The sequence below is a fragment of the Nelumbo nucifera genome, chromosome 1 (genome assembly GCF_055504915.1).
Source record: "Nelumbo nucifera cultivar China Antique chromosome 1, China Antique-T2T, whole genome shotgun sequence".
NCBI lineage: Eukaryota > Viridiplantae > Streptophyta > Magnoliopsida > Proteales > Nelumbonaceae > Nelumbo > Nelumbo nucifera.
Window position 1 is genome coordinate 86,704,910 of NC_142649.1, and position 64,964 is coordinate 86,769,873.

At 35.9% G+C, this 64,964-nt stretch overlaps 1 protein-coding gene and 1 long non-coding RNA gene across 9 annotated transcripts; both read right to left on the minus strand.

The window, feature by feature from the left end:
• Nucleotides 1-23,492: 23,492 nt before the first annotated feature.
• Nucleotides 23,493-40,839, minus strand: LOC104599551 (Ssu72-like family protein). 8 transcript variants are annotated; one of them, XM_088887527.1, is made up of 8 exons: nucleotides 40,388-40,839; nucleotides 37,533-37,629; nucleotides 37,274-37,432; nucleotides 35,427-35,608; nucleotides 34,985-35,253; nucleotides 34,199-34,344; nucleotides 23,924-24,042; nucleotides 23,493-23,837 (listed from the first exon to the last, which is right to left on the minus strand). In XM_088887527.1, exons 5-8 carry the CDS (start codon nucleotides 35,197-35,199, stop codon nucleotides 23,736-23,738), a joined length of 582 nt encoding a protein of 193 aa, XP_088743653.1. In that variant the 5' UTR covers nucleotides 35,200-35,253; nucleotides 35,427-35,608; nucleotides 37,274-37,432; nucleotides 37,533-37,629; nucleotides 40,388-40,839; the 3' UTR covers nucleotides 23,493-23,735. The 8 variants fall into 8 exon arrangements, with proteins under 8 accessions (XP_088743653.1, XP_088743647.1, XP_088743656.1 ...); XM_088887521.1 differs by lacking the exon at nucleotides 35,427-35,608 and adding an exon at nucleotides 36,877-37,111; XM_088887530.1 differs by lacking the exon at nucleotides 35,427-35,608 and adding an exon at nucleotides 36,877-37,111 and having other exon boundaries at nucleotides 37,524-37,629.
• LOC148803519 (uncharacterized) lies at nucleotides 31,556-34,189 on the minus strand. Its single transcript, XR_016076195.1, has 2 exons — nucleotides 33,475-34,189; nucleotides 31,556-33,381 (listed from the first exon to the last, which is right to left on the minus strand). It is a non-coding gene; the product is annotated as an uncharacterized LOC148803519 (long non-coding RNA).
• Nucleotides 40,840-64,964: the final 24,125 nt, after the last annotated feature.

The window sequence follows — 64,964 nt, forward strand, 5'->3', positions numbered from 1 at the left end:
GCATATCAATATTTTGAACCTTTATAATAATAATAATAATAATAATAATAATAATATAAAATTATAGAAAATAATATATAATAAAAATATTATATTTTTATATATAATAATAACTAACTTTTATAATTCTTAATTTTTTAAATATCAAATGAAAACATTTTTATATATAATTTTTTATTTTTATAAAACATTTTTTCAAGTTGAGCTTGAGCAGAGCTTACGAGCTTTTGACTTGAGCCAAGCTCGAGCTCGAGCTCGAGTCTTGTACTACCTTGGTGAGCCAAACTCGAATAGCTTGCTATTCAGCTTGGCTCGACTCGGTTCGAACCCACCCCTATTATGAGTGACAGCATTATCTTTTTCTTGTCGTGGAAAATTGTTTTCCTACAATTGGAATTGTGCATTTTCTTCATTCATGCATGTTGTAGTAAACAAGATATGATATCTAGCACCATGTTTAAAAGATAATCCAACTCTCAAATGTCGGCTAATAATGGGCAAAGAAACTCTTGCTCTATAATATTGTTTAGTTGGTGGAGGCTCCCTTGCAATTGTCAAATTTTATCTCGGTGATTTTTCTTTTGATGATGTTGCACCATTGCAGCTAGTATCACTATTGATGCTTCCCCTATTACCAACATGATTTTCCTTGTCTGCATTGTGGACTATTGGATTCCCCAAGGAATGGTTAACTGCATTTTCACTAAGGATATTTGATTTTTACCATTGACCTCAGAAAATCCAACAAATCTGAATAGTTCTAAAGGTTGTGGAAAAGTAGTAGAAGCCCATAATCCAACACTAGCTCCACAAAAGCCCACAATCTAGAACAAGAGAAATACGGATCAAATTGATGTCTAACAGTTGGGGAGTGATTATCCACTACACCTATTCATGGATTGAGTAGCCCGATGGACTGGGCTGGCCCTACCCATTCTAAGTTGGGCTTGGTCATAATTTTAGGCCCACGGGCTCAGCTTTCTCAAAAAATCCCAACCTGAGCCCAAGCCCGATTTGATACTATATATTAAATAATAAAAAACATATTTTATTTAATATATGTATACAATATTTTTCTTTGTCCTTCTTCTCTTTTTTAAGTAATAGTGAGATATTTATTATTTTTGAGTTTCTAAGGTTTTTAATATAAATAAGCACTTTTTTATTTAATAAAAAAGAAAATAAATTCTGTTTTCAAACTTCTAGTCGGGCTTGATTATATTTTATTGATAAATAGACAAGACCGGCCTGACCCGTGAACACGTCTATTATCCACTTGAGTAACCTTATCATCATTGGAATGTGGATAGATAATAATACTAAAACCATGTCCATTAACAATTTGTGGAGAATTCTGTGAAAGTTAAGCATCTTTTCTATATTAACTTTCTAGATCTTTGCATTCAACCACATAAGGTAATAAATGAGGTTCCCATCCACATAACTTGATGACCTTTTAAGCCTTAGAATATAAGTTGGAAGACCCTGCATCCACTTGATTGCCTAGATACTCATTGTAAAAGCATCAACAATTTCAAAGCCATAGTCGAGCATTGGAAATTGTTTTAGCAAGTGTACCAATTGAGAGCTCCTCATAGAATCAATAGTTGAAGTGTTCCAACTATGATCCATGGACAAAGTAGCCTGTGCCCATTATCTAGTTGTAAGTTGAATACTGTTGTTGCCTTTTCAACTTGTTGCTGTGTCTAGGGGTGTCAGTTGTATTCGAAAATCCGATTTTAAATTCGAGATTCGACATAATTGAATTGCATTCGGATAATTCGAATGTTTAATTAGTCGAATTCGGATATCCTATTCATATCGAATAGTTAATCAAATTCAAATTCGGATATGACTTGATTCGATTCGATAAATATCTAAATTTGATAAATCATTTAATTCTTATATATAATATATCTAAATGTTTTATATAATTTATATATATAATAATTAAATTATATAAATAATTTATATATTTATAAACTTTATATAGATAACAAATTTATTTTATATATTTATTAGTCAAATTTGGATTGAATCAAATATTTAATCGGATTCAAATTCGGATATTAATTTTCAATATCCGTCGGATATCAAATCGAATTCGGATATCAGAATTTCTAATCAAATTTAAATTCGGATATTGCCTGATTCAATTCAAATTCGATCCCTTTACACCCTTAGTTGTATCCAAGAAGCAGTGGAGAAGAGGAGGTGTGCTCACTGCTCAACATGCCTCACATGCAGTGATGTCCATTTCTACATTGATCCATCCTCTTCTAGCATAGCTTACAACACTCACTACCTTGGGTTTGCCAACCCATGTCATTGACTTGAATGTGGCTAACCTCCTCATAATATCCTCTCGATCCCATGGTCTACAAAGCGGAGCTTGTGCTGACCCAACCTGGATGGCGAAATGACTCAACCATTGGACAATGTTCCTTCCTGAGCGATTCAGCCATTGACATATTTAATGTCAAATTCCCACCCTTTTTACCCCTTGAAGGTTGTAATGTAGGTGAACCGGAGGCATTTTTGGGTCTGGGGACATAGAAGAGCTTGTCCATGTTTGAGTTGAACCTCTTCTCTGAATATTCAGCCATGGCTTCTAGACGATCCAACGCAGCAATTGAGTTTTTTATCCTAGAATCTTCACCATGCCACAGAAGCCATTTTTATCTCCCTCTGTCTTTCTCTTCCTGGTTCGATAACGAATGAACTCCCTTTGGTTCAACCTTGATTCTTGAGGAAAAAGATTATAAGTAATGTCTTATTTTGAAGGGTAATTTTGATATTTTCAAAAGTTTTAAATCACACATGTCATCATGTGATACAGACGATTGACTGACGGACTGCTAATAGTAGGGACTGAAAGAGGACATTTTAAGAGTTCAGGTACTAGATTGGCATATTTTGAAATTCAGGTACTAAAGTGAGACTAGGCCCAAAGTAATATGTTACTAATATGCAATTTATAGAAATTGTCAATATCATTATAAACTTTTTAAATGCTAAGATGTCCTTAAATGAGAAGCATGGTTTTATACTAAAAAAAATACCCCTACATGGTTTCAACATTGGAAGACGAAACAAGAGATGATTTGCAATCAAGGATGTTGAGCACCCCATGGATTTTTGGCAAGTGCAATTTCAGAGAGGAATATAGGAAGGGAATTGCCTGCAAATGAGTTTTAGGTTATCTTCGTTAGATTGACATTGATTTTTTCGTCTCTACAACCTCATGCAGACAACCAATTTAAAAAATATGGAGACAGAAGAAGATTGTCTTTCAATTCAATTCAAATGAATAATCAAAGATATGCATGCACCTGATTAGCAAATCCAACACCAACACCAAGAGAAATCCTTCTAACAATTCACATGGCGATATTTTCATTGGTTGCATTCATTAGGACTCCTAGCTAGCAAAACCAAGGATATAGGTCGTTCGAGTGACAATACAAACTTCTTGGTCTCTCGTACGATACTTCTCCTTTTCTTAATCTCCAATTCTCCACCCCCCCTCCCTTTCTTTTCTATGAAAAGAATTTTGTGGCCAAAACCAGGTCTTACAATCACTGCTCCACCCCCTATGAATCTTTCTTTGAATTCAATATCAACAACACTTTCCTTGATTTAGGGGTTGTCTAGTTTCACTGTCGTTCATTTAATAAATGTTTTGCACAATATTCATCTTGAAAACGAGAAAACAGTTGAAAATGGTTTTTTATGCTTTTTGATAGCTAGTCACTATTAGGTATCACATAAGCTGAATAGTGAAAAAACATTTTTGAGAAGCAATAAAAAGAAGTTTTTCCCAACAGGTGGCTTCCACACAAACCAAAACAAATATTTATTTGATAAATGATTAATCAAGCAATATTTCAAACCCTATTGGAACAAACACGTATGTCACACTGAACTGATGCCTTTTTTCAGATAAATGGTAATGGAACCAAACACCATCTTCTCCGTCCGTCCGATGCTTAACTTAGAAATTAAAGGTATAATTTTTAGTGGCATTTGGTGGTGGTGGTGGTAAATACTTCAGAGGTTGTCGCTTTGATGAATATTTTAATTCAAACCACAGCCTTAATTTACATCTCTACAAACAACAGGATGTGGGGTGTTGCGGGTGGGGGTCAATATTAATTTAATTAGGCTCATTTTTATCTTGTGGGAATGCCAGTGGCAGTGGCCTTGGGATTTTTTGTTGGGTTTGACTTCAAAGGGTTGTGGCTGGGTCTCTACTTGTGCAGCCACCATGTTATTCCATTTTGGGTCGAATCGATTGGAACCTGGGCTCAAGAGTTGATGGGAGATTCTTTTGTTGTTTAACAGCTCAAGAGTTGATGTGTGTAGACGCCACTGTCAAAATATCAAGATATTTTAATGCTATTAGCAAACTTTAAGGTATGTTTTATGAACAATTATATGAAACTTCATGGAAGGTTTGAGCAATTTATCCTAAAAACAAAAATATGAAAATAAAAAGTAAACTGATAAAATTTGCACTTCTTACATAGTGAAGAAAACCATGAATTTGCAGTCTCTAAACAGATTTGTTTGGACTTCTTGAAAAATAAACAAATTATCTACTAGCAGAGATTCAGAGCCCAACAAGGCCAAAGCTTGGGCTAGGGGCCACAGCATCCCATCGTACTCAAGACTAGGTAAAAAGTAAACACAGAAGTGAGAAGCCCACACTATTTGCTAATTGCTAGGGGTGTAAATGGATCGAATTCGAATTGGATCAGGCAATATTTGAATTTGGATCCGATTAGAAAATTCAATATTCGATAGATATTGAAAATTAATATTATATTTAAATTCGAATCCGGTTAAGTTAAATATTCGAATATTTGATTTGAATTTGACTAATTAATTATTTTAGATAATTAATAAATATGTACAATAAGTATTTTATTTATAAAAATATATAAATTAATTATATAATTTAATTATTATATATAAATTATATAAAAAATTTAAATATTATATATATTATATATAAAAATTAAATAATCGGTCAAATTTGGATATTTATCGAATCGAATCAGGTTATATCCGAATTTGATTCGATTATATTGAATCTTGAATTTGAAATCAAATTTTCGAATATCATTGACACCCCTACTATTTACAAATTTCTCTATTGGCAGTCGTTGACCGGTTAGCCCATGAAGCGCAAAAGATGAACCAAGGATCTATTTCTATTAATTGGGTAGGTCTCCCAAGGGTCCTTGCATATCTCTGTTCTAGTGATTTTTGAGAACATGTTACTCCTCATCTTGTGTAGCCCCATAAGAAATTTCTCTATTGGCCATGTACAATCTCGGATGGCTTAATAGAGCAACTCAACATAAACTTAATGTCTTCAATTCCCACCATTCATTCTGATTTTTGATTTTAATGTTGTTGGTTGTTGCTATGTCACAGTGTTAGAAAATAAAAATTTATTGTGGGAACTCTCTTAATAGCTTAAACTTTTAGGTCGAATGGTAAGTTTGACCAAGTGCTTTTTTCTTTTTTGGAGTATTTGGTGATGTTCCCCAAATCTCCCATGGGACCGTTGAGTAACAGAGCACCACACTAAAATTTTAATAACCCCCTCCCCAAAGTCAGTGATAGTGGGAATGAAATCCACATCTTTGGTGGAATAAATTAGCTAACGTACCAATTGAGTCACCCTTCAGTTGGCTGTTTGATTAAGTGGTTTAGTGTTTGATTGGTGTCACCTCATTATAATTAACTACATTTTTGTATAAAGTATGAGTAGATTTTTATTTATTCATGCTTCAAACCCAATAAACTTTTATACGAAGAGACATATTAATTAAAGAATAAAAATTTATTCAAAGACCTCACCTAATGAATTAAACTATTAGATTAAATGGTTCTTTTTGACACACAAAAAGTACTCCACCTGAATGCTAATGTTGTTAATGGCGGTATGTGTGTAGTTCCAAAGTTGGCATCTGCTGGTGCTCGGCCTGTCAATAGTGGCAAGCCTACGCAAATTTGGAGATGCAGTAGCCCATCCACGCCCACCACCAACTCTTTCTTCTCAGGGTTCTTTAAAGCATTGTAATGTCAATGTCATCCACTCTCCATAATCAATCGACTTTTACACACAAACACCTTTATCCCACCCATCACCATTAATTCAATTAATCATTTATCATACTTGAAAATGAGATGGGATATGCGTTTTTTTCTGGGTAATAAATGGGTCCCTGTTTTTTCACCAAAACAACTCCCAAATCTTAAATCAATTATTAATAAATTCATGAAAAAAATATATTCTAACAATGGAAAATACGATTCTAAATAATTTTGTCATGAAAATCTATTGTCGGCAACTGTCTACGTGCAAAAAAATAGGATAGGAAATGATCACATTCAATGGTGCAGTTGTGTTTGGTTTCATAGAAAAATTAGATAGAAATACAAATTAGTTGAGGGAAAGTTTCTATGTATCCCTCATTTTCTATCAAATCACACAGCCAAAGTTCAAAAGTATTAATATGATACGAACATATATCATAACATGTTATCAGTTCAAAATAATAATAATAATAATAATAATAGAATTTCCATTGATTCAAGCTTTTAATATGCAATTTTTGCATATCAAGAAAGATTATCAACACTTTCAAGTTTGAACTATGAACACAATCATAATTTCTACAAGATGAGCGGGGTCTCTTTCCACCTTAATTGTATAGCATGTGGTGCCTAAAAATAAGCTATGCCATAGGTATATTGATGTTGGCTCCTTAAGTGTTGTGCTTTGCACTGCTAGAGAAGAGAAAGATGGGATTTTTTATTGTATTACCCAAAGTTTTAAAAAACAATTCGAAACTAGAACATTTCTGGTCACCGGTTTTTAGGTCGACAGTTTGATCATTCGATTAGAATGGACGGCCTATTTTGATAAGAAAATTTAAAAAATAATTAAAACAAAAAATTTAAAAATTGTTGAACGGGTCGATAGTTCAATCACTCAGGTCAATGGGTCATTACCGATTTAATGGTTATTGGCTAGGGATTGAGTTTGGGATAAAACGAAACCAGTTGCTTGGGTGGTCCCTAGGCCAAATGGTCCAACTGTCCAAATCAACGGTGGTTCAAAAACATTTATATTACCACAAGGGCCCTCCCATTTGATGACAATCTTCTAACCCTGATCCCAATAAGATCATTTTACAAAATAGAAATCACAATTTGTATTGATCTATCCAAAATGTTTTAAGTGGAAAAAAATTCTCACACAAGTTTGTATTGATCAACCTAAAATACAAGGTAAATGTAACACCACTATAACAAATACCTCCTAAATTTATAACCCCACATGTTTGGGCTCTCCTTTCAATATAAGGCACAAAACCAACTAACAGCATTTAATCAGTTTTAATTTTTGATATGACATTGACGAGGGTCCATCTGCAGAAATCGAATTCAGTATGTTCAACTATTATTATAGCCTTGCATTGGAAATATTTTCCCATAAATAAAGCACAGAAGCACTGAAGACAATCTCTGAGCTGTATTGGAGTATGGATCTGCTCCTAATTGAGCGCTCCTCACACGGGCCTCACAGCATGTTCCAGCAGCACATTGGAAATATCTCCCATTTGCATTGATGGGGTATTAATAATTGATGCCATCACCAATTCTGTATGAATGGGATCCATTTAGTGACGTTTCTTTATTAATAATTTCACCAGAGAATAACTGATATTTCCCCCACTAACCCCATATAGATGGGATCCTAAGCTGGAAACCTGGAAATAAAGCGACCCTAATTAGTATGTTGCTACTTGGAGGGCTCAGGCCTGCTGGATTGTTTCTTTTGTCAAACACCCTTGCTTGTTATCTATACTATATTATATAGTAATATAGGCCACGTCAACAGCCCTCTTCTTCTCCTATTCCCCCTTCTTTCATTTCTCCTTAACACTCTCTTCATTCTCCCTTACCCCTTCCATATAGCCACATGGCAATCCTCTCTCTTTCTCTCTCTCTCTCTCTCTCATGTTTCCAATCATTTTGCCAATTCCTCCAAAAATTTCTCCTAAACTATCTTTGCCACCTAAAATAGGTCTTAATCTATGCTACATGCCCAATAAACCATCTAAAAACAAAAATGTGGTTAAATAAACTAGTTGAATTAATTTGAGTAGTTAAATTAATTTGTGAAATATTTTTGGTATTTTCAATAATTACTGATATTATTGAATATTATTTAGTAAATATCAATACCTAAATTATATTTTTTCTTAATTTTGGTGAATTGGAAAATTTAATTACTAAAAATTACTTACTAGAAATTACTTATTTTGGTAATTTATTTTCAGAAATTTTTGAAAATTAATTATTAAAATCAAATATTATTTGAAAATTAATAATTAATTAAAAATTATCGATAACTTTTCATTGGAAAGTTTATTTCGATAAATATAAAATTTATTTTTTTACATTGTCAGTAATATTGAAATTATTAGTAACTTTTTAGCAATAAGTAGTTATTGATATTTTTAATAATTTTGGTCAATTTATTAATAGGAAAAATTCCCGATTAGTACCTTGTACTTTGGGCCTAGTGTCACTTTGGTCCTTGAACTTTAAAATGCAACAATGATCAGTACCTGAACTTTCAAAATGTGCCAATCTAGTACCTACCGTTATTGGACTGTCAGTTATGTATATCATGTGACATCATGTGCGACTTAAGATTTTTGAAAATGTCAAAATTACCCTTGAAAATAAAACACATTATTCATCATTTTCTTCCTCAAGAAGATGAAAAGAGCCCAAGCTCTCTATCACAGACACCACCAAGGCTTTTCTGACAAACCCACTAATTGGATGGTTGGAATTGCTCAAGATCATTCTTATTTTTTTTTTTTTCTAATGAGAATTGTGTCGAGTAAATCCCCAATACAGATACAAGAGTTACATAATCCAATCTACTTGCGGTGATATTAAAAATTTCTTCATTCCCACGGTGTAAAAGAATCAGTATAGAGAGTTTGCGAAGCGTAGGCATGCAACGTGCCCAAGATTCCAGCTCCTAGCCGGGCCTAATTCTGTTGTGTCCTGGCTTCCCGTCCAATTTCAATGTATTACCTGAATCCCCATCGGATGAAGCTTCAACTGATTTGGTAAGTGAGCTTGAAAGATCAGCATGGAGATCAACCACCCTCCTGATGTTGTTGCTAAGCTCCCAGATCAGAACCACTTGTCCGGAATCTTCCAACTCATGGTTCTGGTTTATCTCATTGATGAGCAACCTGTTATGATCTAGGATGTTCTAAACTTGAATAAAACTCTTCTAGAATGTCTGCAACACCTTGCTATCTACTTGCATACCGTTGCCGATGCTTGTAAATGCATCCCATCCATTTTCAGTCAAAATTCAATCCAATTAAAACCCCTCCTTGAAAATCTGGAACATTTTCCCAAGTAAAGAAGGCAGCAGAGAGCAACTAGGAATTCCAAATGAGTGGTTAAATTGGACCTCCGGAGATTGTACGCAGAGGCCTTGATATCAGAAACGACAGAGAGAGAGAGAGAGGGCAGGGGTAGCGAGTAAGGAGAGAGATGGTTGAAAAAAAAATACTTATATATAATAGATTTGACAGTCACACTCACTCAACGGACCATTCTTGTTCAGTTTGCTATTTGGTTAATTAAAGCAATACTAAGATAGGCATTATATCTTGGAGTGAAAAATTAAAAGGGATGAAAATTTTGGCGGATGGTTGATAAAGATAATTAGATGATATTTGAAGGGTATTTGTGTCTTTTCACATGCTATTTAATGATTAAATAACAGCAGGTACTAGATTGACACATCTTGAAAGTTTGGGTACTAAATTATCGCATTTTAAAGTTTGGGGACCAAAGTGGCACTAGGCCAAAGTACAGGGTTCTAACCGGGAATTTTTCCTTATTAATATTTAATGATATTATCAAATAATACCTAAAATTTTTTAGTGGAAAATTAATTTCAATAAATATAAAAATTTTATACTTTTTGTATTTTCTATATTTACTATAATTTTTTTAGCAATAATTAGTGATTTTGGTAATTTAATTATTAAAATTTACTTATTTTGGTAATTTAATTTAGTGAAAGTTAAATTATAAAACTTCCAATTACTCAAATAAATAATTGAATTTTTTTAATAATTTCCATAAGTGTTGGATATTACATTTATAATTACCATAATTATTGGAACTATATTTATGGGTTTGGGGGGGTGTTATGGGTATGGGGGATGACCCCCGGGTAGGAATGACAATGAATGACTTTGGGGCAGGGATCATATTCCCTGTCCCGATTAATCCCCATTCGGAAAAATTTTATCCTACGTTCCCGATCCCCAGTGGAGACGGATTCCCTATTGAATACCTGAATCCCCAAATTTTTTAATTAAAAGTTTGTTATCATAAATGTATCTATTTAAAATAAAGGAAAAATTAAAATGCAAATAATATTTTAAATATATTTTGATTTATGTTTAATATAATAACATAAATTTAATATATGCATATATATTTGAAATAATATTATAAATAACATAAATAATATTTATATTTAATATAATATACGTAGACATATATATATATATATATATATATATATATATATATATATATATATATATATATATATATATATTATAATTGGGGCCAGGTCAAGGTGTGAACCTCACTCCTCACCTGGTTGAGGAGGCCGAATACTCGACAAGGATGGGGAAAATTGCCATTCCTACCTGGGGTTGTATAGTATTATAGAGGAATAAGTTTTAGGGGCTTTTATAGTTAAGTCCACCCCTACAAATCTTAGCCCCACCGTACAGGTGGGGTGAATCCTGACCATGGGTCGATGCCAAATCCACAAGCAGGATGCGATTTATAAAGAGGCTACTAGTAGACTAGGAGAAGGTTGTAATTTCAGATTTATGATGTGGAGTGCAGTTTATTTATCCTAAGTTGTTTTAAGCCCAATAAGCCCTATCATTTTTTCCTGTGCATCGCACGAATGACCGTAAAATGTTACTTGTGAATCACTTGAAAAGGAATATTTATTAGTCATTACTCACTAACACGGAGGAATCATGTTTTTGGGATTCCTAACTCTTGATAAAAAGAAATAGAGAGGAATGATGCACATCCGGAATCTATAGCGTGGATCAATTCAAAAACTGGCAATCTGTGGACCCATGTCTATGCTTCATGGTCTGGCCTTAGTCCCACTTACTCTCACTATTAACTATGTGATCTCTGGTCATCCCGAGCTGCCCCTTAGACTATTAATGCCAACACCTGTCTTGTATAACCCACTCTCATTCTAAATTCAACAGACACCAAATAGATCTCGAGTCCCAACCTAATCTCCACATGAAACGTACAGATGTACAGTTTTCAAACTTGCATGCCTAGCTAAGGATTTAACTTGAGTGAGTCCATCCTGAGCTCAAACTAATTCAGCCCGAAGTTTTACTAGGGTTGGATTGGGCATTTCAATCCTTGGATTAAGTTTAGACCAAAGACTTCATTTTTTTTTGGGCTGGGCATGGGCCTAGGCCTATCCCTTAGGTAGCCCAAGCCCAGCTTGTGAGCCCAGCCCAAGCCTATCTTCATTATTAAGAATAAACAACTTGTCTTTTGTAGGTATTGCCTCCCAGAAAACTTTCCAAATGAGCATTTAGAACCTGAAAGGGATTCTCAAGGCCCATATGTTGTTCCAATGAGAAGAAGATGAGAGATAGTTCCCTGTGTAATACTGATATGTAGACTTAACAGAATATTTATGAGATCGAGAGTACTTCCACAACACTTGGTTTGTTGTTATATGAGAAGCAATGTGTATTTTCAACACTTCCCTCACCACCTCAACATCTAACACTTGGTCTAAAGCTTTCCTATTCCATTTGCCACTTGAGAGAATTAGATCATTGACTTTGATATTCCTGTCTATATTTATAAAAAGGGAGGATGGTGCTGCATATCTCCCATGAACAGATAGAATCCAAGGATCATGAAAAACACTAACATTTCTACCATCCTTTATTTGCCAAATGAAATCAAATTTCAACTTTTTGGTTGTGGCCAATATCTGTTTCCACCATAGGGAATCATTTTGCTTTGGTTGCATGGCGAAAATGGAGCCTTTCTACAAATATTTCTCCTTTATAACCCTTACTCATAATCTCTTAGGTTCTATTAGAAACCTCCAAATTTGTTTAGCAAACAAAGCCTCATTCATCTCACTTAACTTTCTAAATCCAAATTCCCCTTTCTTCTTTGATCTTCACATTTTCTCCCAATTTAGTGTATGTAAAGTTTTGTTATTAAAGTTTCCTTTCCACCAAAAGAATCTTTGAAATTTTTCCATTTAAGAAGTAATCTTTTTGGGAAGGATGATAGAAGACATCAAGTATATGGGGAGAGACTGGGTTACTAACTTGATCATTGTAGTCTTGCCCGCTTGTGAAAGAAGAGATGCTTTCCAATAGAGACATTCTTTGCTTAACTTTGTTTAGCAAGTCTTTGTATGCCTCAATTTTGCTTCTTCCTATCCACAATCTTGTGCCCAAATATTTATTGCTCATGCACATTTGTTTAATACCCAACATTTGAGTGCTGAATCTTCGTTTCCTTCTATGTATGTTGCTACTGAATAAGATTGAACTTTTATGTAAGTTCACTTTCTCTCTTGAGAATTCTTCAAACTTAGTTATAATCTCTTGTAGGTTTTGTAGCATTTTTACTTAAGCCCTACAAAAAATTAGATAGTCATCTGCAAATTGTAGATGAGTTATTTGGGGGAACTGTCATGTAAGCTTAATTCCTTTTAAAGTGCCTTGGTTTTCTACTTGAAATAGAAGAGAGGATAGGACTTGCATATCCAAGATAAAGAGATATAGTGACAAAGGGTCACCCTATCTAATGCCTGCCTTGAGTTGGAAAAATTCTGAGATAACTCCATTCACCTTAACTGAGAAAGAAGGAGAGAAGATATACTATTGTACCAGTTTACACCAGTATTCTGGGAAACCCATGAGTTGAAGAATTTTTATAATGAAATGTCTATTCAACCTATCATAGGCATTTGACATATCCAATTTAAATTCTACCCATCCAACTCCTTTTTTATGCCTTTTCATTTTGGTAATCAACTCACGAGACAAGATAATATTATCCAAGCCTTGTCTACCCTTTATAAAAGCAGCTTGATTTTCTGCTACCAAATTTTGTAATTTGTTCTGTAGTTGATTTACAAGGCATTTTGTAATTATCTTGTAAACCACATTACAACAGCTAATAGGCCCGAATTGATGTATAGTGATTGTAGGGTTGTTTCTTTTTCTTGTTGCCACCTTGTTCTTGCTCTATTTCTAGGTGGGTTTTATTTTTTTGATTGATAACATCTTAATTAAAACCTTTAGTTGATTGTAAAGAGTATAGAAATAAAAGTGTAAATGCTAAAAAGTCATTGAGAAACAAGAACTCTTATCTCTCCCCACACCCAAGTTCCTGATTTGCAACTGTTCCAGAACAATGTTTCTCTTCCCACACCTTATTTGGCTAAAGCATCAACTACAAAATTAGCACACCTCTTTGTTCAATTGAAAGATATTTCCATTTCTCTTGTCAACGACTTAAATTTCTTCTTTTCATTACTATAATTCCACAACTTCATCTCTTTACTTTGTATCCAGCTCATTATCAATTTTGAATCTCCTTCAATAATCAGTTTTCTAATGTCCAATTCTTTCACCCTTTGCACACCCTCCATCAAGGCTAAAACTTCTGCTCTAGGTAGGTTTTTCCCATATACTCTTTGTATACCATCAAAATAAGTGTAGTGGCTGTTGTATAGGAATTTTTTTTAAATAAGACTGATTTCTTTTGGTTTTATTGTCATTGAGTCAATCTATCAAGTGAACTCATTATCTGTAATCTTAATTCTTCGAATAAAGTGAGAAAGTGCCAATGTAATAGCATATCCTTTCACGCTTCATAAATAACAAAGTGGAAAGGATATTTCTCCTAATTGAAGGTCCTCACACGAGGAGACCAACCCAAACTTCCACTATTGAGATGAAAATTGGATACCACAACAACCTCAATGTCATGGACATTGATCATAGAAGAATTAGAAAAAAGATCTCTACAGTCATTTGACACTAGGAATAAGACTGTCAACAGGTTGGTTCTGGGTTAGAACTAGGTAGAATCGGTCCCGGAACCGATAAGATAATCCAGGGATCTGAAAACTACCCATACCCTATAAGGTCTATAATTTTGGACTCAAAAGCCAAAACCGGACCAATCGGTTCTTGGAACAATTAGGTCCAACCCAATGGACCCGATTATGCTATGCATGCTAATGGCATTCAAAATCAAGATTGGATGAGATTCACCACTCACGAGAAAGTTGATCCTTCAAAAGCCAAAAGAATCTAACTTCCCAGTACTCGGTTGGGTATGCACACCAAATATTTGATAAAGTTCTGGGATCAGCTTGGCTCTGAATTTATTAAGTGATAGTAAAACACCATGCAAGTCAACAATTCGCAAAAATTCAAATGACACCCATTTTCAGATTGATCAACAACAGTGTAATTCTATATAAAATAAGCATAGACTAAGAATACCAAAGACGATTCATCGATCCAACAATCTGAAATTTGAACACAAACCGACCAACAAAAATTTAAGAAGCACCCAGTTAAGGATTTTGAGAGATTTCAAAAATCGAGAAACATGAGAATGCTAGAACGACCAAATGAATTGAACCCAAATCTAAGATTTTTCACTAGTAATTTGAGCTTTAGAGAAGCTACTAGGTCAGGCTCTGCCGGTGGAGGGTCAAGCACCGGTCCTTCGTAAATGATCGTACTCTGAATTAGAGTTCCCTTCAAATGGTCTGACTTCTGAAGTGGGGAAGTTGTTAAAGTGTGTGATTGAGAAGGAAAGAGTCTCAGAGGTTGACTATGTTGTGTGATGCAGCGATGGCTGATGTGCTTACAACCGATGGCCTTGAGCCTCCACTCTCCAGAAAGACAAAAACGAACCAATCTTCAGTTCATCCTTCAAAAAGACAATTCTCAAACGAAAGGGAGAATGATGGTTCAACCAGGGTTAGAATTCTTAGGCCCAAAGTACAGTTGGGGTAGGTGTCAGCTCGGAATTGAGAAGGATTAGCTAGTTAGGGGGCAACATTTTGGTAGGGTTTTGAAAGAAACCCCACTGAAATGACATATTTAGCCCCATCTTATTTAAATATGACATATGATTCATATATATACATAGGGTCAGGTCAGGTCCAAATCAGTTTGGGACAAGGTGGACCCAGTTCCAACCCAATAGTAATCGGAATTTTCTTAAAGACCTAGAACCAACCCATCAGGACAAGTTATGGACAGAACCGGTCCAATCAGTCTGGAGCCAACAGGTCTATCGAGTCTAACCCAACCCATTGACAGCCCTAACTAGGAAGGGTCTTTTCTTCTTCGGATGCTATAGCAAACAACATAATTCTTATTTTTTATGAGTGCATATATGCATTTCGGTTATCTTGGTATCGCAACCATTTAATTAGAACTATGAACTCAACTCAAGAAAGCCTAACCCCACTCCATCAAGGCCATAAATACTAATGAAACTGAAAAAGAGCTTGAATGCTTCCAGTACAATATGGGAGGACCATAGTTAGTATGCTACAACATCCTATATTTTTACCTAGGATTTGAGCAGCTTGTGACCATCATCATCACTCTAGGATAATATTCGAGTCCATATAGATGCATTCTATTCAGTCAATTGAGAACTAAAAATATAGCTTGGACTCAAAAACGACATGTCATTGGTCATCTTATTACTTTGAGATTTAGTAATTTCAATTTCAACAAGCAGCACAAGGGTGAATTCAAACCCATCCCACCTTATTGCAACATCCCATTTCTTGATTTTCTTCAATTTCTTCTAACGAAAGCTATTTTTATATCTTTTCTGATAGTACAGTGTCATGAATATTGAAGCACCCAGAGATAAGTTAAGTCTTATCTTATCCAGTATATGGACTCCTCCTCCTAGTGGCTTCATCAAATTGAACTTTGATGGCCTTTAGGAATTGGGGGCGGGGTATTAAGTAATGAGCATGGGAATGTAATAACTCTTTTCTTAGACCCAATTGGAGAAGGTGATTCTCTTAGGGTTGAGATTCTAGTAGCTGTGAAAGGAGTAAAAAGAGCTAAAGACTAATATCAGCAAGCTGATCATAGAAGGAGATTCTAAGATTGTAGTGAGCTGGTTAAAGGAAGACAAAAATGATCTATGGCATTACAGAAATGAAAAGAGAAAGTTTAAATGGCTAAGGATATTGATGTAAAATGGGTGAAGAGATTCAGAAATAAGAGAACTTGGATGTAAAATGTACTTGACTAAGTTAAAACATATGCTTTTTATGTCATAGATTGAAGAACAAGACCACAAAATACCGATACTATACTTTTTATGTGTTTGCTCCTTTTATATCTATACTTTTGTTTGTTTGTGATGGACTAAATCAATGTTTTAAAACATGAAGGCATGACGCGAGGCATTCCACTATCTAGAGGCATGAGGCGTATTTCAAAATGTAAGAGGCGTAAGACTCTCTCAGGGGAGGGGGGAATGGGGAAGAAGAAAATGAATGAGGATCTCATTTTTCTTTTTCTCTTTTTTTCTTCTCTTTCTTTCTTTTTCTTTTACTTCCCTTTCTTTTCCTTTCCTTTTTTCCTTTCTTTTCTTTCATTTTTCTGTCTTTTTACATGAGGTGTACATGAGGAGCATGAAGCATATGCCTCTAGCACACCTTGTGATGCCTTATATATATTTTGAGGATAGAGGACCCATAGACAAGTTTGTAATGTACTTTCTATATATGCCATTTCTATATAGACTTGCCCCACTTATGTATTTTTCTTCTTTTAATGAACAATCTCTTTTTCATAGTGGACAAAAATTTTATGAATAAACAGAATTATAGTATTTCTTTTGTTATGCAAACAGAATTATAGAATATAACAGAACATAATTATGTAATGTACTTTTGTACTTTTCTGTAGTGTTCAAAATTTTTTTAGTTCATAGTGCCTAACCTAAAATAAAGAATGAACATAATCTACCAAATGCTACAAGCATAACATAACAGACAGGACTAATATACCAATAACCAGATATAAAAAACAAAAGCCTAGATGATTTTGAAAAGAATCTAACAACATAGAAAAGAATCTAACAAAACAGACACCCATAATCTTCAATGGCAGAAAAACCCTAAATAGATTAAAGGTGGGTGAGGTCAGTTGTACTTCAACTGTGTCTATCTCCCTACACCATTAATGCCCTAAAATGACAAAAAACCATGGTTTTCAAAATTGAACCAAACCAGATGGTCGGATCGGAAAAACTGGGAACCGACCATGTGACCAGTTCCTTTTTACCCCAAAACTGTTATTTTGCCAAAAAACCGTTGATTTGGTCAGCAAACCGCTGACCAGGTAGTCAAACCGTTCAAAACATCCAACAGTTTTGGCCATTTTAACTTTTTTTAATTTTTTTATTTTTTTGTCAAAACAGTCCATCCATTCGATTCAAACGATCGGACCATTCAACCCGAGAATTGGACCCCTAACCAGTTTGTTGTCTGGTTCGGTTTTAAAGCCTTGCAAAAAACACAAATGAATCATCTTGTAAAAGTGAAGAATAGAAAATGTATGTGTGTGTGTGGAGGGGGGTGGGGGGGGGGAGGGAAGAGTCGAGGGTTGAAGAAAAGAATGGAATTGAGGAGAGTGAGGCACAAAAATTTTTCATGCTGGAATATACATATATTTTTTCTATGGACCCAACTTTCATTCTGAAAAAAGAAAGAATCCCATGGAAATAAATTGTTATCCAAACACCCTCATGTCATTAAGTTTCAAAATACACCCCAATACACCAAAAGGGGTGTATTGATGCTTTGAACAGATTTTTTCTTAGTTGTTTTCAAATTTCCAGAGAGGGCCTCAGTTTTGTTATTTTATTATAAAACAAAAGTTTTTTCTTAAAAACCCTTAAAATAGGCACATCCTAAAAAAATGGTAAATTCTTTTCCAAGTAAACCCATTTTTTCTTAGCTTTGTTTTCTACCCACTGTTACAGACTGTATAATTAAAATAGGAAGATGTTACAGACTGTATAATTAAAATAGGAAGTAAATACTAGGGAGATGTGATGTTACAGACTGTATAACTAAAATAGGAAGTAAATACTAGGGAGATATGATTTACCTTGATTGTAGGATAGATTTGTAGGAATTTGATTAGTCTTCTTTCCTAACATAGAATTTGTAACTTGTATATATACATACGAGATTGATGAATAATACAACAAATTCTTCTTTTTCCTCTGTTTACTCTTATTTTACATGGTATCAGAGCATCTAGTCTCTGCCTGCCCTTTTGTTTTAAGTAAACAGTAGGTAGAGGAAAATTTCTGGGTGTTTTGGGTCACCTCCTTGGAGCAGTAAGAGAATCTAGTCTCTGCAAAGTCCGGCAGTCAGCAGCCCTGCGCGTGTGTCTCATGCACCGCCTAAAGATTCTGCCACAGTCACACACGTCGGCACGTGGAGGCACATCTGTCGCCAGAAATTTTTTTTCAGTCGTCTTTTGGCTCGCCTCGTCCTGTATAGCACATATTTGTGCTTTGTTACGTGCATATCCATTCCGGTGTTTTCAACAGGTATGCTCTGTTGATTTTCGGTGTTCAAAATATTCTGTTTATTTGAATTTTGAGATTATGGCAGACAAGAAATCAGTAGTTATGTCGGATGTTATTCCAGTGATGTCAAAAATAACTGAGCATAAGCTTAATGGCTCTAATTATCTGAATTGGAGTAAAACTGTTCAACTATATTTGCTGAGTATTGCTATGGATAACCATTTGACTGATGACCCTCCTAATGATGACTCGAGAAAGTCTTGGTTGAGGGAGGATGCCCGTTTGTTCTTGTAGATACGCAACTCCATTGAAAGTGAGGTGGTTGGTTTAGTCACTCACTATGAATTTGTTAAGGAATTAATGAACTATCTAGAGTTCTTGTACTCTGGAAAGGGGAATATTTCCCGCATTTATGATGTGTGCAAAGCCTTTTACAGGGCAGACAAAGGCAATAGATCTCTTACAAGCTATTTCATGGATTTCAAGAAAACATATGAAGAACTTAATATGTTGCTTCCGTTTAATACTGATGTGACTGTTCAACAAGCTCAACGAGAAAAGATGGTTGTTATGAGTTTTTTAGCTGGCCTACCTTCTGAATTTGAGACTGCTAAATCTCAGATTCTTTCCAGTTCAGAGATCTCTTTTCTACAAGATGCTTTCAGTAGGGTCCTTCGTACAGAATGTTATCCACCTATTCAGCCTAGTAGTGCCCTTGTCAGCCGCAATAATACATCTGAATCAGGGAGACAACAATACAGGAGTGGTAGTGGTAGGTCAAGTAACTATGACAGGAATACTAATACTCGTGGACAGGAGTTAGGAGAGATAGTGTGTCATTGCAGGAAGTTGCAGAATAAGAAAACTCAGTCAGCCCATATTGTATCCATCACGGATACTTCTAAGAAGTCTGTTATGATATCTGCAGATGAATATGCCAAATTTGCTCAGTACCAAGAATCATTGAAACCTCAATCTACTCCTGTTACTGCCATCGTCGAGTCAGGTAAACCCAATACATGTCTTGTTTCCTCCTCTTCCAAATGGGTCATTGATTCTGGAGCTACAGAACATATGACAGGTAATTCAAGTCTGTTTTCTACCTTTCAGTCACATAAATCTACCTCTCCTATTACTTTAGCAGATGGGTCAACATCTTGTGTTATTGAGTCTGGCACAATTAGTCCAACACCATCACTTCCTTTGTCATATGTTCTTAATTTACTTCAGTTATCATTTAATTTAATTTCTGTTAGCAAACTCACTCGTACCCTTAATTGCTGTGTCTCATTTTTTCCTGACTATTGTTTATTTCAGGATCTTACGACGAAGAGGATTATTGGTAAGGGACATGAGTCTGGAGGTCTCTACATCCTTGATACACAAGTTCCAAGATCCATAGCCTGTTCTGGAGTTGTAACCCCTTTTGAAGCACATTGTCGGTTGGGCCACCCCTCTTTCCATGTGTTAAAGCAAATTTGTCCTCAATTTCAAAATTTGTCGTCATTAAATTGTGAATCTTGTCAGTTTGCTAAACACCATCGTCTTAGTTCGAATCCTAGAGTCAATAAACGAGCTAATGCTCATTTTGAATTAGTCCATTCAGATGTTTGGGGTCCGTGTCCAGTTGAGTCCAAAACTGGGTTTAAGTATTTTGTTACTTTTGTTGATGATTACTCTCGTATGACATGGTTATATTTAATGAAAAATCGTTCTGAGGTGTTTTTTCATTTTTCTGCTTTCTGTGCTGAAGTTAAAACTCAATTTAATGTTTCTATACAAATATTGAGAAGTGATAATGCTAAGGAGTACTTGTCAGAATCCTTTCAAATTTACATGCTTCAGCATGGCGTTCTTCATCAAACTTTTTGTGTAGATACACCATCTCAAAATGGGGTTGCTGAACGGAAAAATAGACACCTTGAAACAACAAGAGCTTTGTTATTTCAAATGAAGGTTCCTAAACCTTTCTAGGCTGATGCAGTTTCCACAGCATGTTTTTTGATTAACCGTATGTCTTCATCTGTCATTCAGGGTAAGACTCCATATCATGTTCTATTTCCAAATAAAATATTGTTTCCTATTGAGCCTAGGGTATTTGGGTGTACATGCTTTGTTCGGGATGTTCGTCCTCAGGTTACCAAACTAGACCCAAAATATTTGAAGTGTGTTTTTCTTGGGTATTCTCGTGTTCAAAAAGGGTATAGATGTTATTGTCCTACTCTTCACAGATATCTTGTGTCAGGTGATGTTAATTTCCTAGAAGATACACCCTTCTTTCCATCTACTCCTCATTCAAGTCAGGGGGAGGATGATGATTTGTTAATCTATATTGTCACATCATCTGGTTCACATCCTATTGAATCTGCTCCTGCTAGGCCTAAGCCACCTACAGTACAGGTTTATTCTTGGCGACCAACCCCTCCGAACCCATGTCCTGCACCAGCTCCTTCGTCGGCAGATCCAGTCTCAACTGATCATGTTCCTTCGTCATCAGAACCAGTCTCTAATGATGATCTTCCTATTGCTCTTCGTAAAGATAAGTGTAAGTGTACTTATCCAGTATCTTCATTTGTGTCTTATAATCATTTGTCGTCCTCTTCTTGTTCTTTTATTGCATCTCTTGATTCTATCTCTGTTCCTAAGACTGTTAAAGAAACCCTTTCTCACCCTGGATGGCGTAATGCTATGATTGAGGAGATGAATGCTTTAGAGGACAATGGTACTTGGACCTTGGTAAATTTACCTGCAAATAAGAAAGCTATTGGGTGTAAATGGGTGTTTACAGTTAATGTCAATCCTGATGGGTCCATTGCCCAATTGAAAGCCCGTCTTGTTGCTAAAGGATATGCTCAGACTTATGGAGTGGATTATTCTGATACATTTTCTCCTGTTGCTAAACTTACTTCTGTCAGGTTGTTTATTTCTATGGCAGCTACTTATAATTGGCTCCTTCATCAGTTAGACATCAAGAATGCTTTTCTTCATGGGGATCTTCAAGAAGAAGTTTATATGGAGCAACCGCCTGGCTTTGTTGCTTAGGGGGAGTATGGGAAAGTTTGCTATCTTCATAAGTCTCTGTACGGGTTGAAGCAGAGTCCTCACGCCTGGTTTGGAAAGTTTAGTCAGGCAGTCGAGAATTTTGGTATGAAGAAAAGTAAGTCTGATCATTCTGTTTTCTTCAAGCACTCTGTTGCTAGCATCATTTTGTTAGTTTGTATGTGGATGATATTGTCATTACAGGGAGTGATACTACAGGGATTTCATCCCTTAAATCCTTTCTCCACACTCAGTTTCATACCAAAGATTTGGGAATGTTGAAATACTTCTTGGGTGTTGAGGTAACAAGAAGCAAGAAGGGAATATTCTTATCTCAAAGGAAATATGTACTTGACTTGTTGTCTGAGACGAGAAAGTTGCGAGCTAAGCCATGTAACACTCCAATGATTCCTAACTTGCAGCTCACAAAAGATGGTGAATTATTTGAAGATCCTGAGAGATATAGAAGATTGGTTGGAAAGTTGAATTATCTTACTGTAACTCGTCCAGATATTGCGTATTCAGTTAGTGTGGTGAGTCAGTACATGTCCTCTCCAACAGTTAATCGCTGGACAGTTGTAGAACAAATTTTGTGCTACTTAAAAGGAGCACCTGGGTGAGGAATTTTGTATGGCAATCATGGTCATACTAGAATTGAATGTTTTTCAGATGCTGACTGGGCAGGATCCAAGGAAGATCGAAGGTCTACTTCAGGCTATTGTGTATTTGTTGGAGGGAATCTAGTTTCATGGAAAAGCAAGAAGCAGAATCGGAACATAGAGCTATGGTCAAGTCTATGTGTGAAATAATGTGGATATATCAACTTTTGACTGAAGTAGGTCTTAAAACTTCAGTACCAGCCAAGTTGTGGTGTGATAACCAAGCTGCTCTTCACATTGCATCTAATCCTGTTTTTCATGAAAGAACTAAGCATATCGAGATTGATTGCCATTTTGTTCATGAAAAAATTCAGCAAGGTTTGATTTTCACAGGTTATGTGAAAATAGGAGAACAACTGGGAGATATCTTCACGAAGGCTCTTAATGGGGTTAGGGTTGATTATCTTTGTAACAAGCTGGGCATGATTAATATCTATGCTCCAACTTGAGGGGGAGTGTTACAAACTGTATAATTAAAATAGGAAGATGTTATAAACTATATAATTAAAATAGGAAGTAAATACTAGGGAGATGTGATGTTACAGAATGTATAACTAAAATAGGAAGTAAATACTAGGGAGATATGATTTACCTTGATTGTAGGAATTTGATTAGTCTTCTTTCCTAATATATTCTTTCCTAACATAGAATTTGTAACTTGTATATATACATACGAGATTAATAAATAATACAACAAATTCTTCTTCTTCCTCTGTTTACTCTTATTTTACACCCACCAAAACAGCAAGATAGGCAAGGGGTTGCCCAGTCTCTGATCCAATGAAAAGCACCACCACTCACCGGATGAGAAGCAACTAACAACTAATCTGGAGCATTCAAAAGATTGAGTATCTCCTGAAGGAATAGTCACTTGAAGCAACTAATTTCAGCTGTCAAGTCATGAAACAAGTACCCTACTTCATAAAGAGTTTCCTAGATGAAATCAAATTAAAGGGTGATGTTTGATATCGTTGAGCATTCGTCTAAAAGCTGCTCCAAGACGTGTAGCAACTAACAACAATCTTAGTAGTTAAGCCTGCTAATTTGATTCAAAATAAGCCTACTGCTAAATAATGTTATATGATACATTGAACAAACAAATAGTTCCATGAAACATCAGTGTAAGCACATAGTAAGGCTACAATCCAGGTAAACCATGGGATTTGTAACAGTAAAAAGAACAAATGCAAAGATATAAAGTCAAGCAATATGGGCCTCAAAATTTAGAGGCCATCTTTCTCCCTGTGCACCCATGAATCCATGACACATTTAATAGAAGCAGATGCTGTACAATAGCTTCCTCCTATGCTGCCTTTCAAATGAAGTTACAACGTCATCAATTGCGTCCTCCCATGAATCAACTGCTTCAATCTGTGAACCATGGTTACTGTTAGAAGACACCGTAGAAAACACATATATCTGAACTTGCATAAATACAATGAAAGACAATCTCACACCTCATAGCATAAATCAAGGGCAAGCCTAGCTCCCACAGCTGCTTCCTCATGGTTATCTTTTACATCCAAATTGATCACCAGTGCAGGCTTCATCAGGACATGCTCCCGATTGTTGAGATCTGCATAATTTTTATAGTTAGTAAGCTATTAAATACAAGTACACAACAAAGTAATCTATGAATTTTAAAATCAAATAGATTCTTTGCTCAAAGTAATGCCTGTCCTTGGCAACACAGCGGTTTGATGCAGATTTGTACTGATGACTTTTTACAGAATTTCTTTCATATGACATGCTTCGTATATCTTGATTTATCCAATGCATGGTGATTGGCTTCCCAGACAGTCCATCAGAAACAGTTTAGATAGGCCAAGTATCTTACACCCAGTGGCCGAGGTGGTGTCCTAAAAGGGTTAGCCATATCACTATGTCACCATTAAAGCGCCTTTTAATCTCTTACAAGTTCTACAACCTCAATATTGAGTAGTCTTGAAGCTCATGCCCAAATAGCACCCTTGGAACGATCTAGTTCCGCACCATCAGAAAATCCTAAGCATGCTAGATCTTTACTTATTAAATACAAGAAAAAGAAAAGCTTAAAGACTTCCAAAAATGAGATTACCATTCACTCTAATTGTCCGTTAGGGAAAACCAGTTCTATTCTTGCCCTTATTTCCATACTGCATGCTGAGGCCCTATAAAATATTTGTTATAGAATGAACACCAGATCTGTTTTATACTGTTATTTTTCAAGCTGATCTTGATACCATATAGTTAATAAAAACATCTGAAAACAAATATTTATTTCTCTACTTTTTCTGACCTTTTGAAAAAGCAAGCAATATTTACACCATAATTAATGGACAGAGTTTCTGGTAAAGAGTTCTTTCTTTAGATGGAAGAGGAACAAAGTTCAGACCCTTTTTTTCTTAATAAAATGAAGGAAACCTCTGATATCTGCATCAAAGTTAATTCATCAATGAATGGATTTTATCTGAAAGTGGATAAGTGTGTAGATTTGTATTTCTATGGTTTCTTTCATATTTTGGGGAAAGGATTGCCAAAGCCTAAAGCCATGGAGGAGGAAGTAAATATGACTTGTAACTTAATGGAGTATTTTTCAATTTTGTTGAATGAGGTCCCAAAAGGTTACTTCTATAGTTCATGAGAAGTTTGCCAAGGAGACCCATTCTCACATTTTTTTCTGTTCAGCGTTGTAGTAAAGGTCTTCAGAAGATGGTTCAAAAAACAAAGGAGGTGGGCATAATAAAAGGTTGGTGTTAAAGGCCCAGAGGTTAATCACACTGTTAACTGAAAAGTGCTTTTGTGATGCTCACAATTAATCTTTTTAATATTTGACATGAATATTGGTTTATCTTTCAGTCGCCTCAGCTCTCTAGCTTGTTTGTCATTTTTGAGATTTTTAAACTTATTTTATAGTATTGCTGCCTTTAGAATAGGTTTTCTTGTCTTGAAGGATTCTAATAATTTAAAAAATCATATGGAGGTTTTATAATTTTGAAAACTTGGCAATGTCATTTTTCTATCAGTCTATTTTCCAAGGGTCAAAACTTGTTAATTTCGTATTACTTTGGCATCATTACATAAGTTATTGAGTTGTTTTTTGTTTGCTTACTAGGATCAGCAAGTGTTATTAGAGCCATTTTAAGAGTCATCACTAATACAGTGTTCCTATGGATTGCCTATGAGTTTATGTTAGTTTTAACATTGTTAGTCTTGGCAATAAATCCGATTGAAATATGAAGAAGGAGAGAAGAGAAGGGAAGAAGAAAGAAGAGAAGAAGAAAGAAAGGAAGAAGAAAAGGTTTGGAGCAATGGAACAGTGCTGGCGGCGCCAGCTTCTATTATATTATATAGGACAACAGAAATAAGAAGGGAAAAGACTTCTGTGACCCTGTTGTAAGTGAAGTACAATAACAAAAAATAAAAAAAAAGCTTTAATTAGCCAAATAGACCCTAACAAAAAAGAACTAAATTATTTCAACACTCCCCCTCAAGTTGGAGCATAGATGTCAATCATGCCCAACTTGTCACACAAATCATTGTGCCACACATGATGAAGACCTTTGGTGAAGATATCTGCAAGTTGTTCTGAGCTAACATATGGAGTACACACTTCTCCATTCACAAGTTTCTCTCTAATAAAATGTTTGTCCACTTCAATGTGTTTCTTCCTATCATGCAAGACTGGATTAGCAGCAATATTGATGGCAGCTTTATTGCCACAGTAGAGTGACATAGGGTTGCTCACTGCAAAACCCAATTCACCTAATAGATTTCTTATCCACATGATTTCAGCAACCCCATGAGATATTGCTCTATATTCTGCTTCAACACTAGATCTAACCACCACACTTTGTTTTTTACTTCTCCATGTGACCAGGTTTCCTCCTACAAAGGTACAATACCCACTGGTAGACTTTCGGTCATCAACTGCCCCTGCCCAATCAGCATCACTATACACTTCCACCTTTAAGTGTCCATGTTTCTGGAACAACAAACCAGCTCCGGGAAACTTCTTGAGGTATCTAAGGATCCTCTCTGCAGCCTCAAAGTGAGTTGTCCTAGGATTGTGCATGAATTGACTAAGGACACCCACTACATAAGCAATATCAGGCTTGGTCATAAACAAATACAAGAGTCTCCCTACAAGTCTCTGGAACTTCTTCATGTCTTTCAAAAAACTCTCCCTGACTGTCTCCCAGCTGATGATTAGATTCAATTGGTGAGTCAATTGGTTTTACCCCCCAACTTGCCTGTATCTTCTAGTAGATCTAGTACATATTTCACAATGGAATTGCACCCCTGAAAACAGCAAGGATAGGACTGACAGCAACGTCCTGGGTTATAGCCATTCCTGCCTGTAGAGTGGACCATTGAAGGTCAAACATACTTTACCCAATAATGGGGCTTCCACAAATATGGTGATGAAACTTGAAAGGCCTACAAAATTTGTGCAATTGCAACAAGTCAAGACTTCTAAAATGAGACTATCTTTTGCTATAACAGAACAGAAAAGGAGAACTAGGGATGTTGTGGTTCTGGTCCTGTTCATCCTTATCCTCTTTAATTCCTTTTCTGCTTTTCTAAGACTTTATAATGTTTCTTATGGAGAACAAACTTTAAATAAGCTTGTCCTCTTGTTCTTGTTATCTACTCTCCAAATGTTAGGTACTACTACAAGTTGTGAAAGAAAAACAATCTCTCTTTTGTTCTATATTCTTCCTTGAAAAATGGCTTCTCTTCATCGCAAGTCATTACATGGGATTTCTAAACAGTCTTCAGTATCTAGAGTAATACTGGGTAACAAAAGCGAAAAAAGTGAATATCATGAAGAATAAAATGGTACAAACAATGATAATTTTCATACCATTTATACCATGCCATTAGTTTCGCAGAATAGTTGGATACTTGACCAAAGTTGGGGAATATGATAAGTCAATAATCTATCAAAAAAAACTTAAGTCAATAGATGGATTTTTTTTGCGAAAAGGTAAAGTAATTTTATTAGAACAGATATAACACAACAGACCCTCCAAGGGAAGCACCTTGGACAGGGATCAGCCACCCCTAAACAACTTAACAACTGCCATAAATTCCTAGACCTCAACTGGGCCCCTAGTTCTTAAGCCTGAAGCCCCTTTGCAGCCAAAACCCCTGAGATCAGCTTTCCAAGTGAAGGAAGCATTCTGAAATAACCTTTTGTTTCTTTCAGACCAAATGGTGTTGATCACAGCATCCAGGATTGAAATCCACACACTACTGGCAAGCTTAGAGAGGCCATGCAGTTCCCAGCTCCACAGCATCTCAATCACTGTTCCAGGCATAGCCCAAGCAAGCCCCAAAGCTGATAAACAATGCCACCAAATAACTGATGAAACATAGCAATGGTGGAACAGATGATTAATGCCCTCCAAAGCTTGACGACACATCACACATCACTGATCCTGGATCTGTGACAAAAACACAGCTTTCTTTCATGCTTATATGCTAGTGCAAGGAGGAGGAGAAATTTCATCCCAAGAATTCAGGTGGAAGGAGATGGTGGAGCCCTGGAATGAAATCCAGGAGAAGGTGGTTGGCTTTCTATAAGGTTTTATATACTTCAAAAAAATGCTGAATGAAAATTCAACATCCTGGATTGAAAGAGAATTTGGGTTGGAGGAAGCCAAAGAAGCTTTAAAAGACATCAATGGGGACAAAGCCCCAGGCCCAAATGGTTTCAGCTTCACTTTCATTAAAGCTTGTTAGAATTGGCTGGAAAGAGATTTTGATCAAATGTTTAAAGAGTCCCATAGAGAGAAGATTTTGGAGAAGATGGTGAGTGCTACTTTTATTTCACTAATTCCAAAGAAGGATGGAGCAGTGGATTTAAAGGACTTTAGGCCAATAAGCGTAATCAGTAGCCCTTGTAAGTTATTGGCTAAAGTATAATCCAAGAGATTCAGGACTGTATTGCAAGAGGATGTAGGGGAATCTTTAGATAGCCTTTGTGGAAGCCTGGAAGGAAGGAAAATTTTGGATGGAGTCCTAGTGGCAAGTGAATGCATTGACTCTCGACTAAGGAGTGGAAAACCAGGTTTAGTGTGCAAGATTGACACCGAGAAGGCCTATGATCACGTGGAATGGGGATTCTTAGAAGAAATTCAAAGATTGTCGGGGTTTGGGAAAAGTGGAGGTCTTGGATGCATGCATGTATGTCTACAGTTTCCTTCTCAATCCTTATAAATGGCATATCCTCAGATTTCTTTCAAGCTTCCAAGGGCCTAAGACAAGGAAACCCAATATCTCCTATGCTATTTGTTATGGTTATGGAGATTTTGAATCTGCTGTTAGTGGAAAGCGGACAAATGAGCTTAATTGAGGACTTTAAGTTCGGAAGGGGTGTGCCCTGCATTACTCATCTGCAGTATGCAGATGATACTTTGATTTTTCTAGATGCAATGGTGGATCAGATGCTGAATTTAAGAGCAGTGTTGGCAAATATTAAAATGTTAAACATGGCTGAAGATTAATCTCTCCAAGAGCATAACAATTGAAATTAGAGAGGTGGGGAGGGATGTTATGTTAGAATGTGCTGATGCTCTTGAATGCATAATTGGTGAGCTCCCTTTCACCTATTTGGGAATGTCAATAGAAGGAGCTTCAAATGCAGGCATAATATGGAAATCAATCTTGAAGAGGGTTGAAAGGAAGTTGGATGGGTGGAAAGCTAAATATTTATTCCTTTAGGGGGGGGGGGGGATAACTTAAGTGTCTTGTCAAGCTTACCAACCTATTATCTATCTCTGCTGAAAATACCAACTAAAGTGGCTGAGAGAATTGAGAAGATTCAGAGGGATTTCCTTTGGGAGGGGTAGGGAGAGAGGGGAAAGAAATTTCACTTGGCGAATTGGGATAAGGTTTGTAAATCAAAAGAGAGGAGAGGGCTGGAGCTAAGAAGAGCGAGAATCTTTAATAGGGCCTTATTGGGGAAATGGCTATGGAGATTTGGTTCAGGGAGAGGAAAACTCTGTGGAGGAGGGTAGTGGTTGGGAAGCATATGGTGGTGAGGTTTGGCTGGGAATCTAGGGAGGTGAGGGCTTCGTACGGGGCGAGTGTGCGGAAGGGGATTATGAGATTTAACAGGGAAGTTAGAAGTCTAACAAGCTTTGTAGTAGAGGATGGATCAAAAATCAGATTTTGGGAGGACGATTGGTGTGGGATAGGCAAGCTGAATGAATTATGTCTAAGATTGTATAGGCTAAGGCTGAGGTTTTTATCAGTGAGTACTACAAAAGAAGGGGGGATCAATTGGTTTGGGGCCTGAAATTTAGGGGGCCTCTGTTGGATAGAGAAGTGGAAGAATGTATCTCTCTGCTAGGAAAATTAGATAGTGTAAAATTTTCAGGTCGGCAAAGGGATGAACTTTGGTGAAAAGAATGTAAAAATGGAAAAATTCTCAGTAAAATCATGTTATATGGCTCCTAGCAGGTCCAATACAGACTTAAATCAAATTAAAGGTATTTGGGGAAACCCGGTTCCACCAAGAGTTGAAGCTTTGGCAATGGATGGTGGCAATGGGTAGCATCTTGCCAATACAGACTTAAATCAAATTAAAGGTATTTGGGGAAACCCAGTTCCACCAAGAGTTGAAGCTTTGGCAATGGATAGCATCTTGACAGTGGGTCATCTGAAATCAAGAGAATTCCTTATAGCTAACAGGTGCTGTCTATAAGAAGAGCAGGAGGAAAATGTCAGCCATCTATTTATCTCCTGCAAGTTTGCTGGTTACATGTGGAGAATGTTTACTGCTATGTTTGGGGTTACTGGCCTTCACCCAACTTCAGCTGCAGAAATTTTCTCTATGTGGCCTAAGCTGAGAGGAAGTAAGAAAGCAAAGGATGGAGCTGCATTCCGTTTACCATATGTTGGAACATATTGAAGGAGAGGAACAGAAGAATATTAGAGGACAAAGCTTGCAGTATGGATAGGATGGTAGCCACTGTTAGCAGATCCATGGCAGACTGGGTTTTGGTTCTCCCAGAATTTAGGCAAATTGTAAGGAGGACCTGGGGAATAAGTTGGGGGAGGTTTTGAGTATTCAAATCTGTAATGTGGAAAACTTATTTTGATTTTCAGATTGTCTTGTATCCAGGTGATGACTTGTGATCCATCAGATTTTAATCCTCTTTTTTGTTTTATCTAAGATTGACTTTGGTTAAACACCTATCCAAAGCTGCTGCACAAACCAGAGAATTAATTTTCAAGGGGAAAATCGGATTCCAATTCTGATTGTAGGCACACCTACTAGATTCTTGTCTAAAAGAAACTGTCCATCTGCACTCCAATTCCAGCTCCAACCATCTTCTTTGTTCAGGTCCAGAGACTGAAAAGAGATCAGCTCAAGCAACTCAACAAACTTAACAATTTCCCAATCCTAAAAATTTCTTCAAAAAGGACACCAGAAAACCGAGCTACAAATTAACTCAAAGCAGTTTTCCACAGTTGCATCCTGCTTTTCAGCTAGCTGAAACAACTGTGGAAATAGGTCTGAGAGAGGGCTGCTTCCATACCAAGGGTCTTTCTAAAAAGACACTTGTCACCCCTTCCCAATTTAAGACTTAACCCTCCTCTATCAGTATTATATTTGGTTGCAATTAAACCTCTCCACCATCTACTTCTTTCCACTCCAAATCTCCATATCCACTTTCCTAGTAGAGCATTATTGAAGTTCTTCACTCTCCTGATTCCCCTTTATCCTTCGAAGCACACACTTGATCCCAACTCACCAAATGAATCTTCTTTTTTTCCTCCTCCACAGAAAATCCCTCTAAAGCTTTTCTATCCTTTGGGCCACTTTCACTGGAATTGGAAAGAGGGAAAGATAAAATGAAGGCAAGTTGGATAAGGAGCTTTTCAAGATGGTGATTCTACCTCCCAAGGACAAGTATTTGGCTTTCCAGGAAGCAAGTTTCTTTTCCAATCGTTCCAAAACTGGGTCCCAGATAGAGCTGAGGTGCATTTACCCCCCAGAGGAAGACCCAGGTATTTTGTTGGCTGAAAACCCACTTGACAGTACAGCACCTCAGCCAAAGCTTCTACATATATATATATATATATATATATATATATATATTTGAAGAATCAACAAGAAATTTCATTAAACTAAAAAAATGCAGTACATCTCAAACATAGTGGTTGTCAAGTTGACAGACCAATTACATATCTGAAATTAAATTGAAAAGGAATCACAGTTACAAGGATGCAAATCAAGAGTACTCCAGAAATTCTCCAACAAATCAGACTTATGCACTTGCTCGAACTCTAGAAGTTTAAGAGCCCAGGCTGCAGTCTAATTGCCCACTACTGCTACTAAGTATTCCACACTTAGTGTCTTGTCCTCAAAAACCCTTCTATTTCTCTCTTTCCAGATGGACCAACATACAGCAAATGGTATGCAGCTCCAAAGAAGTTAAGCTTTCTTGCTTCCTCTAATATTTGGCCATTTGGAGATCTCTGCTCGGACCAAAGGATGAAAGGTATTCGTCCTCTAATTTTTAGCTTTCTATATTTTCCACATTTCCCATTGGAATTAAGCTACTCTTACTCCAATTGGCGTTCAATCCCGCCAACACTTCAACGCAGCTTAGGACACCCAACATTTCTTCTAACTAGTCTCCCTTGGCATCGACAAAGCAAAGGGTATCATCAGCAAACTGCAATAGTTGCACATTTTCCTTCTGAGAGCCACTTCAAATCCTTTCCACATCCCCACCTCTCCTACATAAAGGACAAAACTAGTTAGGAGTTCCATTACACAGATAAACAGAAGAGGAGGGGGTCCCCTTGTCTTCTCCCCCTGGAGCTTTTAAAGAACCCCATTGATTGTCCATTTAACAAGATTAAGAATTTAGAAGTCATACAAGCTCTGGTCCAATTTCTCCATTTCTGCCCAAAGTTCATTCTGTCCAAAACAAAGTCCAAGCATCTTCAATTGACATGATTGTAAGCCTTCTCCAAGTCCAATTTACACATCAGACCTGGAGTACCCTCCCTTTTCCTTGAGCCAATCAGTTCATTTGCTACCAAGACACTGTCCAACATTTGACGACCTGGCACAAATGCAAACTGATTTTGTGCAATCACACTATTCAGAACCTTTTTGAACCTCTCAGCTAGGACCTTAGCCAAAATCTTGTAAAAGCTATTCAGTAGACTGGTCAGCCTAAAATCCATAATGTTAGTAGCTCATACTTTAAGAATTAGGGAGATGAATGTAGCATTTAGACTCCTTTCCAAAGAGGCATTTCGATAGAAATCCTGGAAAGCCTTCAATACATCAACCTTCACCACTTCCCAGTAGCTCTTATAGAACAAATTAGTAAGACCATCCAGACCTGGAGATTTTTTGTATCTAGGTTCTTTATCACCTGCCAAACTTCCTCTTCAAAAAAGGGAGCTTCCAAAATCCTTCATTGTTCATTTAATATTCTTTTAAAATTTATACCCACTGGCAAAGGCCCTCTTTTCCATCCTTCCTTGAACAATTCAAAGAAGAATTTGGTGGCTATACTTTTCAGATCTGACCAGTTTTCCCCCCACCAAACCATCATGTTCCAATATTTCTATGTAGTTTATTCTATTTCTTTCATTTGCCATTTTATGGAAGAAGCTAGAGTTTCTGTCCCCTACTTTGAGCCACTTCACCTTTGCCCTTTGCCTCCACTTCAATTCATCTTTATAGGCTAGATTGTCCAGGACCAATTTAGCTGCCATTCTTTTCTTCATCTTCTTCTGTAATAGGCCCTCTTTCTTCAACCAGATCCACCTCTTTGATTACCTCTAAACACCTCTTTTCTGACTTTGATTTATTCCACTTCTTCACCCTCCAAGTCTTCAAGGTGTCCTTAATGGCTCCCAGCTTCTTTGCAAGCACAAAAGAGCTTGTACCATCCACCTGAGTATCAGCCTATTTGTTATTTAGGAATAGATTTAAAACCTCTTCTTCGAACTAGGCATGCTCCAATTTAAAAGCAGTCTTCCTACGCACCTGTATGCCACAGATTAGCTGGAGGGGAGAGTGATCTGAAACAGGCCATGGAAGAGCCACCTGGTTCAAGTCCTGAAATAGATCTTCCCAACCAGGGGAGAGTAGGAATCTATGAAGTTTTAGCAGCACAAGGATTTCTTGATATAGTCCATGTGAATTGTGCCCCTGTCAGAGGAAGGTCTATGAGTTCAAACTGATTTACAAAATCTGCAAATCGCCACATGTCTTTGGATCTCCTTCCACCATTTCTATCTTCCAAGAATCTAACCACATTGAAATCCCCCCTATCAAGCAAGGAAGAATGGAGGAGCCTCTAGCTTCAGCTAAATCTGCCCAAAATAGATGAAAATATGAGGTGCAATAGATCTTCCTATCAAAAAAACTTCCCAAATCTATTGCCAGTAGTGAGAAATCCAGTTTTGCAGTACCAAGCTTCAGGTCATTTCAAATAAATTCAAGATCAAAGGTAAACTTGAAAAAAGCAAATACCAAAAAAATAAAAAAGGTAAACAAGAAATTATTTATTTTATCCACAACAGATTAAGTGCAAAAACTATATTCATATAAAAAGTTGCAAAAAAAAAAGATTAAATTATCATCCAATCACATTTCACAACAACCTTTGCCACATGAGACAAAATATGCAGCAAATCTATCATTAAAACATTGGATATGGAAAAACAAGACATATGGTAACAATGAAATGCAAAATCCAGATGATAACCTTCAATAACCATATCAAAAACCTTCTCTTCAAATGTAAATACCACGTCAAAGGAGCCATCAGCAGCATTCTCCTGCCAACGTTGAGGTGCAAGTTTGACACTTGAGTTCCTCTTAAGCATTGACAAGATGCCATTACGCTTGTATCTGAATATTGTTAAGGATGTACTCTGCTTAATTCTTATATACAATGAAGCTAAAGAAAACCGAAGTGGGTCGTTCCTCTGTCACCTAATATGAGCATTGACACTTTGAGCAACTCTATAGAGGTAAAGTTAGGAGGAAACAAAACTGCTACTGATATTTGTGTCAATTCTATATACTTCAAATCCTAGAGTAGGCGCTAGAGATTTGAATGCAATGTGAAATCATTCCCAATGATAAACTGCCCATTACCTGTATGTGGTAGTGTTAGAGAAAAATGATAGATGAGATTATGGTCAAGGCACTTCTAAAATGCTTACTTGATACATCTGGAAAGCGAAAACTGGATTTGCATCCTAGAATGGATAATCAATGGCCAAATTGAGTAACCAAATCAAGCATTGTAACATTAACAAGAGAAGAAACTGGGATAGGGAAAAAACAAGAACTAAAGGTAAAAAAGAAATACCCTAAATTGTACCATCTGTGATGATTCTCTGAGTTATAATTGAACTACTGAGAGCTAAAGTTAAATATTTCGGAACAAATGACAAATTTAGAATGTGAGTTTTAAAACGTTATAGTCTATAGCTCTAGATTCACATATTGTATCTATATGAAATGAAACAAAAATAAAGGATACAATTCAGGGTCTTTCCGTCTGAGATCATCAAACATCTGCTTATATGGCGTGCCAAATTCATAAACATTGGGTTCCCTCAACGAAGGACCTGGAAGTTTAACGTGTGCTCCCGTACCATAGGATGAGACATCGAAACCCTGTCTTTTGAGGAGCGAATGAGCTTCCATGCTTCGGTTCTGATTCGAAGAACAAACCATAGCATGTCGAAGCTTCATGTCTTCTCCTTAATGCACGTTTGGCAATTTGTTCCTCGGGAATGGATTTGTGTTCTACAGAAACAGAAACAATGTTTGGATAACGAAACTATTTCTTAACATTAGTTCTGCAAACCCATCCATATGTTTTGCATTGTTGCAAGTCATTAAGCCTAAAATTAAGAAAAAACAAGTGCCATGTTTCAGTTTTAATGAATAACTGAAACATTTCATTAAAACTGAAATACCTACTAAGTCCCAACTTCTCCACATTCAGTTTTCTATATCCAGTAGCAAGGACCAAACCTCTCCATATTCAGCTCCCAATAAAACTTTGATGTGGATTCCCAGTATGATTGTTCAGATGTAGGAATTTTACTTTTCTTTTTCTTAAATCTTGAAATTTTGAAAGTTTCAGACAAATCTATGGCTGCAAAACAAGCAAATGCAGTGAAGAGTTCAAATGAACTAGACTTTTACTACACCAAATTTCAAATCTGTTAGCTAGAACCTAGAAACATTTCACTCTTTCTGTTAAGTATTGTGTCCCCAAGAAATCATTGTACAGTAGAAGCATCTGGAGCATCCTTTCTTTCATTTTGTAGAACTGTCCTGTTCATGGTAAGTATACAATTAAGATGGAAGATACAAGTATTGTTGGCATGACCATTGTCATCATCTGTCATGTTCATGGCATGACCATTTTACATAACAATGGCATGGCCATTGTTATCAAAGAACCCAGCTCAATGAAGTTAAACAAAACAAGACCAAAAATTTTATCTCTGTAATGCAGAAAATCAATCTCAGTAGCTCCAGGTCCACTAGCTTAACCCATCCAATATGGACTTGACTTCCTTCAGCCCACAAAGAACAAAAAATACTCGGTAGACTCCATTTTACAGAACTGTAACTCTATGATTGCAGAACAAAGTATGTTGCAAAGAATTATTGTTTACCCAACTCTAGGACTTAGCAGTAATATGACAACGCTTGATTTGGCTGAACAAAAGATGAGAATATCATTTCAAATAAGTAATTAATACTGTTTTGTTTGGAGACGGCTTAAATACCATGGTATTAAAACATGTAACTGCAACATAACCTGTCATTTGACTTGGGCGACCTAGGTTAGATCAAAGGCAAAGAGCATATTATTCTTTGTTTTGTAATTTCACCAACAAGATCTTGGATTGAAAGGAATTGAAAATTAAAAATAATAGCACTTTACAATCCAAAAGCTCGAATGAAATTATTGGTTGTGCTGGGAGATCCTAGAGGCTGCTGGAGTGATTAACCATTTGAGACGTTAAGATCTTAGGAAGGGATAACCTCCATTCTATTGAAGGTAATGATGTTTAATATTATCCATCAAATTTTGTGGAGTGCATCTTCATTGGGAGAAGACTCAGCCATAAATACAGAGGATGGCTTGCTTTATGCACAGATAAAATCCTGAAAATCACTAAATAATAAGGTTCCCAAGAAGAACTATGTGCAATAATCAATGCGGAAAATTCAAGAAAGAAGACAAACAGATGAAATGCAACTGAGGGAAGGGGAACCACAGATTGAAAACTTCAGAACACACTATACGAAGCTAGTCCCAACCTGGTTTTGTTTCTCACAACCAAAGTTGGGAGGATGCACAAAACATAATAGAAAGAAGTGTGGTCGTTCGCCAGAAAGAAGACATGCCTGTGTAAATGATACTGCTCGGAAAAAACGGATGTCAGAGAAGACTTGTTGCAGCATTCACCCTGTAACTGACACTGGTAAGGAGTAAATCGAGTGACTGAGACAAAAGAAGAGATTCGGTATACAGAGAAAAAATGGCAAAAAAATAGCAGTGTTTACCTGGAATGTTGCCAAACGGGACCCAAGGAGAAGAATCCAAAATTTCTAACGGTTTGAGTTTGTCTATACCAATTAACTTTTTTGTGAAGAGAGAAAATTCATTAAAGCAGAGCAACGACACAAAGAAACAACAGCAAACCACCAAACAACAGAAACAACAAAAGAGACTACAACTAAAGACACAGACCTGCTAAAACTACAAAAAAAACAGGAAAAAAGGACCAAGCCTGCAACATACTTCAAGGAGGGCGCGGAATAGCACGTTCCACCTCCAAATAGTTAGCCAGCCACCCTGGCTCCACACCAAATAGCAGGCAATCCAATAAGAGGCCTTGTTTAGCTGCTAAGTGTGCCGCTTGATTACAGTCCCTCCTAACCCAACACTGGCCACAGCTAACTGCAACACAGGAACCATGCATGTCACGAGCAACTACTCCAAAAGCAGTAGAGCTGTGATTAACAAAAGCAGCATCCAAATTTAGCTTAACTGGACTAACCGCAGGTGGCTTCCAAAAACAGTTATGAAGAGCAAGATCCTCAGAATGGGCCACTCTTGGCTGCTCCAAAAAGATTTCCTTTTGCTCCTTCACTAATCTGTTCACCAAAGCAAGTGATTCTGTTGGGTTAGGCTTTTCATTATTGAAAATGAAATTATTCCTACACAGCCAAATAGTCCATAAAAGAATAGCAAAGAGCATTAGAGCATCCTTTTTATCAGGGCCTAGTGAGTTATAGGATCGGAACCAGTCCTTCAACCAATCTTTAAATGATATAGCAGGATTAACCACCGACATTCTGGCTCCCAAGCCACTACCAAACCAGGAGCATCTGGTGAAATCACACAGGAGGAGGGCATGGACAGTAGATTCCTCAGAGCTCGCACAAAGACTGCAACTTGCATCAGTCAGCACATTTCTTGACTTCAGGTTCAAATTTACAGGGAGAGCTTTAAGACTGCTCCGCCACAAAAAAGCTTTAATTTTGGGCTGCACTGGGAGGGCCCAGATTGCCTTCCACAATGGTCTGTCCTCAGATTCTGAACTAACCCCTACCCCTCTGTTTTCATTTACCTTCAGTTTCTTAGCTAAAAAATAGGCAGAACTTACTATAAACTTGCCATGTTTATGTGGCATCCCAAAACAGTCTGTCCTCCCAATCACCAGAGGCAAGATTGATTACTGAGATTTTTTGCACCACTTCAGGGATAAAATGCTCCCTGATTAGGTTTGTATTCCAACCTTCATTTCCTGGCATCAAAAGATCAGAGACTTTTGACAGATTTGAATTGAGAGGACTTGGACCTATGATTATGTTCCCTGGAAGCCCCTGCACCCAAGGAGAACCAGATGTCAATTTTCTCCCCATTCCCTACGCCCCAACAGATGCCCTCTAACAAAACTTCTCTACCAGCCAAAAGACTTTTCCACCCCCAAGAGCCTTGTGAAGGGAGGCTAGAAGAGATAAATTATTTATTTTTTAAATATTTAGCTTTTATAACTCTGGCCCACAAGCTATCATCATCATTCGCCAACCTCCAGGCCAGCCTTGCAAGCAGAGCTCTATTGAAGTCAGCTGGATCCCTAAAACCCAACCCACCATTAAGCTTATTCTTGCTGATTTGATTCCAGCTGACCCACTGAACTTTCTTCTTCTCACTTGAGGAGCCCCACCAGAAATCTCTTTGAGCTCTCTTTAAGTCCTCACACACCTTCTTTGGCAGAAGAAAGCACGACATACAATAAGTAGGAATAGCTACTGCAACAGCTTTGAGCATTACTTCCTTTCCGGCTTGGGAGAGCATCTGCTCCTTCCAACCACCTGTTTTTTTCTTAACCCTCTCCACCAAATAATCAAAACGTTTGCATTTTGAATTTCCAATTATTGGGGGTAAAATCCCAAGTATCTAGAAGGACTGTCTACCTTTTTAAAGTGTAGACTTTTAGCTATTAATTTCTGAAACTTTGGATGCAATTTGGAGTTAAAACAAACTGATTTAGAAGGGTTGACTTTCTGCCCCAAGGCTCTCTCATAGATGCGAATGGCCTCCAAGATCTGATTGCCTTCCTTGAGAGTGGCCTTGCCAAATATCAAACTATCATCGGCAAAAAGTAAGTGGGAAACTGGAGGACAGTCTCTACTCAGTTTTATCCCAAAAATTTGGTGATTCTCTACCTTTTTATCCAAAATGGAAGAGAATACCTTAGAACGGAGTAGGAATAGGTAAGGGGATATTGGATCTCCTTGTCTCAGTCCTCTTGAAGGGTAAAACTTTTTATTTGGCACCCTATTTACCAGCACTTGGCAGGAGACTGAAGTGACGCAACTCATAACCCAATTCACCCACTTTTCTCCAAAACCCATTTTAATCATGACTTGCCTATGGAACCACCACTCAATTCTGTCATAAGCCTTAGTCATATCCAACTTTTATGGCCATCACACCCCTTTTACTCTTAGTTTTTTTCATGAAATGGAAGATTTCATGATCTATCAAAATGTTGTCACCTATGTATCTACCCTCTTGGAAAGGCACTCTGGTTTTGGGAGACAAGTTGGGGCAACTTAGTCTTCAATCTATTGGCCAAGATCTTTGAAATCAACTTGTAGATTGTGTTGCACAGACAAGTTCAATTGTTTTATTACTAGGAGGACGAGGACGAGGAAGAGGCCCAGAATTAACAGTGGGGATTATTGAGGGAGTTGATCCAGGCATTTCTTGAACAAGGTAATTCACTTAAAAGTAAAGCAATACATATAATATATATTATGAAAAGTTCAAAAGAAAATAATGCACCTAAGGCCATGTAAGAACTAAGCAGGAAAGCCAAATTAATTCACAAGTGAAAGACTGAAAATCAAATTAATTTATCATAGTCCACAGAGCAGGTCAAAAGCACTGCTCTAGTCTTAATCCAAGTAAAGGCCGAATTAAATCGTAGTAGATGAGGTCTTGAGGAGTAGTGTATGACCTAAAATGCAAAAATAAATAAATAAATAAATAAATAAATTTATCATCTACAAACAATAATAGAAAAAAATAAAAACTCCAATATGTGCATTCTATTGAACTCAGTACAAGAAAAAAAAAATTAATATGTGCACACTGCACACAACGATAATAAAAGCCTAGTTACAGCAGGAAATTAATTTGTGCAACTAACGAAATAAGTAAGAAAAATATCAAACAAAATAATCAAAATAAAAAGAAAAATGGATTAATTTGTAAGAAGAACAAGAACAAAAGCCTAGTTAGTAGTTACAGCTCAAGGAAGAAACCAAATAACAAATGAAGTAAAAATTATCAAAAAAAATAATCAAAATATAAAGAAAAAATAAGGATCAAGGAACTTGCCGTTTTCGTTTGGTTGAGAAAATGAGAAGATTCAATGGTGGTAAGTTGCTACAATCTGATGGTTTGCCGTTTGTTTAGGAGAACTGGAGTGGAGAAGCCTCCTCCCTTTAGTCTACCATTGCATCTCTCATCTTGTCTCGCCGTCGTAGCTCAACCAGATCAAGACAATGCGAAATTGGAAAAAGGACAGGAGCTACTGATGCAAACTTGTAGAGAAGGGAATGGGAGAAGAAAAATGAAAAATTAATGGCATCATACCATTGTCTGTCGTCTCCTTTGTGGCTTTGTCGCAACTCACACTGACGTAGAGTTGTAGACTTGCAGAGAGTGAGAGAGGAGAGAATGATATGTTTGAGAGATGAGTCAGGGAGGAGAATGAAAAAACCCCTAGGTGGGAAATGGGAATTTCAGTGTTGTATTGGGAAAATTTTCGATCATTACCCTATTTGGTTCGAGTGACAATTTGATCCCAAACTTTAAAAATGTGATAATTCAGTACTCCAATTTTCGTAATTAAATTATTTGAATATCATATACATATGTATGTAGCCATATATATTTAATAGTATTAAATTCGTAATTAAATTATATGAATACCATAATAAATAATGTTAATCAATATAATTTTGTTAAATTTTGTCAATAAATATTATTGTTAATTATTATTATTGGTAATTAATGTTAATTATTAGAACATTTTTCAAATACTGGAAATAAAAATTACAAACACGTGTCCTTATATACTGTTAGGTAACTAAATTTTGCTACTTACAATTTTTTAATAATAATCAGTATAATTAATATATTAATAGTATTTTAATAATTATAAATTCATAAATAATTATATGATTACGTCATAATAGTAATAGTAATATTATTATTATTATTGTTATTATTATTATTATTATTATTATTATTATTATTATTATTATTATTATTATTATTATTATTATTATTATTATTATTATTATTATTATTACTAAGTAAATTAATTTTTGTAATTAATTTTTATTTAATTAATGAAATAATAATTGTTTTATAATTAATTTAATTTAACGGTATTGAATAATTGAAAGTTTTAATAATTATCATTATTAATTTCTTTATTAATTATCTTTAATTAATTATAAGTTTGAATTAATAAGTTTCATTATTTTTAGTAATTAATTATTAGTAATATATTCATGATATATTATTAATTAGAAAATCAGTAATCATAATCATGTTACAATAATAATAACAATAATAATAATAATAATAATAATAATAATAATAATAATAATAATAATAATAATAATAATAATGATAAATTATTATTATTATTATTATTATTATTATTATTATTATTATTGTTATTATTATTATTATTATTATTCTTATCATCATCATCATCATCATCATCATCATCATCATCATCATCATCATCATTATTATTATTATTATTATTATTATTATTATTATTATTATTATTATTATTATTAATATATTCTTATTACGTAAGTACTTAATTTGTGCATATTAAGTAATAAGTTTGTTATAATTATTATTTTTTGTTAAATAATTAAATAATAATTGCTTTTATAATTAATTAAGTTAACAATGTTGAATAATTGAAAGCTTTATAAATTAACTTTCACTAAATGGTTCAAATTGAATTTAATGACATGTATAATTTTACGGGTTTGACATATAAGGGTCAATTTATGTGGACCCGTAGAGTACATAAGTGTCTGAAAAAGGCAGTTTATAATGCATTTCATTATATTATTATTATTATTATTATTATTATTATTATTATTATGAGAAAGTATTAATTAACAACAATTAACAGTAATTAAATTGTAACTAAATTATTTTTAAATTGTAATTAGCAGTAATTATAATTATAGTATTTTAAAATGTAATTAACAGTATTATGAAAATTACAGTTATTATTTATGAAAATTACAGTATTTTAATAAATTATTATAAATACATTAAAATTAATGTATTTATTAATTAACAGTAATTATTTTTAAACTGTAATAAATTACATTTAACAGCATATATTAACAATAATATATTTATTAATTAACAGTATTTTTAAATAATAAACAATATTTATTAAAAAACAATTAATACCATTGCGTCGCCAAGGATTAGGGCTTATTCTCAAATAAAGAATAATGGAGCTGACACGTTGGATTATTTTATCCGAATTTATCCTTTTACACTTTTGGAATGATCCGAATTTATCTTGGGGCTTGAGCAGAATGGTCAAAATTGCCAGATGATGACGTGGCACGGCATTGCTTTCCAATTGCATTAATAATTATCTTTAATTTATTAAGAGTTTAGTAGTTAATACCATTTTCAATGCGTCGTGATTTTCTTTAATAAATACATTATTAATTATTAATTAATGATAAATAATTAATTATCATTAAGTAATAAACTGGTTTTATTTTAAAACCATCAAACCGGCTCTGACCTCATGAACCGAACCAATTCATTATGTGAAACAGTCCGAATAGGGATCAAAATTTGACCCGACCCGAATGACCCGATTCTAGCATATTCTTTACCCGAATATGGATCAAAATACGCTCGTTAGAGCAGCAAAACCGGTGGCCTTCGACAGGCCAAAAATGGGTGCTTTACCACCCATCTCAACAAAATAAGATGTAAAAAATGAAAAATAACCTCAGAAAATTTAAATAGAAAAATAAAAAATAAAAGAAAACTAATTTTAATAGATATTGAGAGTTTTCGTTCACTCGTTAGAGTGACGGACACAGTGGTCTTAGACAGGCCAAAAATGGGTGCTTTACCACCCTAAAACAAAGAAACATCTAACCGGAAACTAAACAAAGAATGAACGCGAAAGTTAATCTTAAATCTGCAAACACTTTCCTTCGTATTTAACAGAGATTAAAAAACGAAACTACTCTCCCTACTTATGCAATTAGTGTCTCGATGAGGGCTGAGAGAACGGATGCTTTCTATGTCGATGTCTTTTGAAATTCCTATACTTTATTCCTTCATCCTTTCCATCATTCGTAAAGACATTTCTTCCGGTTCTAGGGGGTCTAAGTCTGACAAACTTGTTTCGAAGTTTATCCATATACGATTTGAAGATGGACTGAAAGATATCATCTTCTTTAGCGGTAGGCTTGAGGATATTGGTGAGGTCAAATTTGTCCCACCATTTTATTTCAATTTTTCGTTCGATAGTCGGGGGCATCCAAAAGATATATAGATGACAATTCCACTTCAAAATCTAGGGGAGACGAAAAGTTTTGAAAAACTCAAACTGTTTTACATGCTCATATTTCAGATAGGATCTTCCTTTTCCAAAAGCTATGTATTTATCCATGAGCTCTTATTGAGGAAAGATATCGTCAGAAGCTCCCCAAGAGGTCCACCAGACATATGCCCAATCAGGGTATGGTCCTTAAAAATCTTTGGAGAATCGGATAAACCATGAATGTCTAAAGACCGAATTTTGAATAAGGAAAACTCTATACCAGGCATCTTGGTAATCCCAGTAATTGAATATTTTGGGCCTCTTATCAATAGGCTTGGTGATAAATTTTGGCTTGCTCGCGTTGCCCCATGATGCTAGAGACATAAACTTGACAATTACTAGCTTTGAATAAGCAATTTCAGTCTTGTTTGGATCCCTAAAATAATGCTGAATCCGAGCAGACCCAGTGTGGAAAAGAATTTCTTCATAATATTTTTGATCTTTGTTTTGTTCGCATACTGTGAAATGATGCCCATCTATGATGGATAGGGCAAGGTGTTGAAGGGCTCCTTCTGGGTTGACATGGGTGGAGACGGCGACGGCTTCTTCCCTTGAGATTGTTGTCACAAAATTTGATGAATTGGGTAGATATTGGCTAGAATTAGCCTCTTCCATAATAGGATATGGTTCCCTAATTAAGGGAGACATTATTGAGGACTGATTAGTCCTTGAGCTTGCTCCGGTCTCATAATTAGACTTTGGAATGGACTCATTAGTCTTTTTTGGGCACTTGGAATTAGGACTTAAAGGAAGACGAAGTCTTCTGTTGGCCATCTTTAATTAGATAACCTTGTAAGAATTCCCTAGTTAAGAAATCTGGCACCTGAACCTTTAATATATTTAATATCAAAATCAAATACTGATAAAATAGCTTGCCATTTAGCAAAAATTTGTTTCGAAACCAAGTTTTTAACATCTTTTTCCAAAATTTCTTTAGCGGATTTGCAATCAATTTGAAGAATAAAATGTTGGTTTATCAAATCACTTTGAAATTTAGTGATGCAAGAGGACTATACTGAGCATTTCCTTTTCGACTGTAGAGTAATTTTTCTGGGTATCATTCGAGGTTCCTGAGGTAAAACGGATTATTTCTTCTTTTCCATCTCTCCTTTGTTTTAGGATTCCTCTATAACCTAATTCGCTAGCATTAGTCTCTACTATTTTTGGACATCCTGGATGAGGGATGTTAAGGCAAGGAAGGGTCTTTACCCTTTGCTTTATCTTTCGCATTGTTTGGGTGAATTGCTCACTCCATTCTAGAGGGTTCTTGTTCAATTGTTTTTCTAGTAATCTTTTGTCATGGGATATTTCTTTATAGTAATCTGCCACATAATTTAGGCTACCTAAAAATCTTTGGAGCTGAGTTTTATCTTTGATTTCATCGAGGAATTTATCAGCAAATTCTATTATTCTCTAGATAGGAGCTATTGTTCCTTTAGATATCTGGAATCATAGAAATTTGATTTCTGTTTGAAAGAATTTCATTTTTTTAGCAGGTGTTGCTAACCCGTTTTCTTTCATTACTCTAAGAAATATGTTCACGTGTTTCCAATGGGATTTTAGTGAAGAAGAGTAGACTAATACATCATCAATGTATACTGTTATAAATTGAGTATAGGGTGTAAATATTTCATTCATAATCCTTTGGAATTCAGAAGGGGCGTTCTTTAGCCCAAAAGGCATTACATTCCACTCGTAATGCCCAAAGGGTATGGTAATGCAGTCTTATATCTATCATTTTCTTCTATTATAATCTGTTAATATCTTGACTTTAAGTCAAATTTTGAAAATATTTCTGCGTTGTATAATCGATTTATTAGATCATGTTTATTAGGAATGGGGTATCTAATCCATCTCAGTGCTTTATTAAGAGGTTTGTAGTTTATAACAAGCCTCGGTACTCCTCTCGCTATTTCAACTGCATTTTCTACGTAAAACGCAGGATAGCTCCAAGGGGATTTGCTTGGTCTAATTAGACTTTTTTCCAGTAAATCTTGGATTTCTTTTTTACATGGATTCGTCATTTGAATCCTCTCCTAAGACATTTATTGATTTAGAATCTGATAAATCATCTTTCTTGGTTTTACTTGATCTATAAGTTTCTCCTTTTTCCCAGATTGAGGGAGATATTAATTTGGATGTTAATTCTTGGTAACTTACCTTCAATAAATCTAGTGGACTTGTTTTGATCTTCATATTCCCAGGAAGACTTGGCATGATTGCCATTGGTCTTTCTTTGATTATTGTTTTAGATTTAGAAATCTCCAATGAGCTTAATAAAAACTCTATTCTATTGGTTTGTCTTCCAAATACATTTAAGCAAATATTTGTATAATTATTCTGTTCTATTATTTGAGAACAATGTTCTGGCTCTATTTTTTCAGAGTCTTTTGTTATTGTTGAATTTTTTATAGGGATGGCTATGTGCTCATCTTTCCCTATTTTTACCGCTTCTAAGGGTAGATGTATTGACTCCACAATTTTCCTTATCACCGTTGTCTTCCAAGCTTTAGACAGTTTTTCCGTAACACATTATTCTAATTCCTTAGTGGGAGGCTATATGAATTGGTTTTGTTTCTCAAACCAATCCTAGAAGGGAATATTTTCCTTTACTTGCATCATGTCATTGTACCATGTTGCTCTGATGCAATCCCTTTCTTCCTTGGTGAATTTCTTGAAAAACCATTTTCTCTTTAATGGTTGTGAATTGAAGTCTAACCTAATAAGGTCTTTGTCTATTTGGAATTCTTCTTCTGTTTCTAAGACATTGATTTCAAAGTCTGCCTCTGTAGGCTTATAAGACTTTGTCGATGGGTTTTCCCTTCGGCCTGAAAGATAGTCTGATGGTGAATTATTGGTTGTAGGTGTCTCATAGGTTGCATAAATAATTCCTGGAGGAGGTCGAGTCAAGTATACCAATCTCCTGGAACTGGCTTCCATTAAGTCGGCGTCTCTTCTGGACCTTGTTTCCAGTGATTCGACATACGATGATCGCGAGGATGTTGAAGCCCTTCTAAACCTAAGTTCTATAGTTCCATTTTGTTCACTGATTATTGACGCTAATTTAGTGGATTCTATAGGACTCGGGGGTTCTGCTTTAGCAAGTAAACAACTTTCCGGCATCTTCACTTCACTTCAAGTGATCTGCCTAGGAATCGTGGCATTATTCCTAGCGTTGGTCAGGAAGAGGGTAGTCATTCCCCTACTTCCAATAATCCTTGTATTAGGACAAATTGTATTCATGGTCTTAAAGTAGACCCTGTATACAAGTGCTATATTCTCAGATCCTAGTTTCATATCGAAACCTTGGGTCTGAATCCTAAAGGTTAAGGCTTCATGGATACCCGGATCTGTTAGTGACACCGAGAAGTGCCTAACCCCTTCTCTTGGGTCTTATCCATTTTTTTGTGCAAAGAAGGGATTTCGGCATTCACATTGACCGGAGAGAGGGGTGCCTAACCCCTTCCCTCTCTCCCTCTCAACTTACCCAAATTAGCTTTACCTCAGCTGAGTGGTATGGAGTCACTATTTATTCTAAGTTTTTCTACTAAAAGCAAATCCGGGAGCCCCCATCACTCCCTGTTAGTTATTTCTGATGGGTGGCGATTCCATCTATTTGGTTGTAAGGTGAACAACTTGCGAAGGTATTTTCCTAACATTCACAACCGCATAGCATACTGCACAGCGTACACCACACCACACAACACACACCACCCAACCTAACTCTAACGGTTGAGGCATACACGCATTGCTGACTCGGCTGATCCACCAAACGACTAGAGCCCACAATGCATAACCGTGCACCGATTCGACGGCACACAGCCAACCAAGTCAACTAGGTGACTCAGCCTACCATGGCCAGAGCCCGAAGCGGGAATGATGCCCCTGCCTCCTAAGGCTAGAGGGCATCCATCGAACTCCGCACGCACAACTAAGAGCCAGCTGAGAAACAATTAGCCCAGAAAGAGCGTAAGGCTCCCCAATGACTAGGTGCCACTAAGCATCCCCCAAGCGAAGAGAGCTCAGAAGCACCTTGGCCAACAAAAGCCAGAGACTGGGATACCAAGATCCCGGATACCCTGGACCTCGGCTAGAATAAAACCGAGGCTTACAACAATTCAAAAAAACAAAAAGGAAGAGAATGAAACACACAACTCAGAACAAAAGATACTTTTTCATTAATCACAAAAAATAATTACAACTGAAAAGGCTCGACATACCGAACCGTGTACATTAGAACAAAAAAAAGGAAGGAAAAAGCAAAGACAACGACAACAGCAATAGGTAGACCCTTCATTCCTCATCCGGATGCTCCTCGACCTCCTCGGGCACCTCGATGACAACGACACCATCCTCGATCGGCGTAGGGGGGCCGAATGGGTGCAAACCCTACGCGACCTTGGCCACGTTGGGGAACCAATGTACAATCTTGTTGCGACAAAGGTAGAACCCCTCCGCCCAGGAGTGCGAGGCAAAGTCGTTCAATGCATTCTGATAATCCTTCAACTTCAAGGTCTTGAACTTCGCAATTGCCTCCTCCTCCGCCCGGGACATCCTCTTGTTCATCTCCTTCTTCAGCGCCTCCTGCTCTCCCTTTAGCTCAGAGATGCGACTCTTCAACTTACAAACGATGGCGCTCCATTTGTCAATGCTATGCTTCAGCTCAGCAACCTCGCTCTTGAGCTCAGCCAATCGAGCCTTCAAGAGTTGTACCTCGGCCTACCCCACCTCATAAAGGCACCGCACTGCCTGAAGGCGATCAACTACGACGACCACCGAGTAAGCATTCTGCAAAAAGATCAACTATCAGTACAACAAAAATAATCAACCAAGGTAAAAGTAATTGAAGAAGCAAGAAGACTTACCGCCACGGAATAGCGCAAGAGTGCGCTCTCCAAAGAACTGCTCGAAGATCTGACAAGCTTGTGCCTGATGGCCGACATCATCAAGCCCCATACCAGTTGCTCGAGAAATCCTTGTGTCTCAAGCCCATCCTCGGGCCGAACATCCCACCACAATCTATACACAGTGGGGTTGCCTCCCTCCAATGCGTTCTCTCGCGGGGGAGGAGAGTGGATGGCCTGAGCACCCTCCTCCGGGTTGACCACCACCACCTCCTCGAAAACTCTTGGCCTCTTTTGTTGTTTGGGTGTGCGTTCCACAAACCTTGGCTGCACTTCATCAGCCCAGGGCTGAGTTCCCTGGGTCCTTCCAGACAACGTCCTCTCTGTCGCGGCCCTCATGCGACTAGCCATCACAACACCTGTGCAAGACAAACAACAAGTCAGTACAAAGTGAAAAAGCTCAGAAGAAGAAAAGATTGGAAAACCAACATGACATACAGACCGGTTGTCTCGCTCATCAGTCTGGCGAGAATCAACATCGAGAAGGACGTGCGCTCCATCACGTTGACCCTCTCGATTTGACTAAGCGACACCTTCTCCTCCTCGATGTGCTGGGTCAAGCTCGGCGCCTTCACTCTGGTCCTCGGCTTTTGGAGCTTGGCCGGAAGAGGCCAGCCTCTAGGATAACACACAAAGAAGAATTTCCCCTTCTAGCACTTCATCGAAGACGGGCCCCAACCAACACCTTATTGCGCTGCCAGGTCGAGAAATAGTAATACGCCTACTGGTGATGTTTCAATTGAAGGAGGAAAGTGAACATCAACAAGGTGATGTCAAGGTCGTGGACCAAACGGAAACAGAACAAACCGACTATGAACCTAAAGGAGTTTGGCATTAACTGGACAAGCAGTACCCGGTACCACCTGAACACCTCGACAATTCCCTTGCACAAGGGAAACCTTAGCCCAACCATGAGGTTGTGCTCGTATACACAAAGCTCACCTGGCCGAGCCAAAGTGGGTTTCTCACCAGCACTCTAGCTCCTAAGTTCATACTCTTTAGGTATACAATACAAGGCTTTTATCTGGACCAAGTTTCTAGGCATTAGACAACATGGAATTGTCCTGAACTGGCTACTAGCCCGCGGAGGAAGGGCGACCTCCTCCTCAGTTGACAGCTCGGCCTCAGCCTCCCACTCAATGATCTGCTCAGGATCGAAAGCCTCTAACTCCTCAGCCTCGGTCCCCAAGCCATCAGCCTCATGAGTAGAAAGCGCGGTAGCCTCGATGAGAGACCTCGGCTCAGACTCACTATGGGAAGAAAATGAAGAGGAAGTAAAAGAAAAGGAAGAGGAACGAAAGGAGTTAGAGGATGAAGAAGACATCTAACCAGATTCTACGGAAGTCTAGACCGAGGAACTGAAGCAACACCGAGCTGAAGATTACCTCTTGTTGAGCTCCACAAGTACTTCCTTCGCAAAAGACAAAGTGGGAATGCTCTTCACCCCCTTTTTATAGGGCTCCTAGCGATCCAGATCAATGACATAGATTAAGTGCCGCCCTCTAACAACTTAGGAAGATGAAAGCGACACCACTGCCTTTCTTATGCGTGTAGCCTTGGGGAAACGAAATGACGCTCCCACCAACCCGTCTCGAAAATGGTACGGGTGTCGAGCCTGCCGGTTTGCCCAAAAAACCGGTTCATCCTCGAGTCCTTCAGCCCAGAACGTGCACTCAACCAAACTTCCATGTTCAAGTTCCTCAACTAGGAACCTAAGAGCACTTCCACGCCATATAGCGGTCAAGCACTGCACTCCTCGACTTCGGAACTGGGGGAGTGGTGTTTGGGTTTGAACTGGCCTTGGGTGCCACGTGTCACCTCCGCAGCCTCCTTATCACCTTGGCCACATCGGCACCACGTTAGATGGATAAGCGCGACCAAGATAGGAGAGCGTCGTATGGATAAGGAAGACAGCTCCACCGGGAATTAGGTCTTATCCCAAAGACCTCGACAGACGACCTCATCCCGATAGCCCTAGAAGCATCATCCAAATTGGACACTATCATTCTGCTCTGACCAACATTGCTCTCAACTGCTCGGCCCGATAACCCACTGTTCTTGACTAACTTGAGTGTTGGAGTACCTACTTAGGGAACAATTCCTCGAGCCTCTGATTGTTTTCTTGTTTCAGTTCTTGCTACGCGGCTTCATCCTTTCACCTTGGCCTCGTCCAATTGGTAGGATCATCTTATTGCGACCTCGGTTCGGGATACCTCGGATCGAACAACATCAACTATGATATATCTAAAATTAAGGTAATTAATATGAAAAAGAAATCCATACATGCAATGCACGTGCTTAATTACTAGTACATTTAAAAGCCAAGAATAGTAGCCAACATTTTTTACCTTTATTTATTCAGCCTTTTACTCTCTCCCTCTCAAATCAGTCTCTCTCCTTTTTATTACAACGACATCACCTTTATTAAGTTAGCCTTTTAGTCTCTCACTCTCAAATGAGTTTCTCTCCTCATTATTACAACAACACCAATGACATTAATTGATTAAACATTGTAAATTAATTAATTAAATTATAAATTTGCATTTTTTACCTTTATTAAATCAGCTTTTTATTTCATCTCCCTCTCAAATCAGTCTCTCTCCTCTTTATTACAACAACAACGCTTATTAATTGATTAAAAATGGTAAATTAATTAAATTACTAATTCAATTACATACTTAAATTATATTAATTACTCAAAAAATATACATTAAGCATATTAATTTAGTATAATTTAATTAGGTAAGTTTGTTTAATTTAATATAACTCATAAAACATGGTAAATTAGTTAAATTAATGATTTAGTTACATACTTAAATTACATTGATTACTCAAAAAATTTAAATAGTAATTTTACAATTATAACTACTAACTTTAAGGTTACATTTGGATGTGATGTAAATCAAGAACCGATAATCAATGTATGCGTTTGGAAAGAGGGTGTAATTATTATAACTACTAACTTTAATTACATACTTTAAGGCTACATCGGTTCGGTTTTGTATGCATTTGGAAAGAGGGTGTAATTATTATCGACGTGAAATTACACTTCGGTTTAGTTTTGCATGCGTTTGGATGGAGTGTAGTTTTACGTCGATAATCAATGTAAAACCTCATCAAGTCTAAAGTTTTACATCGACAATCGACGTAAAAGCTACATCAATTTTGTTGATGTAAAACTTCACTCTTCCACCCATCACTATTTTCAAAAAAGCAATGGTCACTTTCTGGTTCAGTGTAACATCATCAATGTATTACACTGATTCCAAACGCAACTTAGCCTCTTTATTAATAGAAAATGTCCAAGCCTAAGCCTGAGCCCCAACCCTTATATTAACTCCGAAGTCCAATCTAAACATAAAAAATCTTACTTATGTTGTAATTTAATAAATTAATGTTATATTAATTTAATGATAATATAATAAACAAATAAACTAATTCCTATTTCATAAACTATAAATCAGTATTTAATAGTAATTTAATAAATATATTATACATTTTTATTATATATGTAATATTATTGAGTTGAGCTCAATTGGGCTTTTTGAGAAAGCCCAAGGCCATGGGCCTGAAATTTTGTTTAAGCTTGATCAAGAGTGGGCCCGGTGTTGGGCCATCTCATTGGGCTACTTGACTCGTGATTATGTCTACATTAAAGTAATTAACAAAGTCTTTTAAAAAATTACATTAGGGCTCAGTTTGGGAAGAATGCAAATACAAATAGGTACAATATAGATACAAGTAGGGGTGGAAACAAGCCAAGCTTTTCACGAGTTGCTCGAGCCAAGCTAGAGCCCAATTCACTGGCTTGATTATGAAACGAGCCAAGCTCGAATATATATAGATACAAGTAGGGGTCAAAACTCATGAAGCTCACGAGCTGACTCGAATATATATATATATATATATATATATATATATATATATATATATATTTATATGTATTAATAAAATTATAGAAAATAATATATAAAATAAAAATATTATAATTATTAATTATTATAATTCTTAATTTTTAAATATCAAATAAAAAATATTTTATATATAATTTTTTATTTTTATAAAACATTTTTTCTCAAAATCAAACTCAAGCTTATGAATTTTTTACTCGAGCCAAGATCGAGCTCAAGGTTCTGGCTCAAATCGAACTCGAGCCTTGTAAAACAGTCTCGAACTGAGCTCGAGCCTTGTAGAACAGTCTCGAGCCGAGCTCGAGCCTCGTACTATTCAGCTCGGCTCGGCGAGCTCAGCTCGAATCCACTCCTATACAAGGTTTAGAAATATCATATATAGGGCTTTGCACTATACATATTTGTATTTATACTCTACCCAAATGGGGAGCCTAAGTGAAATTAAGTAACTACATATGATGTGCACTATAAGACTTTTTAGCAAGTGTATATTGTTGGATGGAGGGGAGACAGAGAGGGTGTTGGGAGGGATGGGAGAAGGAAAAAGGGGGGAAGTAGGAATTTAATGGGATTTAGTAGCTTTTTAAGGAAAATGTTCCCAAGCCATATAAAAGGTTATAGTAGGGATATTGGCATTTTATTTCGTTATTTTTTTGTTTTGGATAATCTATTTCTAATCGATTTATTTGTAAGATATATCTAGATCCATAAAATAATTAGGTAATATGTTTTAGAAATGATTTACTCTCCAATAACATTAGATAATATAGATATCATTTTTGGTATTAATTTAATTTTTAATTTTCATTATAATTTTTATATGATGTGAACTTCAAAATTTACAATTAAAATAAAACAATTTTTTTCTTTCGTTTGTTGTTTTGTTATGAAGATTAGTCAAATGCATGTTTTGAAGAACCGGTATCTGGTACTGGCTTTGTCATAGAATTTGTTTTATTGATGGGGTTAATCGAGGTGTAATCACAGTCAGGTCACATTCAGATTCGAAGCAGCAGTTACCCGCATCCCACCCAAATGGGCTTCTTCTTCCAATCAGGGGTCAAAACTAATTTTATGTGACCCAGCCCATCTCTCTCTCTCTCTGTATTCCTTTCGGGGTTTAGGCAACGCTATTGGCACATAGATCTTATAAGGTTAAAACCTACTCAAGAGAGGGAGGATTTCATGTGCAACAAACAGAGAGCAGAGGAGAGCTTCTTTCATCCTTCCCTCCTGAGTTTTGACTGGAGCTCCCCCACCACAGTAGATCCAAGTTAGATATAACAATTCGGTCTGCCATTCCTACTGTGCAGTTCACGAGATTTCAAACAACATTGATGAGAGGGAGAGAGAGAATACAATCAGAATTTATTCACACCGTTGTGAATTTGTGAATTTCATTCATAATGATGCACTCAGTAGGGCATCGGGGATGTTAATGCACCGTGAGCAGGTTCAATCCAATCCAATGAATATTTTAGAACATTTTGGACCAATTCAATGCCTGTACTGTTTTTTACTTTTTTTGTTAAAGGCAAGAGGGGCTAAATAAATTTGTTTTAATCTAAATTGATTCCAATCAAAACCTGGTCCTCTTATAAATCCATTACGGGATGGACCAGGTGCAATCGAATCCAATAAATATTTTGGACTATTAAGCCTGGATTGGTCTAATTCAATGTCTTATTGGTCCACTCAATCCATCCAAAATGATTTTGATTAAACGGAGTCCAATACAAGACTGGTCCATCCATTGACAACCTTAGATGCATTTCTTTTCTTTTCTTTTCTTTTTTTTTTTTTTTGCTCATGTAAGTCTATATTTGGCTTTGGAGTTTTTATCAGACATGGCTCCAGCTCAATGTGAGTCCATTACAAATGAACTAGGTCCAATCCAATCCAATGAATATTTTGGACTGGTCAAATCTATTCAAATTTGTTTTACTTTAGATTAATTCTAACCCAAACCTGGTCCACTGACACATATATTCTTATTTTCTATCAATGGACTAGATATTGACTCAATCCAACCCAATTCAATATAAATTCATTATGGATGGACCAGGTCCAATCAAATCCAATAAATACTTTGGACCATTAAATCTGAACTGATCCAATTCAATGTCTTGTTAGTCCGTCCAATCCATCCAAATTGATTTTGGTTTGGATGGGGTCCAATCCAAAACCGGTCCATTGACACCCCTAGCCTCGCCTTGAAAAGGTGTGGATTCAAACCTCTGATAGGCAGGATCTCCACATTATGCTAATGGGCCCCAGCTAGTGTGAGTTATACACAATTTTTTCCAAGAATCCCCACAAAAAATTATATTTCATAATTTTTCTTATTATGTTTTCCAAAATCAAGTAGATTGAAAATCTAATATACAACTTAGGCCCTGTTTGCTTTTCGGTAAGTTACTTACACAGGTAAATGCAATTATTTGGGTAAGTTTTTCTAGGGAAACACTTACCCGGGTAAGTGCATTTACCCATGTTCTTTTATTTCTCAGGTAAATAAGATAATGGCCATTTTAGTCATAAAAATCCATTATTAAAAGGGACATTTTTGTCCCATTTAAGTGTTAGTAACTTTTCTCCCAGGTGGGAAAGTTATTTACCCACCTAGGAGATGGGTATCACTTACCTCGTAAGTGGTACCTTGGAAAATAAACTTTCCCTGATCCCCACATTAATCTGAAAAATGAACATGGGATGACTTCCCATTGACCAACTTTCCCACTCTCAAAATCCAAAATCCCATTAACAAGAATATATATGAATTTTCAACAATAACTACTAATTTTCTATCGATAAATACAAGTATTCAATTTTAAATCAGTAATATGAAAAATATTAATAATCCTTCACTACTGTAAATATTCATATTTTATCAGTTTAAAATAAGAACAACTTAAAAAATAATTCTCTCTTATCTCATAAAAGCATGGCCTAGTTCAATTGTCTATCACTTGAAACTTTGAAAGTACCCAAAGAATTTATAAATCCTTGAAATAAGAATTTGAATGTTAGAATCTGAATTCTAGAATCCTGATTATTCTACAATTCAACCAGATTCTCGTATTGCTACCCAAAATCCACATAGGTTGTAACTTGTATCCATTTATTGTTCATTAATTTTAAATAATAATTCAAATAACAAGCATAGTTATCAATAAGCATTTGATGCTGTATGACTTTGTTTGGTTGCCAAGAGAACAAAAGAAAGTGAAAAACATAAAACAAAAAGAAAAGAAAAGAATATGTTTTTCCTTATAGTATCGTGTTGAAAAGAATATATAAAAGTTTTAATTGGGTCCCATTCAACTATTTTGCACTCTTCAATTCATTTTCTTGCTTTTTCAAATGGTTGGGCCAGGGGCCCAAGGGCCCAAGGGCTTTGTTGTGTTGAGTTGAACCTAAATTATTTGTATTCTCCTTCTCTCACTCTCTGAACCTACAAGTGAAGAAGAGGAATAGGGAGTTAGTGACTTGCTTTAGGATCTCTCAACAGGGAATCCATTTGCAGTAGTAGACTAGTTAGTGGTGAATCTTCCACTAGCTAGAGCATGATGCCTTAGTTTCTAGAAATCCTACCTCCTACTGACCCAGAACCGACTAAAATGCAACCTTCATCATTGTCCAAGAGCTAGAGAGAATTCAGTTGCCGCACTCAAATGCTGCTGCTTCCAGAAATGTTTTCCGAAGACAGATCAATCTACAATGTTATTTATAGAACATATCCTACTACAGGGCATCCAGATCCAGTCGATGAAAATTAGTAAATGGGTGGGTACTAGCTAGAGCACTCATATGTGCAAAAGATCTAAATTCTGACACCACTACAATGAACTAAGTTCTCTTCGTACACTGTGAAAGCATGTAAATTAGGCAGATTTTATTACTGGATGGAATGGAATTCCAGCTTGACATTGTTGCTTAATGCAATAACCCAAGGTAATAAATTTGGGTTTAGATTGGAGTCAAAGTCTGTTTCACCAAGTGATCTAATGTTCAATCCTTGTCATTGTCGCCCTTATTATGATTATATTAATTTTAACACAATGCATAAATGGGTCTATGCTTGTCCATTCTTGAAGCCTGATAAGTCTCCATGTGAGAGGTGTATTAGAGAATAAATGCTTATTAATAAATCTCACCTAACAGCTTAAGTTTTTAGGTTAAATGATTTCTAAAAATATCTTAAAACAAATTGGTTTAAGGGTAAGGGTTTCAACAGTAGCCCCATCTAGCAGGGTGTCTAGGATGAACCAGAGCCAAGTTTCACCAGTAGCTACAATCAAGCTGGGAGTCAGTGGCCATAACAAAAGAGGCAGTAAACTTCGGACCATTTTATTAGGGAGTGAGAAGGTGATAACAGAAGCCTGTGTTCCATGTTTACTGTCCTACTGGTGCGGATTTTGGGTGGTTGCAGCATCCACTCCCAAAGTAGGGAGTGGTGTGGTGTCTCAGCATGTCATATATGAAAATCCCCTAAATGTTGGGTGGTATCTCATATTCAGACTTCCGGCACTTTGGTGCTAGCCTGGTAGGGAGTAGGGACACCCCAGTCCGGTTGACCCAACTTGGTTCAGATGCTATAAAGTAGTCTAGCTCATTTGGTCTGATTCAGGCTTTTTTTTTTTTTTTTTTTTTATCTTCTGAAGGGCTACACAACTGGGGGACATCCCATAACCCCCTAATTCAGGTGAAAGCGAGATTTGATCCCAAGTCTCTACTACGATCAGCAAGAGACCTTACCGACCGGCTGGTTGATACTTTGCAAATTTAGTCATTTGTTTAAAAATAATAATAATAACTTGTTAGTTTTGAGTAGCTTTTGAAAAATTTAAAAGATTGATTTTAGGGCTGCAAAATGGATCAAATTGAATTAGATATTAAATTAGAATTCAAATTGGTTATTATCCATCGAATTTATATTGTTGGATTGGAATAGAATTCCAATTGTAATCGAATCATGGTTAATAGAATTCCAATTCCAATTCCAATTCCAATTGTATCAAAAGATATGATACGATATATCTGATACGATATACGATACGCCCTGTATCAGATATATCGTATCATATCTTTTGAAAAAGATACGGTCCGAAACGCCTGTTTTCAGGTGTTTCGGACCCCAACTTTTTTTAATAATAAAAGACATCTTATATTCCTAAAAAAACCAAACTTTGAAAAAAAAACTAAAAATAAAGTGTGTATCGGCCGTTTCTAAGTACAGATACGATATGGCGAAAATGCATATCGTAATACTTTGAACCTTGAATCGAATAAATTAAAAATGATCAAAATATTATATATTATTAAAAAATAACTAAAAACGACATTGATATTAACTTCCATAAATAAAGGAATTAAAAACTACGTGTATGAAGAAAATTTAGTAAAAACAAAAACATTTAAATTTGATATATATGTATATGTATTTATCGTTTTTTTTTGCATTAAAAACACAAGCCCAGTCGCGTTGGGGGTTGGGCCATGATCCATTGGGTTGTCCAGGTCCACCAACACCGTTAATGATACCTGTTAAAGATTAATTAGGACCGAGAGAGGGCTTATGAATTGATAAAAGAGATAAGCAAGAAAAGAGAGAAGATTACTACTTAATTATTTGAGGTAATTAAGAGGGGGTGAAGATAACGTGTCAAAGGCAAAATTCTCAAAATCTTCAAACCTTAATCTGAAATAAAAACTAGTCAAACTGCGAAAATCGAATCGGAAAATGTAGTTAATTGAATCGACTGGTATATATTATATATATTTATAATATATGTTATATATTATCAATATTATATATATAAATATATACATATATTATATTTATAATTATTTATTTATAAATATATACTATATATTTATTTATTTATAATATATGTTATAAATAGAAAAAATTAAAAAATCGAAACCGGTCAACCTGTGGTACCGGTTCTGTTTCAGTTCGGGGAAAGGTAAAATCGGTACTTGGTAGGATCAGTTCAGTTTCAGAAAAATGCTCATATTAATTCAGTTAACCAAGCCATGAGCACCCCTAATAAAAACCAATCAAACCAAATAAAATAAAAAAGGAAGATATATGAATTTAGCAATAATGACATATACAAGGCCCGTTTATTTTGCAGGAGTAAGGCTTTAGAATTGGCCCTTTCCGATTCCATTTGTTTGGTTGAATAGAATCTAAATCTCATTTCTATTCCCGCTGGAATGACATTTTTCCATTTAGGAGGTTCATTCATCCCCTCCCTTGAAAATGAAAACCCATTCCAATTAATTCCAATTCCGAATCCGATTCCTATCATTCCCATTCTGAGAGATTTCAATTCCGGTTTCGACTGTGTGGCCGGGACGAGCAGAGCACAGATAGACCCAAAATCATTGTTCTTCAATTCCAAAATTAAAATTGTTTTCACGTCACCATGAATATGGGCTCATGTGAATTGCATCATACAACGTCATCATGAGAAAGTTTGTGCACTATCTTAAGCCTGTCATTCTTTATGTCTGCAATCTTTGTTGTGGAGTTCCGTTCCATTCCAGAGCTAATGTGTGTATCTGCATGTATGTGGTGTGTTGGTGAGGCACTCACATCTTTTGTCCTACTCTTAATCTTGCGAATCCAACTCCATCACAATAATAACAAAAGGAGTATTTTATTGCACAATTGTAAAAAAGTTCACTAGTTGGGTCAAGAAGCAAGGTTCCTTACACGACAAACCCTAGCCTTTGCTAGATCTTATGGTCAATTCAGACCGTCCATCAGATAGATGACCTGATGGATTCGCCACATGTCCAATTCCACAGTCCATATCAATCATATACCCCACTTTGTATTGACCTTTTTTTTTTCTGTCACTATCATGCATCCAAAGCCTAGACTAATTTGCCACGTGTAAAATGGTGGGTCTTGAGAAGAACCTGAAGATATACATCTTTTAGAGCACCAAACTAGTTTGCCACGTGTCGAGTTTTGTGGGGAACAAATGATGAGAGAAATGTTTAACAATCATAGCCAAAGTGGGCGCTCTGTTGTGCCTAAACAGAGGTGGGACTTAAAGAGAGGATGAGACTTGAGAGAACAAGAGAAGCCCATAGGCCCCATACTGTGCCTTCCTTCTCAAGTGATTCCTTCCTACTTTTTCACCTACGTCACACCTTGCCAATACTATTCTAGCCTAGAGGAGCCAACGAAATATAACTGGGAAGAACAATATTAATGTTGACGCATTTATTGGGGTGTGTGACATAAGCATGACCTGATACAAACTAGATCTTGTAAGAGATTTATACTTAGCACTCACTCTTAAGATGAACCTATCACCATTTGATCATCATAGAAAGTGATCAAAATGTTGTTGACACATGTAATCGAGTTCAGTTGATTCAAGTGGATCAATTCAACCAGTTTAACCCAATTAACCATGTTGGTATTTTAGTAGAGCTTCAAATAGTATCCACTTATTCGAATTTGATCCGTTTATAATTAATGAATCAAATATGAATTCACCCCAATATCAATTATTAAAATTAATTTGAATATTGTGCTTTTACTAAAGAGTCATCAGTTCAAGTTTTACAAATTGTATTTTCAATATTTTTTGTTCATGATGTACAATATCAAAGTGATTTTTAGTTAATAATATTTAATATTTTGATCTTTTTTATTTAATTTATTAATGCTATTTGATATCCAACTATAATCCAAATTCAATTCAAACCGGATATGAATCTGATGAATAAGATTAGATTCGATTCGATTCCAAATATAAATGGACTAAATTTGGATATATCTAGCTTATATATGTTTGCAACCCTATATTTTAGGTTATGTGTAAGCAGGGGCAAAGCCAAGTATATTGGTGGGGGGTCATTATTTAGTATTCCTTAAAAAAAAATCTACAATAGACCTTACTTTTCAGGCCATTTTCCCCAAACCCTACTTCTATCCCTATCTCATGGACCACTGTGTGTAAGCATGGACCACTAAGTCACCTATCATCTCCATAGGTAGTGGCAGGGTCTGCTCATATTCATTAAGATAATAGAACAGTGATTAGCTATTTTATAGGAAAACCTATGCTATTAGAAAGACATGATATTAGAAGAGATTTGATCAATCAAAACCTCACATGAATTTTGATAAATACCACCTGATTGGTCATTTTCTTTTCTGGTATCATGTATTTCCGGTATCATAGTCCAATTGTTCTATTGAAATCTACTCTAAGCATGTTAATGGAGAGGCAGGCTAAGAAGTGTGCAGCACTCATGTAAGTAGTTTCAAATGTAGATCATCCTGGGTTTCCTAATATAAACAATAAATAAATAAAAGAAAAAGCACCAGAGTCAATTGGGATGATACAGAAACGGCCCATTTAATCATGTCAATCTTTTTTCCCCTTTTTTTTCATGTTAGTCAGGGTTTAAGCAAATTTGTTCCTGATGAAACTAGCCTAATGATTCAAAATCCCAGGTTCTGAATTTTCCATTTTTTTTTTCTGTTTTTCTTCTATGTAATGCACTCAATATATAGCTCATGAATGCAATTTAAGGGACAAACTCTAACAAGCAGGTACAAATGAAATGTGAAATCAAGCAATCATGAGCATGGCACTGAGGCTCCATCTAGGTACATTTTTATATAGTTTTGGTGCATTCAGATGAAGCCTACAAAACAAAGTCTAAGCTATGTTCCAATTTAGGCATACTAAATTTTGGACACGTGTTACCACAGTACTTTTGAAATAGCACGCCTAATTACTATTGCTTTAAGCAATTTTGCTGTTTGGTTTGGCTCACATAAAACAAAATTGGCCGAAGTGCCATATATTTTAGGGGAAAGATTGATCATCATAATGATGCAATACATAATGTGTAATTGATATATTAAGCATATTAGCTCATTTATGGGTCCGGGACTCCACAATTCATCATGCTATATATCTAGCATGTTCAGAGAGGATTGGGATTTTCTAGTAAATACTTCTCAGCTAAGAGATTGTCAATATAAAACATCAATATTTTCAAATGATTGTATTTGCACATAAGGCTGCTTTTGGTTGCAATGCAATTTTATTTGCATTAGTACAAATTTATAGGAATGCAAATGAAAAAAATTCAAATTCTGGTTTAATTTTCTCTGGGTTTTATTTTATTCTGCTTAATGTCTTAATTTACTTCATTTGTACTGCAATCAAATCAATTAGTTTAAATTTTGAAACAAAAACATGTTAGAATTTACACTCAAATCATTTGTATTGTCATTGCAACCAAATACAGCATAAAGTCTTAGTTTGGAAAGAGTACAAATATGAATATGTATAGTATAAATGTATACAAAATAAAAGGTTTTACACTTTACATATCTGTATTTGTACTCTTTCCAAAGTGAGTCAAAGGCTGTGTTTGGTTGCAGTGCAATTTTATTTGCATTAATACAAATGCATGGGAGTGCAAATGAAAAAAATGCAAATTCTTGTTTGATTTTGTTATGGGTTTTACATTATTCTGCTTTATGTCTTAATTTACTTTATTTGTACCCCAATCAAACAAGATAAACTAAAATTTGAAACAAAAATAGGTCAGAATTTACACTCAAATCATTTGTACTGCCATGGTTTTACATCAGTGCAAATTTATTTGCATTGCAACCAAACACAGCCTAAGGAGTGCATGTTTCACCTAAAAGCTTTGTGATCAGAGTCTCAAATATTTCAGTTATGGCAAACAGTGCAAATTTCATTTGCATTGGTGTATACGTATGGGAATGCAAGTGGGTTGAATGCGTAAATTCTAGTTTACTTTTGTTTTATAGTTGATTTTGTCATATTTGATTGTGAGAAGAAAAATAATTACGCCTTTTTTCTTTCTTTTTTTTTTTTCCGGTAGAATAGAAGTAAAATGATCCCATGCATCCCCATCTTAAACACAGAAAATGGGATGAGCATTATTTATTTGGGAGTAAGGTAGGAAGCAATATGATGCGAGATCTCTACAGAGAAGTGAGTTAGAAGGAAGGTGGTGCAAGTTTTGCATGCATCATTTTTTGAGATGCAAAATTTGAACTGTTAATGAATGCAAATCACAACTACAAACAAACAGATCTAAGTGCAAATCATAGCTATAAACAAACGGATGCAAGATTGAACTGAGTGCAAATTTTATATTGACCATTTCAATTTCAATTTTGCACTCCAAACAAACTGCACTTTTACTTTAGCACTTTTCCATCATACGGCCCAAAGTTGTATGCATATGTCTATAAGCGTTAACCAAATGACTTTTTTTTTAAGATTAATTTATCTACTAAACCAACTTAAGTCATATGACTCATATCCACTAATGAGAGAAGAAAAAGAAAGTGTACCTAATTAAATATAAAGGGGGGAGAGAGAAAATGTTATATATATGTCAAAGTTGTACTACAAAGTTAATGAGGAGAATCAATTAAAATGTCATTAAAAATAATGATAGCAGATTTAATGTAGTATTTATTTAGAGAAAAACCTAAGTGAAAAAAATTAGGTCATGATCAGCTATAATACTTTTTATATAATTCACAAAGCTGCATTCAATACTGGAAGCACCTTCATTAAAGAAAATTTTGGTTTACCTAACAGGCTAACATGCAGTTTTCTGGTTCACTAGTCTAAACCCATCCTTGTATTATAACAGAAGTTTTAAATTTGTGTTTATAAAACCATTCCTTATCTTTTACTCCAAATAATGTTAACACAAGTTCAAATTCTTAAATAGAAAGAATTTGAAATTTTTATTGAAATAATCTTATTATGAACCTAAGAATAGAAGGCTTTCTTTTGTCCGTCTAGCAAACTTATTTGAATAAACAAAAATATTCTGAACTTCAATTCAATGAAAATACAAAGTAGCACATGGCTGGAGAGATAAACATATAAAAAGTTTTAAGACTAACTAAAATTCTTAAAATGGAAATTTATTGCAGAAAATCCATCCTTATTTTGCAAAACAAAATTAAAAATTAAAATGTTTCTTAAATTATAAATGGATTTAGATTTATCATTAGTCTTTTATAAATACGTAAATTTTGCTTAAGTATGTGAGTCTTTTATTGGCATAAATAATAAACCAATCTATATATACCATTATTAAAAGTGGGAATGAGGTCTAGATTTTGGATGTTTTTTTGACTAAAATATCCCTATTTTGAATTTGGTCACTCTTTATCATGAGGGTAAAATTGTAATTTAAACTACTACTTTTATTAAATTCATTCTATTCCCTCTCATTATGTCCTATGTTTAAGATGTTAATTTTCATTCTCTCTCATTAAATGTCCTATATTTAAGGTACATTAAATAGATGTGCTTTGTGAACCTTTTCTTGACTAAAACACCCCTGCTTTTGAATTTGGTCTATCTCTAATGGTGAGGTTAGGAAATATAATTTAAAGGACTATTACTTTTCACTTCATTCAATTCCCTTTCACAAAGGTGTTAATTTCCATTCTTCTCCTTAAATCCTTTGTTTGAGGCATCTTTGTTTCTCACCAAAATATTCTACTAATTAAATCAATATCCAATAATTTTAATAATATAAAACCTATGTATAAACAAACATGAAAACTAAACCACCCTTTCTTCTAGGTAGAAGATAAATAGTTCAATCATCCACCTCTAATGGGTCAACTAAAGGTCTCATAGTTGAATAATAAAAACTTATTAATATAACAATTATAAAAAATTGTAGAAAAATTACTCATATCTATAATATTATATGTTTATCACATGAAACAAAAGTAAGCATGATAAATAATAAGTATAATGATGGAAATGAAATGCAAAATTAAAAACTGACCAAAAAATGAAACCATTTTCCTATTCAAGTGATGGGTCAATGATTCAACCTTTTAGGCCAAATGGGTCAACCCATGCTATTATAATTAAATAATTAAATAATTAAAATTTTAAAATTAAATATACAAATACAAAAATTTATTAAAAATCTAGAAATTGTGTAGAAAACATTTGGATACATCCTTAATATTATTTATTCATCATATTAAACAAAATAAGTGCGATAAATAAGAGTTATTTTTATTAATAATGGAATTAGAATAAAAAATTAACTGACTTGAAAACAAAATTGTTTTTCCATCTAATTGATCATAGTCAATGATCCATAGGGGTGCAACTTGGGTAGGCTTAACTCAAGCTCGGACTGACCCAATTCACAATTTTAGACAAGTTGAGTTGGATTTTTGTCCTTGAGTTCGGCCTAGGCCTATGCCTGAAAGTTTGGTATTTTTTATTTTTTATGTTGGCCCAAGCCTAGCCCTTAGGTAGCTTGAGCTAGACTTAGGGGCCGTTTGACAAGTCTTTTTGAGAAGATCTTCTCGTAGCTCTGACAGTCAATAGACGCATTAAGCTTTTGACATAAGATCTGGGCAGCCTGAAGACCGTTTGGCAGACGTGCATCTTTTT

Excerpts from the sequence above, each read along its gene's own strand:
- LOC104599551 (XM_088887527.1), bottom strand. The coding sequence starts at position 35,199 with ATGAAGCTTCGACATGCTATGGTTTGTTCTTCGAATCAGAACCGAAGC. Across the intron at positions 34,345-34,984 it reads AGACGGAAAGACCCTGAATT|ATACAAGCGTAATGGCATCT; the intron begins GTATCCTTTATT and ends AACAATATTCAG. Across the intron at positions 24,043-34,198 it reads TTTTGATATGGTTATTGAAG|ATCTCAACAATCGGGAGCAT; the intron begins GTTATCATCTGG and ends AAAATTATGCAG.